General features: G+C 52.9%; 2 protein-coding genes across 5 annotated transcripts in view; both read left to right on the top strand.

Moving 5' to 3' along the window:
- The first annotated feature begins 18,864 nt into the window (after positions 1–18,864).
- Positions 18,865–61,335, top strand: PEMT (phosphatidylethanolamine N-methyltransferase). 4 transcript variants are annotated; one of them, XM_053992280.1, is made up of 8 exons: positions 18,865–19,204; positions 21,796–21,903; positions 41,702–41,817; positions 49,605–49,750; positions 54,263–54,374; positions 58,356–58,430; positions 59,205–59,265; positions 59,958–61,335. In XM_053992280.1, the coding sequence occupies exons 1-7, from the start codon at positions 18,977–18,979 to the stop codon at positions 59,257–59,259; spliced, it is 840 nt and encodes a 279-aa protein (XP_053848255.1). In that variant the 5' UTR covers positions 18,865–18,976; the 3' UTR covers positions 59,260–59,265; positions 59,958–61,335. The 4 variants fall into 4 exon arrangements, with proteins under 4 accessions (XP_053848255.1, XP_053848257.1, XP_053848258.1 ...); XM_053992282.1 differs by lacking the exon at positions 18,865–19,204 and adding an exon at positions 19,399–19,462; XM_053992283.1 differs by lacking the exon at positions 18,865–19,204 and adding an exon at positions 19,616–19,823.
- Positions 61,336–69,508: 8,173 nt separating this feature from the next.
- RASD1 (ras related dexamethasone induced 1) overlaps positions 69,509–69,569 on the top strand; it is a 1,939-nt gene continuing 1,878 nt past the window's right edge. Inside the window, exon 1 of the mRNA XM_053992073.1 lies at positions 69,509–69,569. This exon is cut by the window's right edge and continues 324 nt beyond it. The gene's annotated coding sequence lies outside the window, so the exon portion shown is untranslated.

Raw genomic sequence — 69,569 nt, 5'->3', positions numbered from 1 at the left:
TAAACGCTGTGGGGATTTGCATTTGAAGTTGATTGATATGTGGCATTAGTGCACGCGTAGATAATTTTGTATTTTGAGATCGCTGAGCAAGGAATAATTTTTATTTTGGGTCAAAGATAAGGGCATTGCGTTGAGATGAAATATGAAGGGGTGCTGATCTGTGTCACGGACACTGCGTTTCTCTTGGCTGGGTAAGGGGATGGCAGACCTGCATTACCCATTCCTGCCCTTGCTTTTAAGTACTTTGGGTCTGTGCCTGATGCAAAGAGTGATCCCCTGCTGTCACTTAATGCCAGGACACGGTTCCAACTTTACAAGCTTTGGAGTTTCCCCTTATTAAAAAAAAAAAAAAAAAAAAGCAAACAAAAAAACCCAGAAGAAACCTCTGTCATATTTTATTTACTTATTTTAGTAGCTGAAGGCTGTGCCACTGAGAAACATTAATTAAATAGAGCGGTGTGGCTTGATCATTACGGGAAAGGTGTGGGGAGAGCGTTGCCAAGCTGGCAGTGCCTTCCAAACCCCCCTCTGGCAACCTGGACTGATGCTGTCAGCAGCACCTCGGCCCTCCCAGCTGCTCAGTACCAGTCCCTGCCCTTGCCCTTGCTCTTGCAGCACATCCCCAGGCCAGGTGGCACGGCTGGAGTCACACCAGGATGTGCAGCTGTTCCCTTGGCAGTAAGGACAAGTGTTCAGCACTGTTGGGGACTCAGGAGTGGAGGAGAGGGGTTCCCCTTTGGGTTCCAAATCCACAAGGGCTGAAGAGGTGGTGGCTGCTTTTCTAAATGCATCAGCACAGGGCAACTCCCTCCCTCCCTCCCTCCTTATCTCTATCCATTCTTGGAATCGTTGAATCCTAGAATGGTTTGGGTTGCAAGGCACCTTAAAACCCATCCAGTTCCACCCCCCTGCCATGAACAAGGGACACCTTCCCCTATCCCAGCTTGCTCCAAGCCCTGTCCAACCTGGCCTTGAACACTTCCAGGGTTGGGGCAGCCACAGCTTCTCTGGCAACCTGTCACCACTATCATGGGAAAAATTCCTTCCCAATATCCCATCCAACCCTGCCCTCTAACAGTAGGAAGTGATTCCCCCTTGTCCTGTCACTCTATGCCCTTGTCCAAAGTCCCTCTCCAGTATATCCATCCATCCATCCATCCATCCATCCATCCATCCATCCATCCATCCATCCATCCCTCCAGCTCCCAGCAGGAGCACATGGACTCTTTTGGCAGGGCTGGGTGGCAGGAGCAATGTGGTATCAGGAGCTCTAAGGAGAGGGAACTGCAGACATTAATTAGGCAGTCGCTGAGATCCTCAGGTGCTGATAACTCAGCAGAAGCACCGGGCCATTTGCATGCAGGAGATGTCCCAGAGATAAGAAATTATCCCCCATGTCCCTCCTTGTCCCTTTGATCGGGTCCCAGGGCCACCACAGCTGGCAGAGCAGGGTGACAAACCCCCTCCTCCTCCACCAAAGCAGGTGGAGGGAGATAAAAAGGAAGGGGAAGGAGGAGGGAGCAGAGCTGAGGAGCAAAATCAGCTGCACTACAAAACGCCCCGAGCAGTCACTTGTGCTTGAGGCCATCCCTGCTGTGTGGCCGAGTGGCTTTTTCCAGGCCTGGCAGGAGAAGCCTGGAGGGGTGGGAAGGCGGACTGGGATAAGGGAAGGAGGAAGACGGCCCCAGTTCGAGCTTCAATAGCTTTCAGAGGCATTTTGGGGATGAAAGCTGCCCTGGGGCCCCTCCCAGCGAGCAGCATTGCTGTGGGTACGCTGCGAGCATTGCCTTTGCCTGGCTGGCAGCTTCCTTGGTGTGCTGAAAATGGTATTAAAAAAAAATAATAATAAAAAAAGCAAAACCTACAACAACAAAAAATATAGCACCAGCCCCCCTCCACCCCACCCCCCCACCCCATCTCCACCACCCAACAACAACCAAGAAAGGCAAAATCTTTCACAAGCCCGGAAGATGTCACCATAGAAACAGAAATCAGACCCACTCCACGGATCCTGCCGCCTGGGAAGGTGATAAAATGTTTTCTATCGATTGCTGTCGGGAAAGTCACTGCTGATAAGCCATCCGAGGAGAAATGGAGCGGGGACGCGGGGACGTGGGAGCTCTTCAAATGAGGCTCCAGATGGTCCCTCGGCTGCCCCTGTGCAGCGGGCAGGGACCAGGGGCCGAGGGCTGGCCAGGGGGTGGCTACTGTGCCCCGGGCCGGTGCCAGTGTGTGCCCAGAGAGGTGTGAGCGTGCCATGCCCTTGGCTGCTGCAAGCACTGAGTGGAAAGCTCAGTGTCTGCTTTCCCGCTCGCTTCTGCAGCACAGCAGCTGTTCCTGGCTTTAAGCTGAAAGAGAGGAGGCTTAGATTGGATATTAACAAGGAATTCTTCCCTGTGAGGGTGGTGAGGCACTGGCACAGATGCCCAGAGAAGCTGTGGATGCCACATCCCTGGAAGTGTTCAAAGCCAGGCTGGATGAGGCCGGGAGCAACCTGGGATAGTGGAAGGTGTCCCTGCCCATGGCAGGGGGTGGAATGAAATGAGATTTAGGGTCCCTTCTAACCCAAAGCATTCTATGATTCCACGAAAAACACGCCACGTTGGGACAGATGAACCTTCCCCTGACTCCGGATGTGGCACCACCAGCATTTCACCCCCTCCTGCCTCGCCTTGACGGGTATCACTGTGATAATCCCCGTGGTGCTTTCCAGCATTCTGCCCCCCCAGAATCCCCATGCCCAGTCCCCATTTGCACGCTGGCGGCTGCTCTGCAGCTGGGAGCATCCCTGTGGCTGCGGCGCCGGCTGGGAGGTGTGGGATCTTCCCGGCGGCTCTTCCCAGGGCTCCGCGCAGCGCCGGGGCCTGGCTCGAGTGCCCTTTGAAGAGATGGAAAATCCTATTATCTGCTCATTCTTCTCACAGTGTGAAGCCTCAGAGCATTCAGCAGCAGTCGAGTGTGGTCTGCTGCCTGCAGCCCGGCGCTGCCTCCGCTCCCACCCACGCGGGAAGCTCTGGGTCACCAGGGATGGGCATCACATTCCCATCCCCTGATCCGTGCATTTCCCATCCCCTGATCCACACATCTCCCCCCCACTCTGATCCATGCCACAGCTCGGGGATCCAGCTGTCCCCACGACACCCTGTGCAGCTCCCAGCAGCGAGGTGCAGAGGACATGCAGGGAAGCGCTGTGGGGGTCTGTGTGCTGATCCCCTGCTCCGTGGGGAGCCGAGGTTGCTGCTCCAGCCTGCAAATCCTCACGTCATTAAGGCCGGGAAGGTGTAACCCATCTCACATCCTCCATCCCCGAGGCAGCTTTGCTGCCAGTAATTGGCAGCAATAAAAGAGGCGGTTAATCCAGGGCAGCGTGGGATGCAGGCAGAGGGATGTCTGCAGTGAAAGGCACCCTGGCAAGGAGGAGCTGAGGAAGAATATGCTCCTGGGCACAATTTGCAGCCCTGGAGAGCTGGTTGGATGCCACGGGGAGCATTTGCTGGGGATTTTGTTAATGATGTAGGCGCAGCCTTCCCAGCTTGGCCTGTGCTAAAGCCCTGGCTCACACAAGCTGAGGCTCTTTGGCTTGAACTTAGACCAGCTGCTTTCCACTGGCTGGTGGATTTTTGTCTCGTTACTGGGTTGTTCCATGTGGGAGATGAACAAAGGAGCAGTCAGTGGGTGATTTCACCTTAGGGGTTTTTTTTTTTTTATGGAGGAGAAGGGAAGGGTTAAACCATGCCTTGTTACTGAGTTATTTTAGGATGGTTGCGCTGAAGGGACTGCGAGAGGATTTGTCTGCACATGGGAAGATGGAATTTAATCAATATTGACAAGAGCCATTCACCAAAACAGGCTCATTCGCTAATGAAAGCCAGACCTGGTGTGTCCCTGGGGAAGGACAGCTTTGGGAAAGAGGGGAAGGAGGCACTGGAAAGACACAGCTCCCACTCCCATGCTCCTGGTTCTTATGAAACCAGGCTGCATTTGGGATTGATTTTCCCAGCACAGAAAGACTTTGGCTTGTTTGCCTTGTAGCTGCAGGATGCTCAGGACCAGCCCCTGTGGCTGCAAAGCAACGTTCCCATCCCTGCCCAAGGATCTGGGTCCATGTCACCCCCTCAGACACAGTGTCCTAGAGCCAGGCAGAGGCTGGGGTGTGTGTGGTGGCAGCAGAACCAGTCTCACACAGACAGCTCGAGGTGCAATGGTGCAGGATGGTGTTGCAGGGTTTTTTTGCCCTCTGGCTCAAATAACAGCCAGGAAGTGAAGTCTCCTTCCATGAATGGAGGTGATTCCATCCAAGCCATAAAATCTGTTAAGTTTTCTGTCACCTGTTTAACTCAAAACACCCACCAAGGCAGTGGGAGAAGACTGGTTTTGTCAGAGTCTTGTTTTCTCCTGTATCCTTGCACTTAAAAGTGGGAAGTAGCCAAGACACCTCTGTGACCAGCCCCTCCCAGCAATGGAGAAGAAACCTAATTTTTGTGGTTGGCAGCTGATATTTCCCATCACTGCCAGCTCTGTGTGCTGGAGCTGGGCTGAGCTCGTTATCCCACAGTGGACAAAAAGTCCTGCCATCCCCCCCTGCCCCCCTGTGCATCCCCAGATTCCTGGAAAGCCATGGAAGACAGCGATCCAGGCGTCATCCCGCTCCATCACAGCATCCATGTGGAGCAGCAACCGGTCTCTGCTGTGTGGAGGACTCGGCTTAATTTGTTGGGCACTTTTTTTGTCCCCTCTAAAAGGCAGCACCGTATCCCCCAACCTTCTGGTGCAGCCATGGGGCTGTTCCCGGAGCGTGGGGGCCGAGCGGGATGCGATTGGAAAAAAGGAAGATTTTGATCCCCCGCCAAGCCCACACAATCCCATCCAAGTTCACACTGGCAGATAATGAGCTTTAATGAGCAGGCCACACTAATTGGTAAGTGATCCCAGAACCGGCTGTGGCAGAGGCTAGGGAAGAGCAGTGGCAGCTCAGGGTGAGGAGGGGGCCAGGGCTGAGCAGTCCCTGGTGCTCTGGAGGGCAGGGGCTGCCAGGAATGGGGCTACTGGCAGCGAGGGTCTGCTTGCCCCCATGGGGGGATGCCTGCTGGACTGCCAGGGGGGCTGCAAGCAGGGCTGTGAGAGGGATTGCAGGATCTGTTCCTGGGTGCCATCTGTGTCCTGGGGAGCAGCAGCAGCAGTGTGGCCAGCAGGTCACAGGAGGGGATTCTCCCCCTCTGCTCTGTTCAGGTGAGACCCCCACCTGCAAAGCTGCCTCCAGCTCTGAGGCCTCCAGGATCAGAATGATGTGAAGCTGCTGGAGCAAGTCCAGAGGAGACCAAGGGCTCGAGCATCTCTGCTCTGGAGACAGGATGAGAGAGCTGGGGGTGTTCAGCCTGGAAAGAGAAGCCTCCAGAGAGACCTCAGAGCTCATTTAAGGGCCTAAAGGGGCTCCAGGAGAGTTGGAGAGGGACTTGGGAAAAGAGCCTGGAGTGACAGGACAAGGGGGAACGGCTTTCTACTGGCAGAGGGCAGGGGTAGATGGGATATTGGGAAGAAATTCTTTCCTGTGAGGGTGCTGAGGCTCTGGCACAGGGTGCCCAGGGAAGGTTTTGCTCCATGGGGTGATGAGTGGCCAGCAGCCCTTGGACCCAGGGTGGGGCAGGGTGAGCCCAGGTGGCTGGTCGAGCGGATGGTGCTAATCAGAGACATTCCTGAGGCAGTCCTAATCGGAGATCATTGTAAATTCCCCTCTCAAATGGAGTGGAAAAATGCTATTAAGCTAATATAACATCACTGGGAAGGACGCTCTGCCGCCGCCGTCTCCGGGGAATCAGGCTGTAATGAGGGGAAGGAGCAGGAGATGACAGCAGCTGGAAGGTTTGGGGTGGGGGGAGCTGCTCAGGACCACCCAGCCCTCCTTGGCTGTGCCCTGCCTCAGTTTCCCCAGATGACCAAGGGGCCTTGAGCTCTGCTCCAGCACTCAGGGGACCCCAGGAGCTCGTTGAAGGGCTTGTTTCTCATTGAACCACTATAAAGTCAGGGGAAAATGAGGCAGGGGAGAGCTTGCCAAGGACAGCAGCAGGATCCTATCCCTGGGTGCCTTGGTGCCACATTCTCTAGGAAAGAGGTGTCTAAGTCGTATTGTTTAAATAGTAACACATCCAGGAGAGCAGCTGGAGCAGAAGGCTCCAGGGAGACCCTTAGAACACAGGTTGAACAGAGAAACCGTGACTGCCCCATCCCTGGAAGTTTCCAAGGCCAGGCTGGACAGGGTTTGGAGCAACCTGGGACAGTGGAATGGGGGTGGAATTGGGTGGATTTGAAGGTCCCTTCCAACCCAAACCATTCTGTGATTTGTGTTGGGCATTGTGATGTGGGTGACTTGGGCAGTGCCTGGGCAGGGGTGAGGAGCAGCTCAGCTGTCTGGGGGTGCAGGGCTGGAGGGGGTGACCTCTGCAGGTACCCCAAAGGGACAAACAGGGGATACATGAGCACGAGCCCCATCAGCCCCATCAGCAATTATCAGCAGAGCCATCGTTAGACGGGACCACCCGCACGCGGGGATGCTCAGGCACCCCGGGGGCTGAGCAGGAGCCTGGGGACCTTCCAAGGAGCATAGGAGTGGCCTGTCCCCAACCGCGGCGCTCTGCCAGCTCCCTGCAGCAGCCGTGCTCCCTTCCAACACTAAGTGGCAGCCTCTGCCCGGCTTTGGGGCAGCCCCTGGCAGCGCCCGGGCAGCGGAGCCTGGGCAGCAGCGTCCTCAGAGTGGGCTTCAGCATCCTCGGGGAGGGCTTCAGCATCTTCAGAGGGGGCTTCAGCATCCTCAGGGGGAGCTTCAGCATCCTCGGGGAGGGGCTACAGCATCCTCTGGCTCCCAGGACTCCCAACCTGGCCAAGACCTGCCTGGTGCCAACCACACTGAGGGTCCTGCCAGGGGACAGCCTCATGCCCACAGCCCTGGGTGCCAGGCTGAGCCCTGCACAGGGTCAGATCGGGCCAGTGCCGCCTGCTAGGAGGGAGATAAGGCGCGGGGTTGGCAGCTGTTGGTACCATATGCTGAATTAGAATCACAATCCACTAAACAAACACCATCTTGGGATAAAAATGTGCTGCTTAAGGCAAGGAGGTATTTCTGCTGCAGGTATTGCTATGACCCCAGAACCCACCGTGGGGATTTGCAGTGCTATCAAGAAGCACAGGGATAGAAATGAGTCCTGGGAGCTGAATCCTGCTTGTGTGCATGTCGGTGTGTCTGTGATTAGGGAAGCACGTTGGGACTTGTGCTGGATAAAGTGCTGACACTTCAGGGAAAGGCTGCTCTGGGTTTTCTGCAGCACAGGACGGGAGGAAAGTAAAATAAAAATAGGTCAAATGACCATCACGGGTGTTTTGGTGGAAGGCAGCAGTTCAAACCAGCGTGGGAGATCAAAGAGACAGGCAGCATGACACAGGGCAGCCCCTGCTCCCTCCCAGGCATTGTCCTTGGCATGATGACAAATTTTAACCTTGGGAATCGCACCCAGTTTGCCAAGATATCCCTCTCCAACTCTCCTGTGCAGAGCAGGAGCCCTTGCTCCCACATGGAGCTGGTCCCACAGCCTGTCCTGCACCATCAGGGCACAAAATGCAGTGTCTGAGGTCAGGATCTCCCCAGCCCCAATCCAGCTCAGCACGTGCAGGCAGTACAATCCTACAAGGACTTTATAAAATAGAATTCTAGGCTGGTTTAGGTTGGAAAGGACCTTTAAAAGGTCATGTAGCCCTGCCCCCTGCAATGAGCAGGGACATCTCTAAGTAAATAAAGTTGCTCAGAGCCCCGTCCAACCTGAGCACAAATATTTCCAGGGATGGGACATCCACAGACTCTCTAGGCAACCTATGCCAGTGTTCTACCACCCTCACTTTAAAAATATCTCCCTTATATCTAATCTAACTCAGCCTTTTTTTCCAGGGAGACGCAGCAGGCTGTAATTTACGTGCACCTCAACAGGGGTACGTGCAACCTGCAAGGCTGCAGGTGCTTTTTTCCCCCCGGGCTGGGGACAGGTACAGCTGATGGTCGGCCAAGGACGCGGTGGCTCCTGGCAGCGCTCGGTCCCATCCAGCCCCGCTCCCCGGAGCTGGCGCGGCCGCTCCGCAGCTGCGAATCCCGATAAATCCCGTCCCGGCTCACGTGTGAGCCCCTCGGTGCCGCTGCTTTGTCACAGCCCAGCGCTCACGCCGGCTTTATCACAGCTGAGTCGGCTGGCACGCGTTCCACTCCACATTTATCCCTTCCAATTTTGGAGCAAGCAGCCGCTCGGAACCATCCGCCCGATGCAAACAGCCCCGGGCTGAGCGCGGTGCCTGCCCACCCCGTCCTGCACCGCCCACGCTCCGGAAGGCTCCTTCTCCTGTTAGATCAACAAGATATGTGCTAAAACACCCCAAAATCCTGGAGAAACCCAGCCTTCAGCAGGCCTGAGAGGTCTCCAAGGGTTGCTCTTCTCCCTGGGATCAAGCGATGGAAAGTGTGGGAATGAATCATAGAATCATTAAGGTTGGAAAAGACCTCCAAGATCATCAAGTCCAACTTCTGAATGGTGCAAAGTTGTGTTGTAGGGGGTGTTAGACTGGATATTTGAAATTCTTTCTTTCTGGAGAGAATGGTCAAACCCTGGAACAGGCTTCCTTCCTTCAATGTCCCAAGCCTGTCCAAGAAGCATTTGGAAAATGCCTTTAATAACATGCTTTAGCTTTTGGTCAGCCCTGAAGTGGTCAGACAGTGAGACCAGAGGATCATTGTAGGTCCTTTTCAGCTGAAATAGTTCTATTCTATTCTATTCTCTATTTTAAAACTCATTCCTACATCCACCTTGAAACCCCTTTGGGCTCACAAGCCTCATCCCCTGCCCAGTCTCAGGCTGCTGAGTTATTTCCATGGCCCCCAGATGATTTGTGGCCTCCTGCCACTGCTCAGAGGACAGGGACACTCAGATGAACCCTCCAGCCTCTCCCCCCACAGCTCCCTGGTGTAAATCAGCCCAGCACTGGTGATTCCAGCCAGGCTGATTTATGCCAGCAGAAGGACGCTCCGAAGCTCCGTGATTTAGAAATCCCATTAGGACCTGGTCACTTCTGCAGGAGAGGTGCAGGAGGTTGGTTTGTCTTCTCCTCCTGCAGTGGTGGCACTGGCAGCCAGCTGTGGCTGACTCCAGCAGGATCAGTGCTCCGAGAGCTTCACCCCAGGAAGGCGAAACCTCCTCTGTGATTTACAGCAGGCAGGAGAAGCCAATCCCATCTGCTACGCCAGGCACCGACTCTGTTTTTTTTTTATTAAAGCTAATGTGAGAAACAACAAGGCAGCAGGAAAAGTGACTTCCATGGGCAGGGTTCCTGGGGAGGGAAGAGCTGTGAGGAGCTGAATTTACCTCCATGGGAGCCCTGGAGAAGACGAGTGTTATTTTGTAAAAGGGAGAGTGAGGCAGATAAGCCAAAAACATCACCTAGGAAAAAAAAAGAATCTCTCGGTACTCTCTCATGCTCCTTTCCTGATCCTTCCTCTGGTCTCTGCGCACACTCAGGGCATTTTGCCCTACATGATGTTCTGCAGCTGGTGCTCAGCCACACAAATCACCCCTCAGCCAGGCTAACACATGACTAAACAACTGCAAAGGCACTTTGCAGCATCGCTTTTTTTTTACCAGCTTTAGCAGCAGACTGGCTTTTATGGCACAGCTCTCCCTTCCGTCACTTTATCCAGCCTCCATAATGTACCACCCCCTCAAGAAAAAAAGAGGAAAGTAGTTTAAAACCAGGCCATTGCAGAGAAACAGTTCCCACATGGAAAATTGCTCCTCGAGGGGTGCTGCAGCCTCCCTTGCTGCCATGGAAAGGCCAATTAGAGCTGGAAAAAGCTCTCAGGGGAGTGCTCAGGTACGAGGTTTGCTGCTCTTTTGGGGTGAGGCTCGGAGCAGCCAATGCTCAGCTTGGTGTGAGGGTCTGCAGGTCCCACCAGGGGGAAAGGGGTTGCTGAAGACAGGAAAAACCTTTCTGAAGGATGCCTCTCCCATATTTTCTGGGCACCCAAAGGCTGGTTTATGCACTCATGGTTTATTGTTGCCAGGAGCAGTGCATCTTCCACACCTTCCCTTGCTTCTTGGCAGCACCATCACCAGGCTGCTCCATCCTTACTCCTGGAGTGGGGGTACCCACAGACCCCCCAGTTCCCACCACTATTCACCTTGCAGGGCCCTCCCAGTGTTCTCTTCCTGAGGGATTTTTTAACATTTCAGTTCCTTTTTGCAGCTTGTTGTAACAAATATCCCGAGACTGGTTTTTAGTGCTTAAATATGTTGTGTGTGCTGGTGCTTGTGTGGCAGCCCATGGAGGGGGTTTTGTGGGTTATCCATCCTCCCTTTTCCCTCCCCTCTGCTGATGGCAGGATCAGACCAAGCCACCAGCTCCTGCCTCCAGTGTCCCCAAGCTCAGCACTTTAACTGTCTGCATTTGGGGGGCAAGAGGGGAGCTCGGAGGGAGAGGAACTCTGAGGGAGGACACAGGGCATCCCGGGGACATCCCCAGCCCCACAGCAGGGTTTGACCTTCACAGATGAAATCTCCCCCCCTTTCTCCACCTCTCTCATCCTCCCCTTTCTCCTCCAGGAAAACAAAACTTCTCACACAAAGCTTGGGCCAAGGAAATGCCATGCCAGAAGCCACAGCCTTGGAGAGCTGGGGACACGCTGTCCCTCCCAGGGAACTCCCTGAAAAGTCAAGGCCGGGCTGGCTCTGTGTCTAGCACACTCACAGGAGGCTGGATTTACTTCTGACCATAATAATCATGTAATGCCACAGCCTTGCCGTGTGCCCTTGGTCACATCCCCGGTTCCCGGCGTTCCCCAGCGCTGCTGATGCTGCTGGAGGCCGTGGGTGAAAATAAGGGAGTGATGGAGGGATGGAGCAGGAGGCTGCTGGCCACACACTGTGCTCCTGGCAAGGCTGGGAGCTGCAGACGTGTCACACGGCTTCTCCCTCACGGTCTCCAGGATTAGCTTAATAGCACAGGGAAATAACAGGATGAAAAATTCGCTCCCCTCCAAGCACTAAAAGCCAAGTTTCAAGGTTAATTGTCTGCCCTGTAGGAATAGCTTTTACACACTGCAAGGGGCTTAATTAGTGTCATTTTAGCCAAGCAGAGAGAGCGTGCCCTGGACCCATACTGCATGCCCCCAAGCCTATTTTCCTCTCCATGAGAGGTGATGGATTGCAGGCAGCTTCCCTGCACCAGAACTCAGCAGGGACAGGTTTAGGGCCGATCATGGAACCCCAAGATGCTCCTTGACAGCTGCTGCAGCCCCAAACCCCATCCCTGCACCCACTGCACTCTTAGGTCCTGCACTGAAGTGCTGGAAAGTGGCTGGATCCTGTCTCTGTCCCCACAGATGCCCCTGTCCCCACTGGCCAGGGGAGCATCCATCCCACTGAGCACCCACTTGGGAGAACACGCTGCCAGGCCTGGCTTTAAGGAGAGCACAAGGGGATGGAGGGAATTTCTCTCCCCAGTTAGGGTTGTCCTGGGTGTTCCTACCAGCTTTGGGACACGGCCACTCTCCATGCAGCCAAGATTTGTTTTCAGCCCAGCACTGATCCCAGAGTGAAGCCAGGCACGATCCAGCTCCAAGGTATGAGAGAGGCAGCTGAATACCAGGGTCAGTGCCAGCACCGGGGTCTCTGGGGGTACAGGGGCAGCCCATCTGCAGAGTGACTCAAGACTTTCTCAGCCCAGGGCAGCTGCTTTCCCCTGGAGTGTTCTTGGAGCAGGGAGGGAGCCCCCAAGGAGGGTCCCATGCCCTGGCTCGGAGCCACAAGCAGCTCCTGGCTGTGGTTTCCCATCCTCGCCAGGCTGCAGCTCACAAGGTACCACAGGGACAGCCATGACCTCCCGTGCACTCCTGGCCAGGAGGCTGCCCTGGATGCCTGCCCATCTGGGCACCAGCAGACCTTGGAGAGGAGCAGCCTGCTGGGATTTTAAGTTTTGCCCATATTGAAGAATTCATGGCAGCCCCCACTAAACCCATCTGCTGGTAAAGCCTCCTCATTCCTGCTCCAGCCCCACTCCCAGCTGGGCTTTCCTCCTCCCACACCCCACACTCTGCTGTGGGGTTGTGGCCAGTGGGTGCTGGGGCCACCCCATGCTCCCAGCTTCACTGCAGCCTCTCCTCCTTCCTTCCCTGACCTTTGGATTCAATTTCTCCCTGATAGCTGATGTCCAAACAGGGCCCCAGGGGCTCTCCACCAGCAGAAACAAACCACAGCAGGAAACATCCATCCCAAAGGACAGGGCTGGCAGGGAGCCCCCACACCCCTGCCCGGGCACTGACCCACATCCCAGCTGCTTCCCTTTTTTATGGGAATCTGCAAAAATGCCCCAATTCTTGGCAAGTGGGTGATGCTATAGGAAGGCACCCTGGCAAAGAGAATGTCTGGAGTTTGGTGGTGGGTGTGGGAAGGGGAAATGCACAAAGGAGGGAATGGGGACAGCATCTTTCTTTAGCACTGAAGGGATTAAACATCTTAAACCTGAAACAAGGTTTGGGTGGGGAAACCCCAGAACCCCTGCTTCATGCCATTTTATACAAAGATCAGTTTGGGCTGGAAAGGTGAAGGAAGAGAAGCAAAAAGTTGCCTCCAGCAGTTTCTTTTTGTTGAAATGAGTTGATTCATGACCCAATAATGGCACCCAGCTCCCAGCCTGCCTATGGGAGGATCATGGCAGAAATCCTGGTTACTCAGTTTGGGAGGGGCCCAAGGGCCAAGGCATTCACAGCTCACACTCCCCTCCTGCTGCTGTGGCTCCAGGCTCACACTGGTGAGGAGTGATGTATTTTTAATTCATTTAAGGGAATTAAGCTCATCTGTGTCTGACTACTCACACGGCCTCCACTTTCATTAACTTCTGAGCCGCTTGCCTGGATTCCTCTGGTTCTGACAGGGGTTTGGCATCACAGGGAGACCAATTTCCTGCAAATTTGACAGATGTGGGTCGCTGGAGAGCAGCAGGAGACCGAATTTGCCCCTTCTCCACAGTGGGGAGTAGTTTGGGTCACCCACCACAGCAGTCCCATAGGGACATTCTGCATTTCCCATCGTGTCCTGCTGGAGAGCAGCGTGCTGGCAGCTGGAGAGCCTCTACCCTCCTGATGTCCCCAGCCTCCTTTCCAGGGTCCCCAGTCTTCTCCCTGGGGTTTCTGACCTTCTTCCCAGGGTCCCTGACCATCTTTCCATCTTCCTTTTGAAACCCTTCTGTGATGCAGCTCGTAAACAGACACAAAAGCAGGAGGGGAAAGAAGAGATAAGATAAAAATAACAGCAGCAGGAGTGGGTTTGAAGTAAATAACAGGAAAACATCAAAGAAGAGGGGGAGTGATGCTCTGAGGAGGTATTTATAGCTGGCTCTGTGGTTCCTCAGGATAGACCTGTGTGTCCCCATGGAGCCTCTTCTCTGGCCCCCACAAGCATATCTTTGTGTCCCTGCCTTGCAGTCAGCCCTTCCCCAGGAGTCTTCCTTGTGGATTCAGCCTGAAGGTAGAGCACATCCCCACAGCTTTTAGAGACCACTTAGGGAAAGGCTGATGCTCTGAAAAGGCTCTGAGCCCAGCTCTCTGTGGCACTTGCTGTAGGGACCATCACACCTGGCACGAAGCGGCCTCCACTTCCAAAGCAGCTTTTTTTTCCCTGCCAAGTCCTCAATGAGAGCTTTTTCTCCCCACAGCCCTCCTGGGGCTCACATTTGAGAGCAATGCTGATTGCCTGGGAAAAGCCAGGCACCAGCAGAGCAAGGGATGAGAGATGGCCACGGAGGGAATGCTTGGTGCTGTGACTCAGCCCCCTCCATATGATGGATCCATCCCATTCCTCCTCGATGCTGCAGTCAGCATTGGGCATCCGGATGGCTCAGCTAATGGGGACACCTTAATTAGATGTGTCTGGAGCAGTGCACCTTACCTCTGGGCTGCTGATGTGCAGGGAATTTTTTTTTGGAGGCTGGTTCAGCCCTTTGCACCTTACGGGAAAAGGCACTGGGGGTGCACAGGGTGGTTTGTAGGGGCAGAAAGGACCTGGAGGTGCAGGAAGAATTAGGGAAAGCTGTTCAGCCTCTTTGGATGGACCCAGGGGCAATGGGGGCTGCTCCCACGTCTGTCGTGGGATGTGCCTGTGGCCAGGGAACATGGTAGCAGTGACCTTTTCAGCTGCCTTCTGCTTTGGGAAGCCTCAGCTTCTCTTAAAGCATCTGTCCCCATGAAAAGTGCTTTGGAGGGATTTAGGGCTTTGGGGGAGAGCAGATTGGCAGTAAACCCTCCAACCAGCTGTGCAGAGTCAGGACCTTTTGGAAAAGGGAAATCTGGGTCATTTCCACCCACCTGGAGCCTCAAAATGTCCTCCTCCTTTGCAGCCATCTCCCAGGCTGGGGAAGCAGCCGCTGCTCCGTGGTAACTCTGCACACCCTCGCTGCTGCTCTCTAATCAGACTCAGGGTTTGCAATTAAGCGACACAGAGTAACCCTGGGGACAGAACCTGCTGTTTGAGCCCAGCTCAGACGAGTTTGGGGAGGGAGAGACCTGATTTCCCACTTAGCAGACAGGTCACGATCGGTGGATTCATTGATCCCAGAAAGCAAAGCCTCCGCTTCATTAGAGACACGCTGGTGATGAACGCGGCCTCGGGGAGCAGGGAAGCTGTGAGAATCCTTCCCTAAATGTTATCTCCACGAGGCTCAGAGCGCAGATGTCGGGAAGCTCCTCCGACAGGATGGCTTCCTCTGGAGGGAGCCTGCTCCGTCCCACTGTGCCCATCACATGTGAGGCTCTGAGGGGCACTGGAGCTCCCTGGAAATGCTGAGGCTGGAAAAATGCACTTTTATGCCTCTGTGTGTGCCTCTTCCCTGTGTGCTTCTCCCCACTGAAGTGTGACAAGGGCACGATGCCCTGGCTCAAAGCAGTGTGAGCTGTGGCTGTGCCAGGGCAGAGCACCCAGGCGAGACCCAGCTTCAACATAAGGTTCACCTGGAGTCAGCGTGGAATTCCCAGAGCCTGGGGGGGGGTTCTGAGGGATGTTCACCCAGAAGTGTGGACACAACAAGGCCTTGGAGAGCTGGTTCAGGTGCAGGCAGCAGGGGCAGGGCAGAAAGAGGCAGCCCCATCGACTGGGCTCACTGAAGCTGGGTAAGACCCTTGAGCAAAGTCCTGCTCGCTCTGCTCCTGAACCACGACCGTGTGCATATAAAATGTTCTGACAGTAACAGCCAGATCCTGCTCTGTCCTCTGCTGCATTCCTGATTTTCCCTCCCCAGGTCAGCTCTCCCAGAGGGAGGTTTCCACACTGGCTCCTGCCAATGGTTACTGGCAATAACTTCTCAATGCCCTTCAATGCAGCTGCTCGAGGCAGCAGATGGGGATGGAGGTTGAAGCTGAGCCAGACTGGCTGCTTTGCAAGGATAGCTAGCTCAGGATAAGCTGGGCTTATGCAAGTAGCTCCATCTACTCCTGAAGTTCCCATTCTCTCCTGTAAATACCTATTGAAATACGGGTGTTACTGGGAGCAGTTTCACCGAGGTGAGCGTTGCCTACAAGCTGGAGCAGGGCCCTGCACCATCCCCTTCCCTGAAATCACGACTCTGCATGGTAACAACACCCACAGGCAAAAAGCAAGGGAAGGACTGTAAGCCTTCCACATGGAAATTTTGAAGGTTTTCCTGCTTCTCTGCATGAGGGGAATCACGCAGGGGATGTGGCTTTTAAGAAGGTTTCTGCTCCAGGGAATCACGCTGTGCTGCTGGTTCGGGGCAGGGATGTGTCATCCTGCTCCTGCAGGTGTTAGGACTTCTTTTTGCCAGTTCTTCCAAGAAAGCATCTCCCGTGGGCAAACCTGGCTGGCAGGACTCCCTGACGCCAACACGGGCATCCTCAGCTTTCATCAGTGACAAGCCTCCCACGCCGTGACACGTCCCCTTCACAGGGGCAGATCTTGAGCTCCCAAGCATTTGGCTCCAGTTTCTGGCTCATGCTGACACATGGACGAGCTGGAAGCAAAGCATCCTTTACCCAGCTTGGCTTCCAGTTTGGGAGCATCTCAGGCTTTTGGAGAATTTAGGTACGTGGAGGTGGTGTTGGTTGTTCTCTGTATCCCTGGGTATTTAAGGGAACTCAAGGAACAGGGCGGGGGCATGGAAAGGGGGAAAGGAGCAGCTGTCTCTCTGGATTTACAGGGATCAGCAGCTGAGCAAGTCCTCAGTATAACCAGGGTGTAACTGGGAGCAGAGTCTGCCTCACATACCATATGCTCCCAATCCACTACGCTCAATCAAGCCTAATAAAATTGATAGGGGAGCATTGAAAATCTCGTGATTAATTCTTTATGATCTGTAATAGGGGAGCTGTGTGCCAATTACTCAAGTAAATCATTCATCAGAAAATAAATAGAACTAACCTCCAGCACAAACACTAGAGGATTTCCACCAGGATTGCAGGTCTGGATTGCAGCATCACACCGCTGGTAACTGTACATTATCAGATGGAGGACACAGGAGTAGCTGCAGTTTTGCTGTTTCTCCCCAAGGTTTCAGCTCTGTGCTCCAGCATAATTTGTTGTTCTTCACCACACCATTCAATGCTCTGTCCTTGATCTCCATGACCCATCAGCACAGGAATCAATTTTGTTTCAGGGCAGGTTTGAACATGAGGACCATGACACAGGGACATGGACAAAAAGGAATGGGAATAAGACTTGTCCTTTATTTTCCCAGCAAGGAAACCAATCATTTGGCCTGGAAACTTTTTCCTGGTCTTGCAAGGAGAGCTGTCCCTCTGCACTGAAGTTACTGGACTGCAGTTTCCCAATCAATGTCCCATTTCTAAGGGAAAACCACCCAACAGCACTCCCTGCCCTAGATTTCCACATGTGGGGAATTTCCCGGGTTGTGTTTGAAATTTGAAATACTCCTGAACAAACTGCATCTTGCCAAGCCACAGTGTCCTGCTAACACATTCAGCATCCTTCACCATGATGCAATTCCATATTCATCAGGGGCCTCTTGGGACCGTGGTGGGATTTCAAGGGGCACTGAGGGAGTTCATGCTGAGAAAGGACTTTGGAAAGCTGAGGGCAATGTCCTCTTCCTGAGCTCGGTGCTCAGAAAGGGAGAGCTGGATTAAAGGCATGCCACGGGGAGAAGGGGAGGGATGGGCACATAAAACCCAGCCTTTGCAGAAAGCCCTCTTTGTCTCCTTCACAGCTGCAGGGATGTGTCCAATGTGGGATGAAGGCCAGCAGGGAGAGGCCCCACTGCCACAAACATCTTCCTTCCCTCTTACATGGAAAAACTTCCACGGACAGGGAATTTGGCAGTGCAAATGGCGAGGAGGCTCAAGTGTGGTTTGCTGCCCCAAACACAACTGAGCTGGTGGCAGGACACTGGATTCTGCAGCACGTGCCTTCACTGGGGTGACAGGACAGATGTTTCCATGACAGCCCAGCTCTGCTGACCCTGAATGAGGAGCCAGTGAGACACTTCACCCCTCTGTACCTCCTCACCATCCATCCCTCAGCAAGACCCATTCCTCCCCCCACTGTGCCACAACACCCTTGTCCTTTCCCAGCTGGCAGCGCCGGCATCACCAGGACACCCTCCCCTTGCAGCCGTGAGGACAGTTTGGAGATTTCTCCCCGCTGATTCCTCCTGGAGAGGGACATTAGCATCCCGCACATCCCAGCCACCCTCGCTTCCCCCACCGCATCCACATCGCCCTTCCTGCTGCTCCCAGCACCCAGCTGGTGGGACTGAGAACAAACATCCTCCCACCTGCTCCCGCGGCCCAGCCCGGGAGACGGCAGAGGCGATAATTACACACTCGGCACAGCAAAATTATCCAGCGCAGGGGAGAAGAGGCTGGAAGCAGCTGGAGATCATCCATGGGGAATGCTGCTCCCACCCACAGTGCCCTGGTGTGTGCCTCACCCCAAACCAGCCCAGCTCATATCGTGAATGTGCTCCTTGGGCCCTGTGTGAGCACCCCGAGTGCTGGAGCTGACGGTGCAGGTGGGGAGGTGGGGATGTGCTGGTGCTCCGAGGGGTTTGGAGCAGCAGAACTAAGGAAGGCTGGCTTCCCGTGGAGCCAAACTGGGATCCCTGGGGTGTGCTGAAGTGTATCCTCCAGAGATGCCATTCTCCTGGGGAGGGCTTCGAGTGAGCCACCACTCATGCACACTTTTGGTGCCTGCCAGGACATGAGTACTCATCCTGTCCCTTTCCTGCTCCCATGAGACCCCCGGGAGGGACACTTGCAGCTCAGTCACACCAAATTCCTTTCAGAAGAAGATTTATTTCCTTGCAAAGCAGGATCTGCAAAAGCAGAGACCCTCAGGGGTCTACAGGGATGATACTACCCTATTTTCCAGAAAGGTCCAGGACTGCAGCCTATGAGTGCACCAACCAGAAACATCCCAGAGAGGACTGAAGAAAAAAAAATAACATAAGTAGTAATAATAACAGCAATAAAAAAAAAAAAATATACTGCACTGGCTGAAGGGAGAAGGCCGCAATGAATTGTCTTTAAAATACATTTAGACTTGGTAGCTTTAGATTTTGCCCTTGAATGAGTAATACTGGTCAAGCAGCAGTTAATTTCCTGTGCTAGGGAGCCACTGCAGTTGTTTCCCAGCTCCTGGCTCTGGTGTGAGCAGTGAACTGGGACAGGGCACGGGATGGGCAGGGATCACAGAATCATGGAATCATAGAATGGTTTCGGTTGGAAGGGATCTTACAGATCATCTCATTCCACCCCAAGCCATGGGCTTGGAAACCTTGCGCTAGGCTCCCAGCCCAGTCCAGCCTGGCCTGGAACACTTCCAGGCATGGGGCAGTCACCGTTTCTCTGGGCAAAAGGGAATGGGGAGGAATCAGGCAAGGGGCAGGCACGGGAGCTGGCAGGGAAGGGGCAGCGGTTGGCAGGGCACAGATGGGGGCTGGCAGCGCCTGTCTCTGCCCCCGCAGCAGCGGCGCCCACTCGGTTCTCGCTCCCTCTCCCACCGGGGCCGTCCCACTGCCAGCCGCTCTCCAGCTCTCGGTGCGGCCCCGGGGGGTCCGTCCCGCCCGCTCCCGCTGCTCCCGCGGGCAGGGTCAAAGTCCAGCCCCGGCCGCGGGGCCGCTCTCCGCCCGGCCGCGGCCCGACACGATCAGGCGTGAGGTCAGTGCTGCCCCCGGCCCGCAGGCCCCGGGCCCGCCGCGGCTGCAGGCCGGGCTCCTCCCGGCGGGGCGGGACCGCCGCTCCCGGCAGCGCCAGCGCGGGCCCGGCGCTCGGGCCGGGCCGGGGGCGCGGCGGGGGCACCCGGCCATGGCGGGGCGGCGCGGGCCGGGCGCGGGGCGGCGGGAGGCGGCGGCGGGCGGGGCCCGGCGCTTCCCGCGGGAGTGCTGCGAGGGGCTGGGCGGCCTGGACTACGGCCAGGTACCGGCGGGCCGGGCCGGGCGCGGGCGGGAGGGCGGCCCCCGGGAAGGGCCCGGCCTGGGGCAGCGGCGGGAGCCCGGGGATGGATCCCCCGCCCCTCCCGGTGCCGCCGCGGGGCTCGGCAGATCCGCTGGGAATCTCCCGCGGGTTCTGCCCGCAGGTGCAGCAGGCCTCGGGATGCTCGGTCCCCGGTTCCCCAGGTGCACCCACCGCCCTCCGCAGCCCGGTTCCACCCCAGCCGGGGCGACACGGTCTGAGCAGGCAGCGGGGGCCGCGCTGGCACTGCGCGGAATGCCCGGGGGTGCTGCCACCCGGCTGCCCCTGCAGCTCTTGTTGAAGTGCCCATGCAGCTGTCACCCAGGTATCCATTTGTCTCTCACTCAGGTGCCCATGCAGCTCTCATCCAGGTGCTTTTATTGCTCTCCCCCAAGTGCCCGCACAGCTCTCACCCGTGTGCCCGTTCGTGTCTCACCCAGGTGCCCAAGTCACCTGGGTGCCTGTGCAGCTCTCACCCAGCTGCCCGTGCTGTTCCCACCCTCCCTGCCTTCGGGGCTTTGATCAAGCGGGCACCGCTTGCCGCGGTCATTGATCCCCCACCGTGGAGGAGGGGGCAAAGTTGAATGTTCTGTGCCTGTTACGTGGCTGTCCCAGCAGCTCGCAGAGACAGCTCATCCCATTAGGGCTCCCCTTTTATCCCGAAAAGCACACGCCAGGCACAGGCCAATCTGCCTCCCGCTGGCAGCCGCGAATTTGGTTGTTGAGCAGGAGAAAAGAAGGTGAGTGCAACGTTAACGATGGTGCCTGCCAGGAGTTAGTAGGTCAAGAAGCTTTTGTTCAGCCCGTGCTAGCACTGTGCTCAGCAGCGTACAAAACGAGAGGAAAGAAGCTGTCCTGGTCCCACGGGATTGCAATTGAAGCGGGATTAGACAGTTCGGCCCCGCTGCCAGCAGCTGCTTGGGTTGTGCCTTGGCAATTTGGAGGGACGAGGTCTGGTGGGGAAGGGCTGCTCGGGGGTGAAGGGAGGGGAGGAGAGGCTGTGGAGGATGGGAAGAGGGGGAGATGGGTCTGGATCCGGCCATGGGGGCTGTTCCCATTGTTCCCTGCCAGCATTTGCATCCCCAGGGCTCGGATGAAGGAGCCTGGAGGATCTGGGGCAGTGGTGGATGGAGGGCAGCTGTTGGTCCCCGTGAGGATCCATCCCCCTTTCCCCAGGGCTGTGCCATCTTTGCTTCTGCACTTTGCACCTTGGGCACCCATGGCTGGGCAGGAGGCGCTTGGAGCGACTGGATGTGCCCTGGGCCAGCACGGGAGCTGTTGCCACAGCCTTTTCTCTGGGCTAGGAAAGGTGCTGGGTTTACCAGCCCCTTTCCACGGATGACACTCGTTCTTCCCAAGAACCTCTGAGGAGCCAGTGGGAATTTCCCTCTGGATACCTTTCCGAGCTGTGCCTGTCCCCTGGCATCCAAAGGTCTTGAAAACACAGCTGTGTTGGGGAAACAAAAGCCTTCCGCATCTCGATGTTGTCGTCTTGGTTTTGTTTCAAGTGAGGGCTGGGCTTGGGATGGGCTATTTTGTTTCTTGTTTTGAAAGGTTTTGACCGAAAGAAAAAAAAAAAAAAAAAAGAGACACTGCACTGGCTGTTTTTTATCCAAATACCAGCACAGGGAGAGGGAGTGTGGAGGGAGAAGCAGCATGGCTTACTGCACGTAAAAACGCTGACAATGTCAGGGAGCTGCCTTGGGAAAAATCTCTCTTTTTAAAAAGGAGAGCAGCGAGTTTTAAGGGGTTTTTGTTGTTGTCATTAAGACAGGAAATACTTTTGCAGCTCCTTACTGTGCAAATGCATTCCCCCTTGCTGTGGAGGGGGTTTGCATCGCTCTGACTTTATGGGAGATGAGTTTGAAGCTGACACAGTTCATTGCTAGGGGATTCCATGCAGACCTGCATCCCTGGGACAATCCTGTGTCCCCAGGGACGCTGAGATGCTGTGGAATGGTGCTCCCTCTCCTAAAACACTCATGAGCTGGCAGCTGAGGACTGGTGCTCATCCTCAGAGCAGCAGTGTCACCTCTGAGCCTGTGTCCTTTTGGGCACGCTGTGAGTGTGGGGCTCCGGGAGGGCCCAGTGCCCCTGAGGTTTGGGGTGACAGCTTGGAGAATCCCCCATCCTTCTTCTGGGCTTTGCACCTTGACACAGCACTTTGCAAGCTGTAACAACACGTTGCTTAGGGCTAGTGAAATGTTCATCTACCCTTGGGGCAGCTGGGAGGTTTGGTTTGAGGTGAAGTGTCCCTGTGGGATCCTGCACTGCAGTAACCATCCCTTCTTCCACAGGTGGATGTGGCAGCCATGGTGCAGCTCTTTGGCTACGTGGATGTGACCGACACTGGCTTCATTGTGGCAGTGCTTTCAATCGCCTTCAACCCTTTCTTCTGGAATGTGGTAAGAACTGCCTTTGTGCCAGCTGCTCCTTTACTCTCAGCCTTCCTTTCCCAGCTTCCTTAGGGGGGGAAAACCTCTTTTGAGAAGTCTGCTGGGCTGGGTGGGGGGAGCTGTGCTCAATTAGACCTTAGGAGTGGGTGAGCAGGGGGCTGTGCTGCAGTTCCTGGGGCTGGGGGTGACTGTGAGGGCTGTCACAGAGAAGGTGAAGGTGGGAGCCAGCTCAGGAGACAGAAGGAATTTAGAGCTGAACTTGGGAGAGGGGAGCAGAGCAATCAAACCTCTCCTTCAGCCACATGTCCCACCCAGCAGCCAGGCACTGCTCACTACTGGGACTGAGCATGAATGGCATTAATCCCCATCAGGGTGGCTGCACTGGATATGTTGCCTGCTGCTTCCCCTTGAAATATGTTGGCAGCTGTTCTTGCGGATGGCAGGAAGCAAAAACAGACAGCCAAAAGTTGGCCTGAAAAATTTCCTCCTCCATATTGCTGCAAAGCCTGGCAGAGAGCTGCAGGGTTGGCAGCAAGCCAGCCCCAGGAGGAGCAGGATACCTGTGCATGGGTGATGTTTGCTGTGGCTGTGGGTGCCACAGTGCTTTGGGAGCCACGGCTGGAGAAACCTCCACTGCCTCTTACTGCTGTGGTTTGCTGCCTCCTTGCAAAACCTGCAGGAGTCATTGCTAGCCCCATTCTGGAGCATCCCAGAGCCAATGTGCCAAGAAGGAAGCCCAGGCTGGCTGCAGGGCGAGGTGACTCCCACCCTGCAGCACCCTCAGCAGCACAGCTGAGGTGTGGGGTGAAACATCCCTGCGAGCACTCCTGGGAATGGGATGTCATCTCAGCCATGATTCCCAAATCCACCTGCCAAACCTCCCTGCAGGGATTCTCTCCCTGGAGAATTCTCCTTAAAAAGGCCTTATTTTTCCAGAGAGGAAGGACTCGTCTCTCTCTGAGTGCGGGGGCTCTTGAGATTGTCTCACACTGGGCTTTGGAAAAGGGAGGCTCTACTGGCTGTGAGTCACTTTGGAAACCTCTGTCGGAGCTCTTTGTTGCAGCCTCTCTAATTTTTCATGCAACTCGTTATTAAAAAGTCTCACGGTGTCTGAAATGCGAGCTGGAATATGCCACATTATTTCGACTGCAGAGTCATCATATAGCATAAAGAATCAATGAACAAGAAGATTCAGGATGTGGTCTCTGGGGGGAGAGGCTGGCTCCAGCGAGAAACTGCATGAAAGGCAAAGAAAAAAGTACTTTATTAGCATCTGCTGCTATGCCTGCAACTCGTGGGACGCCTGCAGCTTGGGAAATAGCGTTGCTTTTTGGATCAGGGGTTTGGCTGCTGTAAAAGGACAGGGAAAGCCGATGTAAGAGCAGGAAGTTCGTTGCTCTGCGCGGCTGCTGTCCCCTCGCAGGGACTGGAGAACGGCACCGTTGGCAGCAGGTGGCACTCCAAGCCAGACGAGCAGGAGGTTTGAGTGAGCAGCCTGAGCTGGGTGTTGGGGAAAGCTCTGAGCATTCTGTGTTTTCCCTGCTGGAATGGGCCAGGTGGGTCTTGCAGTCCATGTGCCTCCATCCTTACTCTGCTCAAGCCCCCGAGCATCTCCCTGGTGTTTTCAGTCCCAGTGTGTGGCTCACACCAGGCAATGCTGGAATGCTCTTGCAGGGAGTCTGTGGGTCCTGCAGCCCTAAACAAGCCCCCACTCTCAGGTACATTTCAGCAAGAGTGGCCCTGGCTATCCCTGGATTTTCCCTGACCTCCTTCCTTTACCTCTTCCCCATCCTTTCATCCATGTTGTCATTGTCCCCTCCCTGCACTCAGCCAGCAGCTCTTCTTTCTTTCCCTACATCCCTGCACAGACTCTCTCTGTCCTTGGCTGTTTGAGTTCCTTCCCAGCAGCTGAGATTGCTTCTGCATCTGAATTACTCTGGGTTTCCAAGAGCTTCAGTGCAAAGACTGGAATTCTGCACAGTGCCAAGCACTCTTTGCTCTCTCTGCTCAATAACTAATGTGGGACGCTGGTCAAAATCTCTCTCCTGTGCATGAAATTCCTGATCTGGATAGAAATTGGGTGGGGATGCATTGATTTAGTTCAGTGTCTTCATTCCCTGTTTCTGCTGAACTCCAGCCAGGTCTGCCTCTTCCAAAGGTTGGCGCCGGGTTGTCCTTGCTGTGCAGTGCCTCTGAATAAATATGTGGTGGGGAAACCCTGGCTCCATGCAGTGCTTGGATGATGGAGAGGCACATCCCAAGGCCTTGATCATTGCAAGGTGACCTGGTGAGCACCAGGCATGTTTCTCTGGGACAAAACCTGTAGAGTTTGGGGATGAAGCACGAACTCTGGAGGCTGTGGAGGAGTGTGGCCTCCAGAGAAAAATGTGATGCTTGTCAGGTCAATGGATGTACTTTAGGTAAGAGTAATTTTGAGGACCAGAGCCTAAATGGGGCAATTTGCAGACTCCAGCTGGGCTGTGCTGATGCTCCCTCCTGTTCTCTGCAGGGGAGAAAAGCTCTTCCAGAAGGCCTCAGGACTAGCAATTCCCACCTTCCTCCCTGCAGGTGTGTGCAGGAGGGTACCAGGAATGTCTTCACAGGGCCACCTGCTGCATTTCCTCACCAAACCCTGGGTTTGCACCCCCTCTTCTGCTTCCACCCTCTTCATGCCAGTTAAAATCCTGCCTGTCCCTGGACAGGTTATATGGTCCATGGCATAGCCTGAATGTGTTCCTGCACTGTTCTCTAGTTTTTCTCATATTTTTTCCCTCTCTCCTGCTCGTGCTGACTCTGCTTTCCCACCCACTGTGTCTGTTATGAGAGGAGCTCCTGGGAGCTGTGGTCCCACAGGAGGCAGGGTGCAGGTGAGGTCTCAAAAGGAAGCAGCAGAGTTCTTTTGGGAATGAAATCACTTAAAACTCCCCAAGGATGTTCAGTGCAGCCAGGAGACCTGAGCCATCGTGGGGATGTAGAGGGGCTGCTCCAGCAAGGAGCAGGCACATCTCTGGAGCTGTGCCATAAAACGTTAATGAGGCCAGAGCAGCAGGAACTTCAATAAATCCCATCTGTGTTTGGAAAGCCCCAGAACGATGAGAGAAACTTCTCATCCCTTGGTAACTAAGGAAGGCATTAAATAAAAACTCCTCAGGGACTAACATTTTCAAGCCAAGAGAGGCAGATAACCTGCATGCAGGAGGCTCTAAAGAGCTGGCTGAGCCTTGGCACGCGAGGACTTTCTAGAAAGCTGGAAGGTTTCTGTCACTCCCAGTAGCAACCAGGCATAGCCATGAGGCCGGTAGTCTGACGTCCATCACCACGCAAGTGGGGAGTGCATCCATCAGCAATCTTTTCTTGATTTGAGCCTCTTAAAAATTTAGGTCTGGCGTCATGGACTGATTTAGAAATGGCTCATCTTCAGCTGGCGCCCTCACTCCTCCCGTCACCTCTGGTCACCCCCGAGAGACACCCGTGTGTCTCACAGGAATCTGCAGGGTGAAACCTCAAATGTCACAGCTAGGAACAGGCTTGGCGTAATTTAGCGTGATTTTAAAGAAAATAGACCCCATCAGACAGTGATTTTATTTTTCAAGGTTGCAGCTTTTCCTGTTCAGGGTAACACGATCTCTGTTCTAGACTTCTGTCAAGCGTTTAAGCTGCATGAGGTTTTGATTAAAGAAGTAGTTGCACAGGGACCTGGGCTGACAACGCCTGGCTCCTGATGGATGTGTATCTCTTGGTTCATTTATTTTTAATTTCCCATCCTTTTCTCCTTCTTTGGAGACTGGAGGAATCTGCCTAGTGGGTAAGAAGTGCTTGCACTGGAAAGGAGGGGGGAGGATTGCAGGCACTGGCAGTCTGATTTCACCTACCTCTGATTACTTCTTGCTAAACTTGGAGGAAGGTGCCTGGCCCAAAACATCCCCACGCTGCTGGGAAGTAGATGGAAGCTCAGGAGATGCCGGGATTCAAACCTCAGTGAGCCAAAGTCTGAGAAATCTTTTGGAGACAGGAGAAAAAAGCCTGATGCTGGGAGATTTCAGCAGCTCTCGCTGCCTGTCTTAGAGGAGGAAAGGATTGAGCTGTGGCTTGATGGTGGTGTGTCAGCACCTTGCTGGGGAAAGGAAATTGCAGGGTATAAAATAACTGTGTGAGGGCTGGGATGGCAGCAGAGCCTTACAGGGAGTGCACCTCAGTCACCTGAAGTTTACAGGATTGAGAGATGAATGAATTGGGGTGATTCAATATTTTTTTTCTGGCCTTCAAATTCTGTCAACCTGTGAGACTTTTGTGGGCTCCCTCACAAACCTTTGCCTTCCTGCAGCTGCAGGGGAGAGAAGAAAACAGCCCTCAACCAGATTCTGGAAAGTGCTTTTAGACCCCATCATAGCAGCCATGGCACAGCAGCGATGATTATCTGCTTATAACAGATGCTAGATCAATAGCAGGGCTTCAAGCCACGCTGCAAGGCAATTGACTGCAGAAAGTGTTTCTTTATTGGGGTAAAGCTGGGCTTGCAACGAGGCTCAGATCCGCTCTTACATCTCCGGTCTTAAAATGTCACCACCAGCTCTGATGCCTTTCATCCTTTGTGCAGGGAGAGAACGCACATTATTCATAATTGGACTCTCTACCAGGCAGCAATAGCCATTTTCATTTCCTACAATAGCTGAGAAAGAGTGAGGATTTGCCTCTTTTTTTTTTCTTCCATCTCCCAAATAGCATTTAGTGGCAATTTTATTCCAAGTGACTTGGTAACGCTTTCACTCCGGCAGCGAGGGCTTCGCAGCGCCGCTGTTACGCATGGAGGTGGATGGCATCGATTCTCCAGCTCTCGTAACAGAGCCAGTCCTGCCTGGGTGTGTAACACCAGCCCTGTTTGTCTCCTAAATTTAGCTTTTCCAGCGTGTCAGCACCGCTGTGAGCTTCATAACAAGCACCAAAACTGGGTCGCACCCTCCGGCGTGCCGGCTGGACTGGCACAATTAGGAGCGCTGTCACCTTGAGGGACAGCCACATCCTTTGTCCCAGCACTGCTTCCCACAGCCTCACAGCTGGAGGTGGTGGTGTTTTCATCTAAATCCTCTTGAAGGAGCTGTGCAATGTATTTTTATGATGTCCCCGCAGGCTGAGCTGCCTGTGGTGGGGGTATGGTGGAGCCCAGCCCGGCCAGGCAGCTGTGAGCTGAGATGCTTTGTCTGTGTGTTGAGCTGGGCACGGTCTCAGGGCTCTGGGTGAGGTGGTGACAGTCATTCCAGCAGCTGCCCACCCACTGTGCACGGGTACCTGCCAAGGCAGGCTGTGCTTGGGAAGCTGAGCCATTTCTGTGCCTGTTCCTAGAGTGAATTTGGGATCCAGCTGGTGTGCAATGTGCCAGCTCAGCATTTCTCAAAACCAAGGTCAGAATTTGCCTCTCACCTCACCGCTGACCCGATCAGCAGCCTCCTTTTTTTAGCATCTGCAGAGTGCTTCTCTGAAAACTTAGGGTCTTTGTTGTATATACTGGACTTCTCTTGTTTAGTATTTTAAAAATAAACTGCAGGCTTCTGGCAGCCCTGCTGGAGTAAGTCAGCACACACACAAAAGATGAAAAAAAAATATTTAAGCCAAGAGTCTTGTTTCCATATGGGATCAGAGGATTATCTTCAGACCGTGGAAGCTGGAAGAGGCCCTTTCTTCTCCATCCCACTCCATCCCTCTCCTGCCATCCTGCTGCTAAGCCTTCTCACGTGCTGATGAGGTGCTGCTCATGAAACACAAGTCTGTGGCCACCTGTGTCTCACGGGACAAGGGAAAAGGTGCAGCTGGAAGCAAAAAAGAAAGTGGTTTTATCTACCCAGACCGGGAGGTGTGGAAGAGGCAGCTCCTCCTGCGTGGCCCTGGGCTGTGGCAGTGTTTGTGCCTGGGGGCTGGGAGCTGCTGGAGCCCCGAGGGGAGAAACCCCACTGCCACCCCTGGAATGTCGGTGACCCAGGGGCTGGGCAGGGACCTGCCACAATCACAGACATGAGCCGGGTCTGTTCCAGCTGTGCTGTGGCACAGGCTGCTTAGCAGAAGCCTGCCCAGTTCCCAGAAGGATGGGATCTCCCAAAATAGGCTGTTTTGACGGAGAAATGCAGACATGCAGTGTGCTGGGTGCTCGTGGGAGGTTATTTCCGCATGCCTCGCTGCTGTGCTTCCATCAGGATGCAGTTGCATCTTCTGCATGTTTGGAGACTCATGGTGGGGAGGGAGTCCTTGGGGTTTCATGGTGGGGGTGCTGACTCTGGCTTGTGGCAGGCTGGTGGCACCCCAAAGAAAATGCCACCTCATTTTCCCTATTTTTTTCCCCCCTGGATGAACTCTGAGGGGACACATCTCCAGTTGCTCACGGGGCAGCAGCAAATGGGTGGGAAAGTAGATTAGTAAATCACTAAAGCAAAACCCTCCATGTGTTTTCCACCTCTCTAGTGACCTCAGTGACATGTGCAGCTGGAAATGGTTCTTGGCAGGAGCATCCCACATCCCTGCTCTCCTGAGTGTGGCACCAGATCCTTCAGCAGCCTGGTCAAAGCAGTGCTTGTTGGATATTGGTTCCTTGTAAATATTAGGAACCTCATCTTAATTAAAGCAAACAAGAATGTGCAGCCTTCTAGGCTGCCTGGCTGCATCAGCCCCCTTACATTCCCCTTCTTAAGGGATCCTGACAAAGCTTTAAAACTCCTTTAATACCCAAAACCAGGGGAAAACAATTGATTTTTGGAAGCTGGTGCTGATGTATTTTGTTGATGGAGGACATGAGCTGTGGACACAAGAGTGTGCCTGGGTTGGTTGATACGTGGCAGAGGGATGGGAGCAGCAGGGCACTGACTGTACAGAGCAAGGGGTTTTGATTTTGGAGGGTGACCCTAACCCAGGGCAAGGGCTGTGAAGCTGCTGCCTGAATTTTCCTGTTCCCTACCAAACCATTTGAACTTCTGTGCTTGCTCCCATGCAGGAATGAGGTGCAACTTTCTTAGGAAGTTAAAAATTTGGTTTCCAGAAAACACCTGCACATGCACATGGCTTCATCAAACTGCCCTGCTCATCCAGTGGGTCCAGCTGAAGTCAAGGAGAAGAAGACTGGTGGGAACTCTTGATTTTCCCACGTGTCATTGAAATAATGAACCTTTGTGGTGAAGTACAGACTCACCTGGATTGGACAGTATCTTACTTGGGTTTTTTTTCTTCATGAAACCTTTCTTTGTTCCCTCTTTTTACTCCCCCAGACCAGGGATGATGCAGCTGTGGGCTCATTCTGCAGAGTGCATGTGCAAGCTCTGCTTCGTCTGGCTGAAGGGTTTTCACTTGTTATCTGTATAGGTACATTTTTGGTGTGGTCCTTTTTGTTCTTTGGGGAAGAAAAAGGCTATGAACAGCTCGCAGCCCTGAAGAGGGTGAAATGGAGATGGGTTTTAGCAATTTTCTGTGCTTTTGGCTGTTGTGGGGATGCCTGACCATCAGGGCTCCCAGAACGTCTTCATCACCTCCTTTGTACTGTGGGAGGTTTGCTCATTATCTAGTTTCTGCTTCGCTTATAAAAGAAGCTGTAATTGTAGCAGCTCCTTGCCATAAAAGAAGACATTTTCTGTGAAGGAAAGTGTACATGCAGCTTTTATGATCCTTTACAGTACTTTTTCTGCCCGCTTTTCTTGCCTCCTGCCCTTGTCCAGCATCATCTCTGTGCCTGCCTGCTGCTCAGTGTGACCACCTCTGGCTCAAACTTCTTTGCACCTTTCAGATAGAAAAAGTTGGGCATCCTCCTTGTCAGTCTTGTTGGGTGAAGGGAAGACAGACCCCAAATCCCCCCACGTAGTCAGGTGTTCCAATTCCTGCCGCTTCCCTCAGAGCTGCCAGCCCAATAGCAGATGCTCAATCTGCATCATCCCAGGTAGGGTTTTGGACTGGGGAAGAGAACCTTGTGCATCTGTCTGTGACTGAGGTGTCCATCTGTAACAGGAAGTAATACCAAATCTGATCACTTTGAGGCACACATGCCTGTTCCTATAAAAAGCCAGAATGACCTCAGATGAGATACTGTATTTTTAACTATGAAGCATTCCTACTAAATGCCCTTTCCTGTTTATTTTTACCAGGACATTGTTGTAATGACTGCAGACTTACTCATTTCATTCCCAAGGCTGGAGAGCAGCACTGAATTAGTTTCATTCCGAGATTTTGTTGTACAATCATTTTCCAGAGACTGATGTACTCAGATGCCAAAGCGGGTGCATTGCCCAACAGAGGAGCATTACTTTATTCCTGTATCCATTAAAGCTTTGGCCACTGGTGCGGATGTGAGTAGATCCATATCTGGAAGGACTTTCTCAGCCTCTCTCCTCCACCTCTGTGCAGGCCTCTAGTAGAAGTTTGTGGAGCAAAAGGCTGTAAGAATCTTTGAGCACTGGATGCAGGGCTGGTATCTGTATCCCAGCACTGGGCTTGGAGGCTGCAGGAAGGGGAAGGAGCTCCCGTGGGATGCAGATCACAGGATCTGAGGATGACTGAGCGTTCCCTTGGCTTTTGGGTTCCTTTTCTTGGAACAAACGCCATGGGGCACGTGGTTGCACCCATCCACACCCAGAGGAACCCCAGTGCTGACACCAGCAGGGCTGAGGGGTCCAGTGGTTGTGTTTAACCCTTCAGGCTGTTATTACCTGTTGTGCCCGTGTGTTGAACATCTCATCCCTGGGCAGCGGGGAACAGAGCCCGCATTACATAAAGATCACATTGTCCCTCTCTATTGTTGCTGCCACGACAGCAGCACGCGTGTCCTCAGTGGGAAATGTTCCCAGGGGAGCTTAACACGGAGCGTGGAACATGATCTGTCCAGCTGGGAGAGGACAGGAGGCCCTTCCAGATGAAATCAGTGCTTTGCTGAGCATGGCCAGTGCAGCCAGTACCTCTATTCCAACAACCTCTCACTCCTCTGTGAAGGAGTATTGAGTTTCTCTTGCATTTTGTGCTCTCTGAGACGGATTTATTTCCCCCCCCCCCCTTCCCTGTCCCCCTCCCATCACAGCTGCTGGGGGAACGAGGAGCAGGTACACGCTGTCCAGAGGATGGGTGTGTTGGGACTCCTTATTAGCAGACTTATTCTACAGAATTAAACCCTAATTTCACAAAAGGACAGCAAGAGAGAGGCTGCAGCTCTGGGAGAAGCTGAGTCGGTTTTGTGTGTTATTTGCAAATAGCACAAGAAGTCCTGGTCTGAGCCTGCTGGTCCTGGTCACTGGGGTATTGTGACCAAAAGAGTAATTGCTGTGTTTCTTTTCTATTTAAAACAAAAATTACAAATTCGTGTACAAGGAAACCAGCCATGGCTCCTCTACCATGCTGTCACTTGTGCCTCCACTTGTTTTTGGTTTCAGGCAGGGCTTTAAAATGTTCCTATTCCTCTTTAATTTCATCTTTTTAACACCCCTCTGCAAAATGTTCGTCTGCCTTGCCTGTCATTGTTTCTCCCTGAATTAATTGTTGTGTGTAATTGTGACCTGCTGCAGGACACTGCCTTGCTCTATTAGAGAGAGGTGCTAATGAAGAACATTGGGTACCACATTAGAGGAGAGCAAGGCTCAGCTCTCCGGGACATGTACTTGCTGTACTGTTACTGCCAGCCCGGCAGAAATGGTGTTTTTGTCTCATCACTCACTGGCTAATGATTGTAATTTTTACTTGCTGGGAAACTCTGGATATTATGGACTTCATTAACAGATACATGAGATGCTACCAGATCTGCATAAGGGGGAGAGAGGAAGAAAACAACCCCTGCGTGGAGGCAATTTTGTTATTTATCTGTAGCAGTAGAAGGGATGCAGAATTAGTGTGGGATTCAGCAGTGTGGCTAATGAGCTGGGCTGAGCTGGAATCCAAGCAAACCTATTAACAAGGGCAAACTGCAAAGATGATGCCCAGTCCTGAAAACCTTCACATCAAGCACAGGATCCAAGCAGTGCTGGGATGGCTCAGCTGCTTTATCTTCCTCTATGTGGGGCTGGGTGCTTGTGTGCTGCTGTGTTTGTGTCTCGAGAGGCTGGTGCTTGCTGTCACCCACAGCCTTTCTCCATCGCCTTCTCTCCTGCCAGCTCCTTCTTACTCATACATTGGGTGAATTGGAGCTTCTGATTTAATCTTTAAGACAACAGAGCCAGAGTGTTTTCACTCCCATGGGCCACAGCTCCTTGAGTAATTGCCTGAATTGAAATATTGCAGCATCCAGCCCTAGTTTTCAGTTGCAGGCAGTGTGACATCTGCAGGTTGGGCTGGCTGGGGACACTGACTGCTCACAGTGGTACCTGAACCTGTATCTGCAATTAAATACAGGTCATACAGGAGAGAAAGAAACACCTGATTTAGCTGACACCTCCAATATAGCTTTACACGGTCTCTTTGCAATGAATCAGAGCCTGCAAGTAATGTCAGTTGTTAGGTGACCTCAATCTCCTTTTACCTGGAGCCCATGAAGGCTTGTTTCAGTTCAGGAACTGGACTATTTCTTACATAGCACACTCTGGCTGAAGACTGAGCGTTTTCACTCCACCTACAATAACTGCTTTTTAATCAGGCTGACCTTATTTGCAGCGGTGACAGCAACTGGAACTGGAGGTTTGCAGCAGCGTTGGAAAGCTTTGAGGAGCAGAATGGATGCTTCGTGATGCAGATAAAGCTTTATCTCCACATTTTAAACCTAACCCAAGGCTCTGAAGTGAATTCAGAGGGACTTGACCTCAACACTGTGATCCATTGGGATCCAGGGCCTCGTTTGGAAATAACGCAGCCGAACCAGAGGCGCGAAAGTGAAAGGTCTTAAAAAAAAAAAAGGAGAGATGTTTATCTTGTAACTGGCATTTGTACTGAGTCCTTGCTGACAGTGTGGTGCAGCAAAGAGCTTGTCTTCCTAAATCCGTGCCAGTTCAAACATCGTCAGTGCTATTGTTGGATCGCTTTGTTTGAAAATGGGTCTGTTGGGTAGACGGCCTGGTTCAATGAAAGCAGCTGTGTAGAACACTTCAGGCACTTCCTCAGCTTTGCTTTATTTAGGGCTGCATGAGTACAAGCAACAGGAAAAAAATCCCATGCAAATACAGGATGTGAGGTGGGCACAATGTTCTCAGTCACTCAGGAGACTGGCACACACCTTTGCTTCTGGTTTGTTTATGGAAGTGCCTGCTATGGGCTGCCTGTTTCCAATCTGTTTGCCCCAAGGAAAACACTCAGAGCTTCAGAGAAACGTGTGAAAATACAAGGCTTGTGGTTTTCTGGATGGGGACTGTGTGCAGTGGGAAGCTGAGTGTGGGCCAAGTCATCTGGGCATGGAAGATGAAAAGAAATCCGGCAAAATGCTTCACCGTCCTGCTCCTGAGATGCTCATCTGGTAGCACTTACCTTCCCTCTGAGCTCCAGCAGAGCCCCACATATTTGTGTAGGGGCAGTTTCTGCCTTTCCCTAACCTCAGGAGATTATTTTATTTGGTTGCATTCCTGGTTTAGAAGAGCTGGGTGTGTCCCAGCTGCTCCCCGTTCCCCCATGCAGCCCGTGTCCCTCCCACTGTTGGGCCATCCCTTCCACGGCCCAGGCTGGGACTGGAAATGTCCTTCCACATCCCGTGCTGTGCTCTGGAGAAATCATTATTTCACAAATAGTTTTTCCATGGGATTTGCTGGCTGGGAAAACCGGGTTGGGCTGAGCCTGATTCCCTGTGGCGGGAGCTCATCTCCCTTCCCCTTCACTCCCAGGGAGCTGATCATAAGGGCTCCCCATGCCCACTCTCAGAATTAATTAACACAGCTCGTTCTGGGTTATTGAAATCACCTGCCTTCAGCTTCCAGCTCTTTGGACATAAATCATGAGCTCTTTGCTTTGAGGAGAAACTGTTCGGATTTTGTGTTGGAAATTGCTAGCAAGTACAGCCCATATTCTGTGTCACTTTTGTTTTTATTGAAGAGGAGAGGATGTGGCTCATGGAACATCGATGGACCCGGGCTGCCTTGGCATACACTAAGCAAGGGCTTGTTTTCGTTGCAGCCAGCTAATGAGATCCTACTTTGACAAATCACATAAACACTATTAGAGAAATGAATTTTTTTATCTCACTCTTTATCATGAGTGGATTCAAGGTAAAGGCTCATATGGAGGTAATCTGGAGGGATAACTCTGAGGTAAAGCGTACCTAGTCTTTATGAAACCCTTATCTGTTTACCTGCAGACTTGTTTTGTTTCCTCAGCTCAAGGCTGTTAGCTGAGGTGACCTGTGCCATCTCAGTCCAATTACTTTAACTAGGCATGGGTGCAGGGAGGGTTGTTTTATAGGCTAAAAGTGGTGGAGGCAGGCTGGGTTACTTCAATATCCTTCTGCTTTTTTAGAAGCGGAGTCGCTTTATTCTTCTCCCTGTCTCAAAGTGCTCAGACTGGACCCTGTTGATCTCCTCACTGGCAGCATTCATGAGGACAGAGTCACTGGAATAGCACTCAGCTTATGTTTCATCCTCTTAACTTGCTGGTTTGGATGATGGGGACTGTAGACAGTGAGGGTTTGTCATGCTGTCTCACTGCAGCTTTTTGGTTTTGGAGAGCAGCCCACCCTGCTCTCTGCTTCTAGATAGTTCTCTTCTTCAGCACGTTGGTGTTCTCTTTTTTTTTGAAGCCCTTTGTGTGTTCCAAACCCCATGTTCCACTGTGAGAGCCTGCAAGCATGTGGTTTTTCCCTCTGTGCAGCTCTTTGTCACCTGGGTGTGCAGCCCCAGTGTTCCAGCTGGCTGTTCCTCACCTCAGTGTCCTTGCACAGCCAGGCCACACATCGCCTTGTCTCTCCAAAATCCCTCTCCTGTTTCTTTTGGCTGGAACAAACAACAAACCCCCCCATCCAGAGCCAGTGAAAGGCAATGGAAAAATCCTCCTTGCGTCAAATTGACGCCTTCCTTTCCAAACTGAAAGCCCTTGGCAGACGTGGAGGAGCTGAGCTGTGCTGCTCAGCTGTGGCTCGCTGACAACTCTTACTGCCATCACACCAGTGAGGGGATGGGAAAGGGGAAAAACTGAACTGGTGTAGCTTGCTGGGGAGACCTGGATGAGCCAGCCTGTCCCCATCTCTTGGGACAGCCCTCAAACCAAGGTGCTTGGAGCCTCCAGGCTCTGCCAGAGTCCCTGCCATGCTCTGGCTCCACGTGCATGGGCACAGACTGTCACCTGTTGTCCCCAGCGCCTGTTGCTTGCCATCAAACCATCCCTGGGTGCATCTTTTCTCGGGATATTACCACAAAAAAGCCTTTACAAGCTCCATGGACACAGTCCTCAGCCTGGTTTGCCTCATAGCTCACATGAAACCACTAAGACGGTGCTTGTCTCTTCTCATATCAGTTCAACGTTTTAATTGCATGAACTGGAAGCTGCTGCTCCAGTACTTGTTGGGGGAACTTCACAAGGCTTTAATCATTTGCTAAAAAGCTTTCAGGCTGCATTACCATCTGATGGCTCTCTGTAATGGAGAGCCTGTGAGTTGAGAAACCTTCAGAGAAGTAACTCAGTCTCTGCATCAGGTAATCCAAAGCTGCCACAGTTTTTCCTAGTGCAGGCAGGAAGCAGCTGAGCAAAGTGGAGCCCAGTGGGATGCTGGCAGGAGCCTGGCAGCTGTGAGCAGCTCCCACAAGGCAGGAGGGGCTCAGAGCCTCATGGTGGTCTCCTGGTCACCCCAAGTGCCAGCTTCTCTTCCTGGGCAGTATCCAGTGGGGGTGGCTCAGCCTCCAGCTCTGCAGTGCCAGCTTTCCATGGTTTAGAGCTTGCAGAGGTGAGGGGGTGATGCTCCCACCCCACCAGAGGGACAGCAGGTGATGGCACGTGGGATAAAGGCTGCTGGATGATCTGCTGGCCCCAGTGGAGGAGCACTGGTGGTTCATAGCACAGAAGAGGTGGTGGCTGGGGAATGCCTCAGGGACTGGCCTGCTAAAGGCTGGAGGAGGGAAGACACCCAGTGTCTGCCCCGTGTTGGGAATCACCCACCAGCGATGGGCACTGGGTGGGCACACGGAGTCCCCACAGCCCTGCCTGTCATCAAGCCTTGCCCAGGGGGTGGCTTTGGGGCTCCTGTGGGTTGAGGACCCCTTCCCAGGGCCATGTGCCCACCCAGGGCTGGCCTGGTGCTCCCAGCAGCACACAGGGAAGGAGTTTTGTGCTTTGTATCGGAGGCACCGCTGTGCCTGGAACGTGACTGCAGGGAGGTGACGGCTAATTGCTGCAGCGAGTCAAGGACTGTTTAAGCAGCTAATTAATTCCTCCTAATCAGCCCTTGATCTGTTGAAAACTGCATGGCATTATCTCCTCTGCTGCAACACCTTGATAATTCCTGTCTGAATGGCCTTCACGGAGAACATATTTAAATAAACTCAATAGAGATTTCAGACAGATAGCAACTATAATTACCAGCTTGTACAAATTAAAACCGTGGTTTGTTCTGTTCTTTTCCTCCTGCCTTCGCTGCCCAGAGCTCCTGCTAATCATGTTCCTGCTGCCAGTGGCACGCAGGTCCCCGGGGCATTTTCTGCACATGCCTTTGGAAAGCCTGTGCCTGGTGCTGGGGTGGGCTGATGTGGCTGCACATGGGCACATGCCAGCCTCGGGTGGTGTCATTCCTGTGCCAGGGGCTCAGTGCTGTCCTGGTGAGCTGCAGGGACAGCCCCCACACATCCCATGGGGTGGCCATGCACGATCCTCCCCAGGAGCAGCCCTGCAGTTTCCCCTCCTGCCTCTCCTAAGCTTTGCAGCCTCTTAGAAACTCAGAATTTTTCTCACCTAGGAGGGACACACTCAGCCAAAGTGATGCAGGCTTTCAGCCTGGCCACAGCGTTCACCTGGTGCCGTTGGTGCTCCCCTTTGGCACTGCACTGAGTGCTGCTGGCTGCAGCAGGGCTCGAGCGCCGAGTTAGGAGGGATAAGGTCAGGCCACACTCATTTCCTCCACAGCCACTTGGGACAGCCAGAAAGGCTGGCTCCTCTGGCATTTGGCAAATGTCAGCCAGCCCCAGTGCTTGCATTTCCATTCCAGCCAGCTCTGCTTCCCTGCCTGCTCTTGGGAGCATCACAACCAGGCTCTGGGTGCTCAGGTCTATCTTTTTCCTCCCTTTCTTTAGATAAATGTAATGGCTGTGAGCAGGGTTGTTTTCCAGCATCCAAGCAGTGACAGAGAGCAGAGAATGTCCTTATGCTTTAATGAGGGATTACAGGGAATCAGAAAGGGAAAAAAGGATTTTTCGTAACTGGAACAGGTCAATGCCTCTGGTCTCTGTGGGTGAAATAAGGGTAATATCAGGTTTCGTGCTCTTTCAGCAGGTCAGGAGCCAGCTGGGGCATGTCTTTCCCAGTGGGAGATGCTCACATGGAGTCACCTAAGCCCAGTGTCAGGGATTCTCCTGCCCTAGCACCCCAGGGGAGAACTGACCCCACGGCTGGACTAGCAGAGAAATTTATTCTGTTGGAAGAAATTCCTTACTATAAGGGTGGTGAGGCCCTGGCACAGGTTGCCCAGAGAAGCTGTGGCTGCCCCATCCCTGGGAGTGTCCAAGGCCAGGTTGGAGCAGCCTGGGATATTGGAAGGTGTTGCTGCCCATGGCAGGGGGTGGAATGAGATGAGTTTAAGGTCCCTTCCAACCCAAACCACTACATGTTTCTATGAAAATAAATTTGCTCAGGTTAGTTTTGTCTGAAGGTTTTTATTGAGTTGGGGCTGGATCACCCATATATCCAGGGTTTGCCCTATGAACTTGCATCCTCTTGGGGCTCAGATATACCCTGGAGAGCTCATTGTTCTTCCTCTGGACTTTTCATGGAATTTCTGACTTAAGGACCCCACAGCAGGCTTCCTAGACCCCATAGGATGGGGGAAATCCTTCATGCTGTCAAATACTGTGAGATGGGCATGTGAAGGGAGGACATCGTGTTCACTGTCATCTTTTCTCCATCCCAGACTTGGACACTGAATATTTCCATGCCAAGAGTTTGTCTGGGGCAAGGGCATCCCACGAAATGTGTGGAGCATCTCCCCAGGTGGATTATGGGATTTTGCAAGATGTAGACAGAGCCCCTCTACCTTGCTCCCTGGAGAGCTGGGAAGCAGACTTTCACCTCAATCCTCCTGTGCCTCAGTTTCCCTTGATTGGAAAGGAGCTGCTAATCCATCCCAGGCTCCCAGGAGTGCCACAAGGCTAAATTCTCCAGTCCCTGCACGTTTTTCTTTGGCTACCATGGTGATGGGGCAATGTGAGGACATTAACTGACTGATTTGCATTAAGATGCAAGGTGTCCCTTTGTCCTGAGCCTTTGGGCTATCTGGTTTCGTTGCCCATCTCTGGGGCAAGCCAGATATAGCAATGGAGCCACATGAAACAGCACAAAGGCTCTAATTCAGAGCTGAGACTGAGCAATTAAAATGTAGCGTGTTCAGAAAGCAGCTTCCCTGGATGGCAGACAAAAAGAATCAATTTCCTTCAAACAAATACTAAATATTAATGAGAGGCCGTGGTCTGCCATGCACACAGAGCTGGAAAGAGCATTTCCCGTTGATCGCTGCGGAGGCAGGTTCGTGAGATGAAATTGCTTTTTGAATGGTTATTTGTGACCTTTCTCGAGGTGGCTCGTGGTTTGCCTACCCAAAAAAAGGAGAAGGAAATCGCAGAGCATTTCCATTTTCCATCAGGGCAGGCACTGGGGATGTGTGCCTGTGCTTTCATTTTTGTTTACGCACTTGCCCAAGTGGTTGGGGAAATGTCTTGGATCGGTTACGTAGAAATCAGCCCCAAATTTACGTCTAGAAGGAAGCAATTCCCTGGGAACATCAGCCAGCTGAGCCTGCCCCCAGAATGGCCTGCCAAAGGCAGAACATGGGACCCAAGAGCATCCCTGGCTTTGCAGCCACATCCGCTCGTTGATTTATTTCAATAACGAGCATTGGGGGAAACATTAAAAAAATTACTTGCAGCCCTCACCAAGTATCCTAAAGTGAAAGCAGAGTGCTCGGAGCTTTGGAAGAGGAATTTTTTCCTATTGCTTTGACCCTTGGGTAAGTCAGGAAACTTTGTATTAACTCCGTTTCCAAACTTGGAGTTGGAAGAAAAATAAAAATGCTCCTCCCTCTCCTTTTCCAGCACACATAGCCCTGACATGGGGCTTGCCCATGGTCAGCACAGTGCCCACCTTAGCTGGGAGGGCAAACAGCACACCAGGAATGGGTGCAGCCTCCTGGGAAACTTCTGGTCTCAGCCCTGCTCTGTCCCACACACAGCCGTGGAAGATGCTGGAAGCATCTTGCATCCATCACACAGTAAATAATAACACGTCGGCTCATGATTTTACAAAGCCTTTAAGGCAGCTGCGTAGCTGTGGGTCGATCGAGTGCTAATATTAGCTCAAAACGACTAAAATTAGAAAATTAGAACCAAGCCGGAACTAATTAGTTGTTCAAGGAATAGAACCAGAACCGGAACTAATTAATTGTTACTGAAATATCGCCGCGGGGCCCGGTGGGTGCCGCTGCTTCCAGCCCCACGCTGGCTCCCAGCTTTGCTTGGGATGGCTCCTGTGTGGGCTTGAAAAGGAGCCTGGGGTCCCATCTGAAGGCTGTGACAGCTAAATAAGAGTTGGCATCTCAGTCCCAGCTGTGTGGTGCAGCACAAAAACTGGGCTGTGCTGGGATTGATCCCATCGCAGCCGTGGCAGCTGCTGCCTGAAGGGCTCGGGAACACGGCCCCTCATGCCAGAATTGCTGCCCAGATGTGCCTTTCTAAAGGTGAGGGTAATTACAATGACCGCCTCCCTGGCTCCCAGAAGCACACCAGCTCTTTCCTTTGATCCCAGCAGCTCTGCCTTCTCCTTTTCCTTCATCTCTGCTGCTGCCGAGATGCTCTTCAAAGCTCCCTGAGCAAGCCGGGAGCTGCCATCCATGCAAACACTGCCAGAATAATTTCCAGGGAATTAGGAAGCTGGTACAGATAATTGGCGCGTGGCTGCATTTTTCCATCTGTGACTCAAGTCGCCTGTATGGTCACTTCTTTTTACTTCCCAAAGGTGGTAATGCACCTTATATTTCTTCTTCCACTCTCTCAGCGCTCAAACAGCGGCTCTGATTTTAGCAGCAGCGTGACGCACGGTGTTTTAAATTCAATTTAGAATACAAACTATTTATACCAGCCAGAAAAAGGCAGTGAAGCAGCTCTCTCTGTCATGAGTGGATTTGTAATTTCAGAGCAATCATTGCATAACTAATTGAATCAGCTCTCAGCATGTGAAATCAGTGCCCCTGCTTATCAGAGGTTTTCATCGTTCCCCCCTCCTGAAGCCAGCAGTCCCCCTCCACCAGCAGCATTTTGTGCTTCTGCAACAGCCTGGGAAGTAAGCGAGACCTGCAAAGCTGCCTTTTTCTGCTCAAATTGAGCCAATAAATTACCAAATACATTTGGGGTAGATGAAGAGCTGGGTTGCAGGTGCCCCTGAAAGATGCCCAGGCTCCGTGCGAGGGAGTGAAGCACATTTGAAGCTAATCAAGTGCCAGCCGTGTCTGGGAAGCAAATTGGTGCCGAGATGTTCTGCTGACTCCCACTTCCTGCTTCATTGCCCAGGTGTGCTCTCTCTCCTTGGCTGGAATTTCGGGTCTGATGTCTGATCCAAACCTCCGGCTTGGTGCCTGAAAGTGGAGCCTGAGAGGGGCGATAAATATAGCGGCAGCTTTCCGAGGGATGCAGGAAAGGTAGAGAATAAAGTAGCTGTAAGGATTTTTATCAGCTGGGAGTGCCAGGCCTGGGTTTGGTGACTGGGGTGGATCTGGTCCTGCAGATTTTGGGAGCAGCTCCAACCACCTGTGTGCAGCAGCCCCCCAGGGTGAGAGGGCATCTCCTCATCTGTGGGGCGGTTTGGGAAGGGGCCCATCAGCATCTGCAGAACAGGGACGTGGGAACCAGGGAAAATGCTGTGAAGGATGCTAACACCTCCCCAGGGATGCTGTGTGTGGCTGTGTGAGTCCTGGGCTGTCACTGCCAGGCTGGGGTGGGTGAGGAGGGAGACTAAACCTGAATGGCTCCAATTGCTGAGTGCTAATGAAGGCTGAGCTGGTTGAAGTGGAAGCAGTTCTCTGGGCAAAGCTGGCAGATCTTGTCTTGGGGAAACTTGAGGGAGGGCTTGCAAACTTTTCTGGATGTGCAGAAGAAGGGGATGTTCCTGGCAGGTGTGGTCTCTGAGACTCATTGTGGGAAATGCTACAGCCCAGAAAATGAGAGCTGAGCATCCCTGTGTTGCATCTCCTACTCAGGGATTTGTTTTCCTTTCAGGAGAGCAATAAGAGCAATATTAGGATCCATGGCAGGGGCCTCTTGTTTCTGGTGGCCAGGGGACAGCCTTAGCAATGCTCTCAGCCTTGTTGGAGACAGGTCTAAGCCTTGTATTCCCTAAAACTGATGTGTAGAGTATTTTCTGGTTTGTTTTTTTTCTCTCTCTTTTTTTTTTTTTTTTTTTTTTTTTTTTTTTTTTTTTTTGAGCCTGTTTGAGCCTCTTTTTTTCTGATGCTGCTGGCTGACCTTGTGTGTAAGGGCACACTCAATGCAAGCAGAGTCTGGCACAGGTGGGAGAAAGAGCTCCCATCCCCAGGCTTGATTCAGCCATGTCCCATCAGTGGCCTCCACTTGTTTCTTGCAGAAAGCCACACAGACAGAGTGTTCTGAGCGTGTGAGGCCAAGGCTGTGGGATTTGTGCTCCTGGGGCAGCGTGTTCCAGGCACCCCAACCACCCACTTTGTTTTCCCTTGTCTCTCCAGGTAGCCAGATGGGAGCACAAAACACGAGCACTCAGCCAAATCTTCGGCTCTCCCCATGCTGCCTGTTACTGCCTGGGTGCCGTGATCCTGGTGCTGAACTGTGTGCGGAGCCACTGGTAAGGAGCTCACCCTGCTGCCATATATCCATGGAAAGAAATGCCCCTCCAGAGTGAGGGGGAAAAGGGACATTTGCTCAGCAGTGTTAGATCCAACCCCAGCGTATTGCTTTTCCATGGTTGGATAGCTTCAGCCAGCAGCAGATTTATTCCAGGATTTGTAATAAAGGTGAGGGATGCAGCAGCATGGCAAACCCATCAGTTTCACCGCTCGTTAAGTGTCACAGGTTACCTTGCTCTGCTCCCTGGGGATATTTCCTCTCTCCTGTGAGCAGCCCAGGTGGCAGGGCTTGTTTACACAGGGTGGATCATAGGTAACAGCAGAATTTTAAAATCTTCTTGTAAAAATCATAAACAAAATTAAAGCTGCTTTTAAGAAGCCGTAGTTTCCTGTGCAGAAGAGCAGGATTACCTGTGCACTTAACAATCAGTCTCTTGAAACTCTTATCTGCTATCTCTAAACACTACCTGTGCTAGCTAATAGTATTGTATAACTGATGCACCATACTCCATGGGAATATGTCCTTTAACGTTCCCAGTGCAGCTGAGAGGTTTTACTGCAGAAGATTTCCTCAATGCCAGCAATTTATCTGCGATCTGGTTGGCTTTATCTCCACTGCTGTTAGGAGAGGCAGACTCACTAAATTCCCAGATTCAATTATACCAGGGTCACAGCTAATGGGTTGTTTAGTACTCTGGGTAATTTCCCAGGCGAAGAGTTCTCAGGTTGGAATTTGCACATGTATTTAAGAGCTCTGCTTTCCTGGAAATGACACCAGGACCTGCCCTTGCCCTTCTGTGTTTGTCCCAGCTACTGCTGATGGCAGAAACTAAAGAAAGCTTGCAGTGAACAAGGCTATAATCGAATGCAGAGGGCATGTGTGTGTGCTGCTGGTGTCTTAGTGACACAGCAGGATTGGATTTTGCTGGAGAATGTCTCGACAGTCTCTTGCACAAATTACATAGTCACTTGTTGTCTGGGAAGCAATGCAAAACCTTGTCCTTGCCTTTAATTAAAAACACAGCTGGTGGAGGGACAGTCTTCATTTCCAGTGGTCCTGCTGGCTCCTGGGTCAGCGAGGCTCATGGGTCACAGCAAGGCACTGAGAGGGAACTGCTGGGAGAGCCAAAGTGGCCTCGTGTGTCCTGGCACTGCGTCACACTTTGCCCCTGCAGAGCCCTCAGAGCCCCACCAGGGCTGGCTCTGCTCTGTGTCATGAGTCTGTGGGGACTGTGGGACTCACTGAGTTTGGCTCTGCCTGTGCAGCCCAGCAGTTGGGCCCTGAAGGAAGCAGCAAGGTCTATCCAAGGGCTGCAAAAGCCCCCTCTGGACCTTGGGTTTGGAGGAGAGGCTCTAGGAGATGGGGCAGCTCAGCCCCAGCAGAACACGGGTGAGGCAGCCCATCCTGATGGGCCAAAGCCTTTCAAATTATTGCAATGGAAAGTTTATTTTGCTCAGATGTTTCCACGTGGTTGGGTTATTCCCTCCTCTTTCCTCGGTGCTAAAGTTGGCCTGAGTGATGGCTAGCAGGCTTTGGAGGCTCTTCTGGCAAGGCAAGCCCATAACTTTGGGAGGGATTGGGTGGTGCCAGGGTGATCATCAGAGCAACAGCTGCTGGAGTTATCCCAAAACACACCTGAGAGCCTCTCTGCCTCCATTCCCAGCTCAGTGAGCCCTCCAGGGCTGCCCAAGGCTTATTGCTCCAGCCTGGAGAGCTTTTGCTGCTTGGCAAGGACTCATCTTGCCCCTTACCTTTGCAGGATGACACCAGCCAGGTCCAGCCCAGGGTGCCAGTGACCAGAGAGGCTTCATATGACACAGTCACTGTCATGCTGGGAGAGACATGTCCAACCTGCTCTTGCTATTTTGCTTTCCCCTTTATTTCATTCTCTGAGCAGGTTTTCTGCTCCTCAGCCCCTCGGAGACCATCCCTTGGCACAGGCTGTGCCTGGCACAGTGGCCAGGGTGGCTTGTGGAGAGCGTGAGGGTTGCTGATAGTGAGCAAAAAGGCAGCCTCAGGGGTCCCTCCACCTCCAGTGCTGTAATCCAGCCTTTAAAACTCCTCTTTTCCTGCTCTGGGGACTTGTTACGTGGGTGGGGGCTGCCAGGGAGTGATGAGGAGCCCAGGGGATGTTTCTTTTGGTTTTAAAAGCCTCCTTCCTTTTTGCAGCTGAATTTTTGAAAGGCTCCAAGCTGGAGGTGGAGGAGAGGAGGGCAGAGCAGACAGAATTTTGGGAGTGGGTTGGCATTTTAGCTGACAGCACCTGGGAGCCAGGATGTGTGGCTGCTTCACCACCCATCCCACACAGGGTCTGTGCTGGGATCCTTCCTCAGCCCAGCACCCTGATGCTCTCATGCCAGCTTGGCTCCAAAAGGATACCTTGCATGTAAGAAGAGGGATGTCTTTGTGCTCAATTAAGCAATTAGATGCTTCCCAGCTCTCAGCTTCATTATCAGCCTTGGCTTGCAATCCAGACTGACCTGTGACCGGGGGGACCTGCTTAGTCAAGTGCACAAGACAAGCATCCTTAATTGCTTTGGTGCAATGATTATTTTCATTACAACAGTTTCTTTCTGCAAGAAGCAAGGAACTTCCATCACCGAGGTTTTTAATCTGTGAAAACAACTCCTGAACTTTTGAACTGCGTGCAGTTTGTGGCTGTTATCTGTGTGACATGGGACGTGACAACCTTCACTGTCCTCCAAACTGTCCACCATCCACTATCTCTCTCTCCTCCCTCACCATGTTGATGGTATCTTTCCCTGCATCACTTTATTCACAATTAGCCACTGGCACTGCCTCCAAAGCCCCCTGCACTGCCTTTGGCACACCCTGGCACATCCCCACCCTTGGGCAGGTACACAGGGAGGTTCTGAGCCTCCCTCCTCACAGGTCTCGGGATGTTGGCCTGAGCTGAAATGCAACACCCACGTGCACACCTTGACTGGGGGGCCTGCAGCTGTTGGGGTGTCTCAGTGTCAGTGAGTCCCACAGAGGCTGTGCCAGCCATTGCCACTGGCAGTGGCTCGGTGGCCTCGTGCTGCAGGCTGGCACCAAGTCCTGCACTGATGCCACACTCTGGGTATTGCCTCCTGTGTGGATTTCTCACTTGGAGCTGATGCTTCCAAGAAAATAAATCTGCCCTGGGATGGGATTTTGCACAGAAAAGGGGCTGTTTGTCATTGCCAGGTAGTGCCTCTCACCTTATGCTCAGTCCTGTTTAATTTTGTGAGCTGGCACCATGAATGAGTGTGCTGTAAATGGCATCGATCCCAGAACCACAGGGCCCTGTGTGCAGAAGTGACCAAGGCTGATGATGGGAATCGAGCGTGGCCTGACAGAGCTGGTGCCCCCTCTGAGCCACAGTGCCAGAAATATCTGATGCCTGTTCAGGAAAAGCCCCAGGGAGCCAACAGCACCTCCTGCCCACGGCATCCAGATGAGGAAACCTCACAGCTCATATGTAAGGCAGGGGGAGAAGCTGCCACAGCCCCCAGCTGACCTAAATAGCACACACACCCCAGTGCTGTCAGAAAAGCAAAGTCATTATTGGCAAAAGAAGCTGTGAGGATGATGGCCGGGCTGACAATTGCCAGTGGTATCGGCAGGATGATTTCGGTGTTGTTGAGGTTGCTGTTTTCTAATGAACAAGATCTTTTGTTGCAGCTTGTGCTGCTGGGCACCACCGGATGGTTTTTATCCCTGTTGCCTCCTTTAGCCAAGAAGAACAAAACCTCCAGCATGGGGGACAGACCGATGTTCCACACAGCCACACAGTGACTGTGGCACCTTGCAGTGGTGGCTGTTGTCACCGAAAGCCTGGTTGCCTGTACCACTGCTGCTTCCTTGCTGCCTGCTGGCCCCTGGCCCAATTCTGCTCCAATTGTGCTTATCAGCCCCAGTTTCCAGGCTGGTTTTTGGGCTCAGTCAGGGAGCACTGCTGGGCTGCTCCCTGCAGCGACCCAGTTTGCTGGACGAGGTCTTTGTCCTCCTTTGGAGGAGAGGGATGACAAAATGCACTTGGTGGGGGCCACTGGGAGATGCCCCCAACAAGACCTAGAAACCTCAGCTTCTCTTTCAGTACAGTATTTCTGTGTTTTCTTCCTGCTCCATGTGGCCTTTGGGGATTTGTTTTGGAGTGTGACTTGTTAAGTTTTCTGGTTGAATAAATCAGCACCTGATGTGCAAACCTGGCTGCACATCCTGTCCATGTCCCAGCCAGAGGATCTGCTGCCCATTTCCCTCACTCCCACTTTCTTCCTGTGAACCCACTGGCGTGACATGTCCATCCCCATAGTGCAGAGCCACTTTGAGTGGTTTTCCAGTTCATGTGGTATATTATATGGCAGACAGAAAGAGGAGAGATTCAGACTAGATATAAGGAAGAAATTTTTTATGAGGAAATGTTTTATGAGGAAACACAGGTTGCCCAGAGAAGCCGTGGCTTTCCCATCCCTGGAAGTGGCCAAGGCCAGGTTGGGTGGGGCTTGGAGCAACCTGGGGTAGTGGAAGCTGTCCCTGACCATGTCAGGGGTTTGGAACAGGATGAGCTTTAAGGTCCCTTCCAACCCAAACCATTCTGGATTCTCATGGAGTACTGATAAGACTTCTGAGTACCTGAGCAAGCACCTCTCTGTTTTTGGGAAGGGTGAGCAGAATAATGCCTAGTGCCTTGGCTGCTTCTATCCTGCCAGGAATTAGCCAAATCTGCCAGTTTGACCAGAGCAGAGTTGAAGGATTTGGGCTTTCCCCAGCTGGTGGAGAATGTGTGCCTCTGGCATCATGCTTCAATCTGGCAAGTGTGGGGAGATGTCAGGGGAAGCCCCATTGCTCCATTTTCCCTTTGCAAAAGCTGGGGGCATCTTCCAAGCCTTGCCATGGGGACAGCCATCCTCATGACAGCATCCCTATGTGACCAAAGTAGGTCTCAGCCTCGCCACCCTCCCCTGTGCTGCAGGAGGGATGGATGCTGCTCACCATGGCAATCGCTCCGCTCGGCACAGAATGCAGTTCCAGGTACTGGGACAAAGCCTGGCTCTAATTGATGTCCTCTTGGATGCTGAGCTGCGCCGCTGCCTTGTCGCGAGCCTGAAATAAATGCTGTCACCAACGTGACTCAGAGGCACATGGAGGAAGGGACTGGTTTCATGACAGACTGAAATATGTCATATTTCAGGACACCAGCTCCCTAGCAAGGGAAATGCCCAAAACCTTGTCCTTCCCTGCCAGGGAGGGCGAAACACGGCCAGGGAGGCTCCCTCACCTTGGTGGATGTTGGAATAATTGATGGCTCTGCGCTGCTTGTCACGGCCCAGTGTCATAAATGCTTAAAAGGTTTATTTACCAATTCTGAAAACTCCTGAGCGCATCATGTTTAATGCAAATAGAGAGTGTGTTTAGGAAGATATAAACCATTCCTAGAGGGAAAGGCAGTCCATTATCTCCGTGCAAACACCTCCCTCCCTAGCTGTAAGCCAAACAGCAGGGAGCTGAGCAAGACATGCTGATGAGAATAACTAATGCAGACCTATCCGACCACGGAAGGGAAGGATGGGATCATCTGGAGCAGGAGAGACAGCTTTGCCAAAACAAACCAAACCATGTGCTGGTTGCAAAACTTCCAGTGCTGCTTCCCAGCCAACCAGTTTGTTTTCTTGAAGCCACCTTTGTTCCACGTTCCGAGACCGAGTCAGGTCATCAGCATCTCCGAGGATGTGAGAGAGTGTGAATCCAGCTCATCCAGAGCAAGAAGCAGGCTCTGAGGGCTTTGCTCTTGCTTTACCTCTTTCTGCTTTGCTATCTCTTTGCCAATGCCTGGGATCCAAGTGGGTTCCAGCGCAGCATTGCTGTCCCAGATATTTACCTCCCTGAGGATCAGCAAATTGCTGTAAAATCTTTCCTGGTGCTGGTGCCCTCCAGATAGGTCCTGGCCAGATGTGGAGCCAAACCCTCATGCTGTGAAAGGCACATCCTCCTCTGTGTGAGGAAAGAGCTGCAGAGCATCCCCAGGGATGTCAGGGTGTGTTTTGAGTGCACAGCCAGGCCAGGATTCTTCAGGCAGAAAGGCACATCCCTTCAGGGGGATTGCTTTCCTCCCAAACCCAGGCAGTGCTGGTAGCAGGGACATGGATTTTTTGGCTTCCTCATAGAGGAGACTTGTGCCAGTTAAAAATAAACACCACGGAGATGATGCAAAGGGTTGTGCAGCTGCTGCTGCTTCGTGGTGCAGCCAGATTTGCGTCTTCCCATCGGAAATGATTTTAAGCTAAGGCAGTGTGAGCTTGGTGAGCACAGGGAGCTGTGCTGGGCACTGGAGGAGGGCCAGCCCTGGGGACTGTGCCTACATCGCCTGGGGCCACGCTGTCTGTGCTTGGATCCCGGGAAAAGGAATTTCCCTGTAATTTCCAGAGCGTAAATCACCCAGATGCTGTGGTTTTGCTCACTTCTGAGCATATTACATTTATTCCATGTTTTGTTTCCTTGCTCCAATCCAAACTGATGATTAAATGTCTTGTTCTGGGGTCCTAAAAACTCCTCAACAATAGAAAGCCTAGTGGGAGCAAGCTCAAAGTGAACAAAGGATATCATCCAGGTTCCTAAACCACAGAGTTTAAGTATTATCCTGGGCTTGCTCGGTGCATGAACTTGCCATCAAGCCTTTGAAAGATGTGTTTCCATCTGCCTGGCCTTCAGCCATGTAGGCAGCACTGTCTCTCTTGGCTTTTATCTGGGCAACAGGGAAAATCCAGAGGTTTGCAGAGCTTAGGGAAGATGGACACCAGGGAAAAAAGCTATCCCAAGCCCTGCAGGTAGCATTATGGAAGCACTTTGCAGCTGAGGAGCCCAGGACTGTGGGCAGGAATAACTCTCCTGGCCCTGAAAGACAGTGGTGGCCAGAGGCGCAGGAGAGCTGTTATTCCACTCGAATTTTAGCCTCCAGGGTGCTCGTTAAAAAAAGGCTCAAAGTTTCCTACCTCATGTGTCAACAACATGTGGAGAAACACTGTGTAGAGCTCTGCGGGCCTGTTATCTCCCCTCGCGTTATTAATGGTGTTTTTTTAATCACAGCATTGTCTCTTTTGTCTTCATGCGTTCATGTGGGGGCCCTGTGCGATGCTGAGCCTGCCAATCCCTGCCCTGGGCAGAGCTCAGGGGGCTGAAGGGAGGGGTCACCATTATTGCAATCATAAATGAGTATTTGGAAGGTCAGACCCGAAACGCCTGCCCCAGCCTGGAGCGGAGGAGCTGTGCGGGAACGCCTCATCTTGGATTTTCCAATCCTCCCCCGACTGTCAGGCTCCAGCCGTGAATCACTCCTGGGCACGTGGCTAACACATGAACGCTGCAAAATATTTTGATGGAGGGGAACGGGGGTGGGAGCACGAGATAATCCAGCCAATTGTTCCCAGCCCTTCGAGTCCTGTGCCGAGGCATCGCAGCCTCCAGCATTTGCAAGGGCGTCTGTCCCAGAGCTCTCAGCCAGGATGAAAACTGGGATTTGGTGAATGAGGCAAAGCATTTGGTATCACAAGTCAGTGGGACTGGTATTTCCAGGAGCGAGCAAGGGTTGTGAGTAGAAATAGCTGCCCAGATCAAGCCCTGGCTCCTCGCAGTCTTCAGCTGATTGCTTCTCCCATTGGGAGGTTGAGTAGGCCCAAGTGGAAAAAGGAATCTGAAGAGGGGACCTCCTCAGCAGCTTCCCAAAGCTCCACATCCCCCAGGGACACGTGAGTGATGTTACTTATGGGTTGCTGCTTTTAACAGCCCTTGTTGTCTCCCCAACAGCTTCACAGAAGCCATGAAGAGCCAGCCGAAGCTGGAGGGCTGGGACTGCCACTGGACCTACTACTCAGGCTTGGCCATCTCGGCTGTAGGGACCTTGTTTGTCATCTCCAGCTTCTTAGCACTGGGATTCACCGGGACGTTCCTAGGTAAGCACTGAAAATCCAACAGCTTTACCAGAAAGTGCATTTGATCCTTGCAGGGATCTCTTGCTAGGGCACAGTCCTGTAGGACTTTCCTTGTCCTTGCCTTCAGGGCTGTTAGGTTTGGCATTATGATACCAAAGCAGGACCCAATCCTGCTCTTACCACAGAGGGGACGGCACAGTGGTTTTATACAGGAAATCCCGTCACCTCCAGCATCAAGCCTGGAGGTTTGGAGTGCAGCTGCTCACCTGCCAGCCCAAAAAGGGGCTCTTTCCCTCCAGAAAAGGGACCCCAAATTCAAGACCTCACAAGTGGTGCTGGCACAGCGAGTGTGAGCTGTCCAGCAGCCCTACTCCAAGCACCCACCTGCTCATCACACGTGCTGAAGCAGGATGTTGTTTGCTCTCCCCTCTGCAATAAACCTGATGTTCGTTGACAGATCCTTTTATCTCCCGCTTTATGGCAGAAGGCATTTTCCACTGTGCCTGCTTTCACATTTAGAGCGTAATTCTGTTAGCATTGTTGACTTTGAAAACATGCCAGTATGTGTGGAATTCATAAAAATAAAGTAGAGACAGGAACAATAAATATCCAAGGAAAGGGGCAGCTCCTGCTGGCTGAAATAATCACAGCCCCAGCTTTGACACCTCATTTAGGCTGTGCTTTTGCAAGTGCTTTACAAACCAAATTCAATTAGCTCCTGTGGCGTCGCTAGGAAGAAGAGAGGGATGTAATAAGCCTTCCTGGTTTCAAGTGGAGTTGCAAAGAAATGTGTTGAGTTGGCCGAAATCCTGCTGCCAGAAATAGAGCTCAGCACTCCTAAACATGTGCCCTCACCCTCGGTGTGCAGCCTCACTCCTGGCCCCCTGTCACACCCCTGTCCCTCAGCTACCGGGCACCAGCATCCTCCAGAATCACTGGCAGCCCCTGAAGTGATGTTGTGCCTGTGGAGGCATGTCCAGAAAGGCCAGGCACAGGAATACCCGTCAGCAAGAGCTGCTTGAGTGCTCCTGAAGTTCAGCCAGATCTGGAGCTGTTTACGTAAAGCCTGATTCATCCAACCAGGAGGATCCACTGGACTTGAACCGCTGGGAAAAAGCAAACAAGTGAGTCAGGCTCAGCGTAAGAGGTGAGAGGGCCCTGTCCCTCACATCTGGATCCCCCCAGGCAGGGAGAGGTGGGTGCTAGTGGTCCATGTAAGGCATTTCTGCTCCATCCTCCCTGCCACCACTGCCCTGGACTGACATGGCAAGGAGCAGCTCTCTTGGCTAGCCAGGCATGACAGGCACCAGGGCAGAGCTGAGTCACGGTGGGGACATGCCAGGAGCACATGCCAGTGCAGCCAGGCTGGCTCAGGACCTCTGCAGCACTGAGGCATGGCCCAGCTGAAGCCCCACAGAGGATCCATCCTTGGACTGGTAAGAGCTTCTCCACTCCACACAAGCCCCATGAGTCCAAATCAGCAAACTCTTAATGGAGAATGTCCCTCAGTGTGGTTTGTGGCTCAGCCAAGGGGAAGACAATGGGTCTGCAAGTCTCTGAGGATCTCATGTGGGATACTCTCTTGCTCAGGACTCTCTCAGGACTGGTACTTCAAAGATCCATGCAGGATTTTAGTGCTGCCCTGGTGCTGCAGAAGGAACAAGGACGCCAGATATCAAAGGGCTACACTGCTTAGGCAAGGAGGGGAATTCAGCTTCTTCTCACTGTCGACATCTGAGCTCAAGAGAAGTTTTGAGAGAGCCTCTGACAACAGGCACTTCAAAAATTACTGGAGCTGGATTTGACCCTTCGTGGGTTTTTCTACAGCAGTGACAGCTGAACCAGGCAGGGCACAGGGCTTCCTGTTGAATTCCTTCCTTGCAGCACATTTAGGCTTCGGAGCAGCTGCAGAACACTTTGTCTCTCTAGTGTGGGCTAAATGGTGCAGTGGGAGCTGTGTGAGTCACCCTTCCCCAGCAGTCTGGCTGTGCCACCCTATCTCCAGCACGGCAGCTCCAGCTCCAGATGCTGTTTGCAGCAGCTGGATGTGGCCCCTCTCCCTGGCAGAGCCATCCCTGGTGCCCTGTCTCTGTGCTGTGCCCTCACTGGGATTCAGGCATCACTTCGACACCCTCCTTTTTTTGCCATTTCCCAAAAAACACAGTGATGAGGGCTGGGCTTATCTCAAGGCTGAGGGCATGGAGAGGCTGCTTTGCCTGTCTGAGCCCATCTGCCTCATACCCCAGTGACATTTCTTCCAGCACTGACCAAGATTTCAAGTCAATCTGACTTGACCAAAGTCTGTGGCCAGGCCTGGAGAAGCCGACAACTCTCCGGGGTGAAGCAGAGGTGGTGCTCCAGCCCAGGTCAGGCTCCAGGCATTCTGGGGGACCTTACAGAGTGCCCTGAATGGCTTTTTGCTGCTGTGATCCCACCCTGAGCAGTGAGATGGCTGCACAAACCTCCAGCAAAAAATAGCTCCAATTAGGTGCCAAAGTGCCTCAGCTTGGCAATGAGCTGATTCCTGATTTGAGGGCTCAGCAAAGGCACAGGAGATGCCCAGGGTGATGCTGTGCAGCACAACACACAGACTTGTCCCTGAGCACCTCTCTGAACATAAACACATAGAAACCACCTCTCTGGTGGTCATGTTCATTGACCTGTGCAGGTTTAGAGGCAGAGATTACATTGGAAAAGCTCCTGGGGAGCTGCCTGTGTGCTCCTGCTCGTGGGGAGCCTGCCTGGAGGGTTGCACAGTCCCAGCAGTGCTGGGCACAGATAAGCCCCTGCCAGCCCCACGGACCCAAGGCTTTGTGTGAACCTCCTCAGTGCCAGTGCCATGTGGGGAATGAGGTGCTCAGCTCAAGGGCGAGGGCGGGCAGGGGATAATGAAGCATTTTGACACATAAGAAAGCACAGAAATGGGCTGTGGCAGGGGGTGGTGTGTTCTTTCTACCAGAACAATCTCAGAGATGTATTGCCAAGTAACTGTGAGAACATATAGTATGAATACAAGGCAATTATCTCACTTAGTGGCCTGCAGTTAAAACCCAAAAGCATTGTGTAATTGGGCAGGGGCTGTTTATCCTTAGAAATAAATGTTTTAGCACCATGTGAGGTCAAAGAAATAACACTCCGATCCAGGTAATAATAATAACCTTGAATAGTTTGCACTCCTGTAATGCCTTTCATCTGGATTTGTGAGCACTTTCTCACCATACATTAATCCTCACCACCCTCTGTGCTCTAAGAAAGACTGATGTTATGATCAGTGCACAATAGCACTTGGAGGGACAGAGGAGACTGGCCCAAGGTCAGGGAAGGGGCTGGCAGCAAAGGTGGGAGCTCAGCCCAGGGTGGTGGCAGTGCCCTGGGCTGAGGGACTGGCTGCTCCTCATGGATCAGTGGACTTGGAGCATGGATGGTGCAGTGGGCAGAAGGGAACAGAGCTGGGCAAGGGGCTGGAGCACCAGGAATAGCTGAAAGAGCTGGGGGGTGGGCTCAGCCTGGAGAAAAGGAGGTTCAGGGGGAACCTTTTGGCTCTCCACAACTCCCTGACAGGAGGGTGCAGCCAGAGAGGAGTCAGGGTCTGCTCCCAGAGAACGAGGGACAGGGCAAGAGGAAATGACCTCAAGTTGTACCAGGGGATGTTTACATTTGATGTCAGAAAAAATTCTTCACCAAAGGGGTTGTCAAGCCCTGGCACAGGCTGCCCAGGGCAGTGGAGGGATTTCAAAGTCATGTAGATGTGGTGCTTCGTGGTCTCACTTGTAAGACCAACAGAACCAGAGATCTGCATCCTGGCCCTTTACCCCTCTGAAATGTTGCTCACGAGCTGCACATCTCCTTGTCATTTCTTTCCCAAGCTCCTTTCAGGAGGGTGGAAGGATTGCTCCAAGGTAGATGGGAAGCTGGTTGGATGCTGACAGTTCTGAAAGCTTTCCTCATTACAGATGACAATCACCCATTATCATCATCATCACTGTGCCAATAACTGAGTGTTTTGTAGGCAGAGGTGCTATTTTCTGAAATTCTGAGAAATTCTCTGAGCTGTGAGATAAGGGTGACATTATGGATGAGGGCATTTGGTTGTGGTGGTCATGATGAAAACAGCTCCAAACAGCATTACACAGCACTGGGTTTATTTTCACATTAAATGGATTTAATCCCATGCACTTTCTCCCTTGCGGAGTGGCATTTGACAGGAAATTTTACAAATGACAAAACCAGAATTAACCAGCTGGGACCTGGAGAGCTGTGTCCTGATGAGGGACGTGGCTGCCACAACCTCATTGCAATGCAGGAGCCTTCCTCGTGGGCAAAGAGCCATTCCTGGAAAAGCTGATAGACACAGAGTAAACAAACAACTTATTTGTTGCTGTTTCCTCAGCCTGGAAGTCAGTGCTGAAACCCTTTGCTGTGAATCCCTGCCAGGGATGCCCTGTGGCACAGGGAGGGTGTCAGTGTGCCAAAGCCCCCCCCATGACTCCCAATTTCATGGAGCCTAACCAGAAGCTCTCTGCTTGCTCTTAGGTGATTACTTTGGCATCCTGATGGAGGAAAAAGTGACCAGCTTCCCCTTCAGCATCCTGGATAATCCCATGTACTGGGGCAGCACAGCCATCTACCTGGGCTGGTCCCTCATGTGAGTACGTGCCCCTACAAACACCTCTGGTTGTAGGGTCAGTGTGGGGGTCTCTTGGCAGGGCATGAGGTGCCAGGGTGCATTTGGGGCCAAAAAGGCACTCTGTGATGGCAGAGAAAGTGCAGCCTGCCCTGACTTCTGGCTCCCTGGCTATTTTTGTGCGTGGAAAATCTTGTGCTGTCTCGAAGCACTCGCAGCATTTGTTGTAGAAAAATAAATAGCGGCCAAGTGCTGGGGGAGAGGAGGCATCAGCAAATGCTCTGCAGCTGAACGAGGTCCTTGGCAGGCTCTGCACGTGGAAAAATCAACAGTCAGGGCCAAATTCATGCAGGGTGTCACTCGGCAGGGGCAGGGCACTGGTACTGGGGAGCAGTGTGACCCTGCAATTACTCTGAAAAAAGCAAAACAAGCCAAGCCACCCTTTCCCCCAGCCCAGGGTGAAAACACTTCCGAAACACTCCTTGTGTGATACAACACAGCTTAATAGCCTGCTTAGGAGGAAATGAATAGGCTGTAATTTAGCAGCAAATGAGCAATATACTCTATTCAGTGTAACAAGTTTGATGTGGTTTTCATTTAATATCACATTTTATTTATTTGCCCAGGAGGAAAAAAAAAAAAAAACAAAAACTGTCTGTGTTACTTCAGGAGCCCATGGAGTGGTGCAGGCTGTTATCACTGGGTATTTTGCACTGGTGCTGCTGACTGTGACCAGCTCTCCTCTGCTTGGGTGGAAAAAATGAAGTGCTTTGCCACATTCTGGTCATTTTTTCAGCCATGTGTGCAGCCCCTGGTAATAAGTAAAGCTGATGGTTTCTTTCCTGTCTCCACTGAGCCTTGTTGCTGTTAGTTCTGCACTTGAAATCCCCCCCGGTGCTGTCAGGGTTGGCTGCATGAGGCTGTTTCCCTTCCTGGCAGAACCACGGCACTGGATGGGGTTTAAATCCTGGGAAATGGTGCAGGATTTAAATGCCAAAGGGAGGCAGTGCTGGCCACAGGGTCTGCAGCAGCACCATGGAAATGTTTATGTTGCTGTGGGAAGTGGGGCAGAGCTGGGGCAGGATGAGTTCCCCCACACCACACTATGACCCCCACAGCAGCACAGAAGTAGGGATTTGGCCAGGAGGAATTATAGGGAGATCTTTATTTGTTTTAAAATCAGCATCAAACTACTTTCTAAAACCTTTGCAGAATCCACTGAAACCTCCTGAGCTGTTTCTGCCGCAGAGTCCCTTCTTCACCCCTCTCATTGTGCTCTTCCACCACAATTCTGGGCAAGAGCAGCTCCAGGCAGCTCAGGACAGCAGTGATTGCCTCCTTCTTCTCGTTAAAAGGCTGCCACCATTAAGGCCAGCGAGGCGTGACAAATAATTGCTGTGAACAAATTGCTGGAGCTGTGCAGAGTGGCACCAAGACACCACCCACCTGCCTGGGGGAAGCTCAGCACAGCCCTTCTCACGGTGGTTTTGGCTGTTTCTCTTCCCTGGGACCTCAGTTCATACAGTCACAGAATCATTTAGGTTGGAAAAGAATTATAAGATCATCGAGTCCAAGCATTAACCCAGCTCTGCCATGATCAGCACTAAAACGTGTCCCCAGATGCCACATTTGCATGGCTTTTAGATCCCTCCAGGGATGGTGACTCCACCACTGCCCTGGGTAGCTGTCCCAAGGCTTGACAGCACTTCCAGGGAAGAAATTTTCCCATTATCCAACCTAAACCTCCTGTGGGGAACCTCGAGGCCATTTCCTCTTTTTCTGTTGCTTGTATCCCTGGCTTCACCCTTCTGTCAGGGAGTTGGAGAGAGTGAAAAGGTTCCCCCCGAGCCTCCTTTTCTCCAGGCTGAGCCCCCCCCCCAGCCTCAGGTGCTGCTGGTGCTCCAGACCCATCCCCAGCTCTCTTCCCTTCTCTGGACACTCTCCATTGGCTGATTTTTTTGGGAGGTCCACACTTTCTCCTAAGGTTCCAGGGCTTTCAGAAGATGTCAGGTGTCTGCCCTCAGAGGCCAGAGCTGATGTCCCATCTCGGTGGCAGCAGGAGGGATGCTGGAGGAATCCTCCAGCTGTCTGATTCTGGCCAGACCTAAAACACAGAGCACATTTGTCCTCTCTTGGTGATGCATCACACTTCTTACCGTGGTGTCAGAACCCAAAGGATTGATCCTTTCTCATCCATAAGGGATGAAAACATCACACCAACCAGCCTGTCCTCTGACTCCAGTCCAGCCTTAAAAGCATCAAGTGACAACCCACAGCCATGGGGAGCTGCAGCAAGGCTGGGGACAGACAGACTTCCTACCCAAAAAAAAAAAAAAAAGTCCTAGCATGAAAACAAAACCTTCCTGACCGATTTGTCATCGCTGCTGCAATCAGATGAGGCCCAATATGTAGGTCAAACTCGTAAGAGGACAGGAACAGTTCACCCAAATGCTGCTCATCACCTGTGCTGAGCAGCCTCATTTCTCCTGCCAGACAAGTGGAGCATTCACTGTGTGGGGACAGCTTTGTGTGCCTCTGCTAGGGAAGAGTTCTAACTCACAGCAACAGGCTGTGTAAATCAGAGCTGGAGCTGCAGCCAAATGATGCAATTAGAGGTCTTGCTGTCAACAAACAATCATGTAAATTTGTTCTCTCTGATAGGAATCAAGAAGGAGACATGACTAAGCATGTAATAGCAGGGGCTTGGGAGAGAAGGAAGTTGCCTGAAGCTTTCTAATGAGGGAAAAAGTTATTGCAGAACGAAAATGGTGAAAAAGTGGAGATTTGTGGGTGCCTCTCCAGGGACTGCTGAGGCTGGGTGGTACCTGAAAGTGGCTCCAGTATGAGGTTTAGGTAGTTCAGTCTCTCTCTGCAGGTGTGTTTTCCCAGCAGCACAAGTCACCTTGCACCAGGCTTGTGGGATGTTTATCCTCATAAAATCACAGAATGGTTTGGCTTGAAAAAAACTTTAAAACTTATCTTAATTGTCCCCCTTAATTAGGACACTGGTGATTGCCTTTAACTGCTGGTGGCAGCTCTGAGAGGGATGAGAGCTGGCTGTCAGCAAATAAAGTATTTAGCTGGTCCTTAGTGGGGAAATGTGCAAGGCCAGGCTGGACAGGGTTTGGAGCAGGCTGGGATTGTGGAAGGTGTCCTTGCCCATGGCAGGGGTGGGATGAGATGAGGTTTGAGATCCTTTCCATTCAAAACCATTCTGTGATTCTACAATTCTATGACATCTCTCTCCGGAGCAGGAGGTGACGAGGATTTTTGGTCCCAAAGCTGTGGCCTCTGCTAAAAGGAGCAGCCATCTCCATTGTACCCTCAGTTCTTGGTCATCTCTCCCCATAGGCAGCCAGTGAGGAGCAGTGGTGGCATCGGTGCCCCGTGCTGTGCCTGGTGACATCTGGCTGGAGGACACATTCCTGAAACACCTTGAAACGGGTTTAAAAGTCAACCAAGCACCCAGCCCCAGTGCAGCACCCACCCCAGCACCCTTCCCAGGGCAGAATGGACCTTCCCATCCCTTTCCATGCCCATCCCTGCACTGGCTGAGCCACCACTTGGATGTGTACGATGCCATACACTGCTCTAGCTGCCTGGTGTCCCCTGTACCCTGGGTGGCACACCTTTTTGGGGCATCAGGCATTTCCCTCAGAGCACGGGCTGGGAGCTGCAGCCGTGTGTCAGCAGCTGCTCAGCCCTTAAACATCCCCATCATCTCAGGATTTAGCATCAAAGCAGGAGCTCTCATAGCAGAGCCGTGCAGGGATCAGACTTAAAAGAAGTCGCTGAAGTAGGCTGGGGAAGAGCCTTTGCCAAGTAACATCTGTCTAAGACAGTTAACATTAAGCACAAAAAAAAAACCCCAACCCTTTTGTTTGCTTCTGTTTAATGAGCGAGTGAGAGCTCTCTGCAGCCCAGTGTCTCATTTCACTTTCTCAACCAGGTCTTGCATAAGCCCATGTACTTACCTGATCTTTTCCTTCTCTTTCAAAACAGGCACGCCAGCCCAGCTGGCCTTTTGCTGACAGCTGTAGTGGCAATTTCCTACACAATCGCTGTGCTGTACGAGGGGTGAGTAGCTGTGCAGAACTGGAGAGCTTCTAATTATTTCTACCAGCTTTAACTCTCGAGGTTTCAGAGAACTGCACAAGTAAAGATGGGTTTTTTTTTCCAATTAATTCAGCGGGGAAGAATGAAAACAGAGGATTTTTTTTTCAATTGTTTTGATAATGGGCAGATTCCACTCTGAAGCTATTTGCTGACTTCTAGGAACATTTGTGCGTTTTTTTTATTTTTATCAAAATTGGGCTTTTTTTTCCTTTTGGGTGCCAGATTCTGTCTATAGAAGAACAATAAGGAGGGCAGTGAGAGGACTCATTGTGTCTCCAGAAGAGCCCCCTACAAGAAGCACTTGCATTTTGTAGTTCCTTGGATGGGCTTCTCTGCTGTTTTGCACCACAATGGCCCAGCCAGCAGCACAGGATGGAGCAGCACAAAATAACTCCCAGAAATAGCAGTTGTACTTCAGCAGTGAAAGGTCTTTTGTATTTGCAAGGGAGGAGGAGATGCAGAGAGCCGTGGTCTGCATGAGGGGGAGTCTGGGTGTGTGCTGAGCCTTGTCCTGCTCAGCACAGGGATGATCCTGTGCTCCACAATCCAGAGAGGCTGAAAACAGAATTGCCACAGCACAGGAATAGTCAGGCTGTGCCGACCTGTGAAGGACAAATTTTGTAGGCCCAAAGGTGAGCACTCAGTAGCCTTGATTTTAATTCTTCCTCCTTTCTTTTGCCCCTCTCTTTTGTCTCTGCCCCCTCTCTCCCCAAATTCCCATCCTCCCAACTACAGGCCTTTCACAGAGGAGATCTATCGGAGGAAGCAGAAGGGAGTGAAGAGCAAATAGCCCCAGGTACGTTTGCTGATGGGAGCATTTCAGGGGCTGCTTTGCTGGGCTCCCCACCAACAAGCACCCCTGCCTTCCCTTGGCTCCTCCAGAGCCCTTCCCACACTTCTCAAAGCATTTGAGCTTCAAGCCTCTGCAAAATCCCAGGCAGAGAGGCTTTTCACAGCAGCAGTTGTGTCCGCCTCTTGGCACCCAACCAGCAGCCCCCAAATTGTTTTGATTATACACTTGAGAATCAGTGCGAGGGAAAATTGCTGGGAAGCTTCGAGGCTCCAGGCTTAATCTGAATCAGGCAGAAAAATACAGCTATTGGCCATGGCAGGTGCTCCAGAGAGTGGCAGGGATGGTGTGAGAGGGCATGTATGCCTGCTCATCCCTCAGGGAAATCAGGCCTCCCTGCTCCAGCTGCTCCTTGCCTGAGCCAGGAACATTTCTGCCAGTGGGCTCGCCCTAAAACCTCAGCCCAGGCTTGTTTGGGGGACCAAAAGCTTCTCCAACAACGCAAGCTCCTGGCCAGGCTCCTTTCCTGGGGGTTCGTTGCCATCTTGGAACCCCCAGTGCATTTGCATGCTTGTTTTTGGAGAGCTGGGACAATCCCACGGCACTGCTGAGGTTTTGGCAGCACTGTGCTGCTGTGACAGAGCTGCTGTGGCACCAGTGAGGTCCCCAATGGACTCTTGTCCCTTTGCCTTTTGCAGGGCGCTCTCTGGGGTACCTCGTGCCTCTCCGGTCCCCACGCTGTCCGATTTGCCCATTTTCCTACTGAGATGTATCCTACTAATTAACCCAGCAATCCTTAATGAGCCGACGGAGCTCCCTGCAGCACTGGAAGTGACCAGAGGAACAGCCTGAGCGTGGTGGCAGCTCCTTGCCACAGCCCGTGGGAGATGGAGGTCCCTGTCCCCAGGGCTCTGTCCAGGTCACTGCAGCTCCCAATGCTCTCCCGGGAGTTCCACAGTGTGGGACCTGCCCACCTCTTCTCCCACACCGATTACTGGAGATCTGCAGGCAAAAAGGAATTCCCTTTGGACTGGAGGGAAAGCAGAGTAATGGTGGAAACACCGGGGGCCTTTCATAAGTGGGCTCTGAGTATGGAAGCACCAGCTCCAGCTGATCCTGAAGATCATCTGAAGGTGCAGCCTCAGAGCCACGAGAAGCAGACAAAGCTCAGGTCCAGCAATGGAGAGAGCTCAGGAGCCCCTGAGGATTCAAACACAGATGGGGAAGATGTTGTGAGCTCAACAACAGCAAAACCTGCTGCAAACCCAAAAACCAGCCCCTTCTTTTTTGGGAAAGGAACCTCCCCATCCAGAGCTGCATTTCCCACCCATGCAGAGCCCTGCAGCATCTCCACACTATTGCAAAGGCTCTGAGAAAAGTGACTGAAAAGCACAGGAGTGAGAATGTATGACCTAAAGCACACCCCAGTGGCATGGAGGGATGGCAGCTGTCCTGTGGGGAAGCCCCAGCATGGAGAAGACTCAGGGGAAGAGTCAATCCCTGTCTGCACTTCACAGATATCCCACCCCTGGCCACGTTGATGCCCCAGCCCCTCCTTGTCCCTGGGTCCACGTGAGGGTCCTGCTGCCTTTCCCACCACCCAGTGCCTTCCAGCTGTTTTCCACGGTCTTGCAGGGGCAGTGGGAGGGAGGGAGGAGAGGGCAGGGTTTGTTTCTGCCTTCCACACCGTGCAGCAGCCAGGTACGGATGTGCCCCTCCGCCCCTGCCGCCAGCCTGTCCCAAAATTGTCTAGTGCTGAATCCTGCCTTCAACAGAAAGATTCCAGAGGTGATGCTCCAGCCCCAGGCTCTGTTTTCACAGATTCCCAGAACAGTTTGAGAAATAAACTGTAAATGACCAGGTGCTGGAGAAGGGAGCTGTGCTGCTGCCGGCTCTGCGCGGGCACTGGAATGTGGCACCACATCTCAGCATCACACTGTCCCCTCCACAAAGGGTTCTCCCTCTTCTCAGTGTCACCTCTGTGAAACAGTTCCATTTCCTTTTGCTTTTACACATTGTAATTAACTCACCCTCCAGGCATTGCTCAGCAGAATTAAAAGTGTTGGTCTCTTTTCAGTCCGGCCTCCATTTCCTCTGGAAGGGCTCACAAATGCTGTGTTTGTGTTTCATCACTTCAGAACCATTACACATAGATTTATTTTTTTATTGCCATCTCAACTACCTTCCTCTCAAAGATTTGGGCATAGTATTTTATTTTTAGATAAGTTTCCACATTCCCTTCACAGCTAATGTTTATAGAGGGAGGCTAAACTGGCCCAGTACCCATGGCAACCATCGAGGAGAGGATACATTGCATTATTCAGACAATTTATGTCAGAGTTGCCAGTCCTGGCTCAAAGTCTCTGATGTCAATAAACTTGGATTTGTTGATAAGTGAAATCAGTATTTACTGAAGAAGCACGTGCTCATACGGGAAGAATTATTCCTAATGAGAGCACAGCCAGGGCTGTATTTGTGCTGTCTTGTTCTGGGGACCATGTGTGCCTTTCCCAGTCCCTTCTGCAAGGCCAGAAGAGACCCCAGTTGTACCATTCCCCTCCCCAGTCAATATCAGCCTCCTAAAATGTCTGTCACTGTAAACCACAGTGGTGGAGCTGCTTCCCATCCCATGCCCACAGCACCCCGTGAGCACAGAGATTTGGTGCTGTGCTGGGACTGGCTTCACACGCTCCTTCCCCCTTGATCTGCCATTTCCAGCACATGGTTTTTTTGGGGGGGCTATGCAAGACACATCCCTGGTTTTAGTAGCTCTTCCCACAGCAGCCAGCACGGATTAAATGTCTCTGCCTTCACACAACTGGTTCTGGCTGCCATAAAACTGGAGTTGGATATTTTAGAGGCACCTTCTCTCCTCCCTGAAGAGGGAAGGTGAGGAGCTGGAAGTTGATGTTTCAGCCCATCTCGTGGGGTCTGAGCCCACCTTTCTCCCTGGGGCAGGGGGTGGCCTTGGCCAGGGCTAGTCCCAGGTGTTGCTGTGCTGTTCCCTGGGGCTGCAGGGAGGGAAACACAGACACCATTATTTATGTTGTTTTAGGGTATTTAGCAGCAAGGAATTAGGGGACTCTCCTTGGTTATAAGGAAAAAAAAAAAAAAAGTGATTCCTCTCCAATTGCCTAATATTTCCAAGAATTGGAGATTACACAGGGAGGGGGTGAAACCTTCAGGCTGAGCACAAAGTGCTGGTGGTGTCACAGCTCTTTCCCCTCTTCCCAGCTGGGGCACATCCTGCATGGATGCAGGGGTGGATCTCGTGGCCAGGATCAGGACATGAGTCCTGCTGCTTCCAAAGGACAGACCTGCACTGTGCGACCCCCAGGACCAGCTGGTTGCAGCCCCAGCTCTGCAGTGGCACAGGCAGGAGCATCCAGCTCTTGCAAAGACATCAAGGACCAAATGAGGTCCCTGGAAATGGGGTCATGGGGCTGTTTTCATACCTTCATGCCTTCAAAATCCAGCATGGGGCTTTCTGGGCCCACTGGAGCTTGGCAGGGAGGTTGTTTGCAGCCTTGGGAATTGCTTCACGTGATGCTGTGTGCTGACACCACAGATAACACTTCCTTTGAAGTTTGGGATATTTCTCCAGAGCAAACACCAGGAAAGGAGAAACTAGTTAAATCTCAACTCCTACCTGGCAGGGACAGCAGGGTCACCCAGGTCATCGCTCTGTGCTGCCTCAGCTCTCCCCATCCCACCAGACAAGCTCTGTGCCCACCCTCATGGAGGTTTTCTCTGCGGGGTTGCTTGCATGGCTCCCCCAAACACATCTCCCTTCCATGGAACTGCACGTGGCAATTCCTTGGGATGAGAGGATCATCTCTGCAATAAACACCCCAGCCACAGGGATGAGGGGCCAGCTCCACAGGATGCTTCATCCAGGAACACTTCAGGAGGTGAAGGCTGCATCCTGTGGTCCTTTCCCTGATGGTGGTGACATCCAGGAGCAGGGACACATTCCCAAAGGCCCTTCTCTGCGCTGTGACCGCCTGTAACCCCCTGCCCCTGTTTGCTTTCGCCCAGGGAAGCTGCTCTGCCTTGCCCCAGGGCAGGGACGGCCATCGGCCCTTACGTGGCAAACAAACACAGAATAAACACCACACCATGGCAAACAAACACAGAATAAACGCGTGGTGCAATCGGGGTGGCACAAGTGGCACCGGCAGCACTGGGAATTCGCCATTCCCGCCCCGCTCCCGCTTGCTGAGCCTGCACTTGGGCTGGTTGGGAAGGTGGCAGGAAATGAGGGGCTCAGGGCTCTGGTGAGGGCTCCCAAACCCATCCCAGCTCTGAGGCAGAACCTTTTTTGCCAGTTGTTGGGATTTGATGTAAAAGCAAAGATGAACTTTGAGGTTTGGGGGCAGTTTGGGCGCTGCTTTATTTGGGATCCCTTAATCCAGTGAAGGTGGACAGGGGACATGACAGAATTTATATTTGTAGGGGAATAAAGCAGCCTGTTCTATCCCTGCTGTACAGGGAAAACAATCTGGACTTTAAATGCTCACAAAGCAATGGGGAAAAAGCCCTGGTGGGAAACTATTCTCATGTGGGAAACCCCCAGTGCTGGAGCCCAGACAAATTCCTAGGGCAGGATGGGGATCCCAGGGCTGAGCTGCGTGGGCTCTGCTGGCAGGTCCATGCTCAGGGATCTGGGACACAGGCAGCTCCCAACTCACTGGTGTCCAGGGAAAGCTTTGAAATTTCCCCCAGTGCTGAGAGAGCAGCAGCAGCACCCCATGGCCATTGTCCCCCTGCCCCAGGCATCACCCCCGTCAGGGACAGGGTGGAGAAGACTCCATCCAAGGCAGCCCAGCCCATTTCCACCCTCACTCCGGGGGCCCTTACGCACGGAGCTCCCACCATGAGGCAGAGGACAAGTTACCAGGCTGTTTTCTTTAATTTTCACACTCAAAAGCCGCTCCGAGACAGCCCGGTGAGCCATATCCTCCTTGGATCCTGTTTCAAAGGAAAAAAATGGCAGGAATGTGCTGCTTTTTCCATGTTGCGTTTTCTTCAGGAGGAGCTGTTTATGGAGCACAGCTCCTTTCCCAGTCAGGGGCGCAGGAGGGCTCAGAATCACCAGAGTCCTGGGAAGACGTCAGGGCCAGGCTCTGCCTGCTGGGATGGGAGCCTCGAGGGTCCTGGATTTGGCCACGGGCTCAGCCTTTGTCCAGCTCAACTCCCCAAATCCCAACCTCTCCACCCCTGCGCCGGCCTCAGCCCCTCCAGACCCTCAGGAGCAGATATGGGACCTGACAGGGAACAACATCTCCAGGCTCCGAGCCCTCAGCACTGCTCCTTCCTCTGCCAGCTCCTGCCTGGCACTGCCCACCCGGCTCCCTGCCTCCTCCTGGGCTTTCATTTCTGTCCTGCCAGCCCTGCCAACCATCACTATTTCCATGGGAACCTTCCTGAAATCTGCAGCAATGCATCCACTGGGGTCACCAAGCCTCCCTCTCCCCTGTGCCTCGCATTCCAAGCCCAGCTGGTGCCTATCTCTGCTTACAGGTGACATTTCCCTCTAATCCCAGAGAAGCTGAAGGAAACTCTGCTCCTTGGAAGGGAGCAGAAGGTGCTGGAGTTTGGGGACACATCCAGGACATGGAGACACCTTTGTTCATGCTGGCAGGTTGTTGCATGACCTGTGGGCAAGAGGATGGGGTGAAAGGAGGTGGAAACTGGGAGCAGGGGATTTCCAGGGTGCTCCTGGCTCGGAGCTGTGTCATGCTGAGCACAGGGATGGTGTCTCGAGGGACCTCTTGCCACTCCTTGCCTGGATAACTCCAGGAACTGGGGATTTGAGACATCTCAGGCTTTCGGATTCTCTGTTAATCAAATCCCAAGTGCTAAAAGGAATCAAGAGACATGAAAAGTGTTGCTAAAGAAGCAGGGGGTGGGGGAAGGAAACAAATAAAGCCACCCCCCAGTCCCCAGAGAAGGAGCAGCTTCTGCATCATATCTCATCTGGGAAAAATTATATTTTGGGAATTACGTGCTTCTTCTGAAAAGCCTTAAAGAGATTTAATAAAATGAGACAAGCTAATAATATAGGGAATGAATAGCAACCCTGGATGCTGCATCTTGATTTAATCAGATGCTTCTCCTCAGGGGGACAAGCAAGAACTATAGCTAAAGCCTCCCTTCCCTACCCAGCTGCTCCCCTCTTCCTCTGGCCATTCACTGCTTCTCCCACCCCAGGGGAGCAGCCAGGGCAGGATTTGGGGTCCCACAAGTCCCTGCTGTTCACCAGCAGCTGCTGGGAAATGCACAGCCCACGCTGGTTCTTTGGGAGCGGGGTAAGGAGCCGGACACCAGCTTGCAGTACAGCCCCCAGGGAGAGGGGCCCTGTCCAAAGAACAGTCCTGGGGGACAAAAGCAGGAATTAGGGAGCCAGGAGAGCTGGGCTTGGTTCCATGTGCGTGGTTGCTCCAGAGCCTGGGAATGCTGTGTGCTGCTGCAGTGGGGATGAGCCCTTGGTGGGATGTGGAGCATCTGATAAAGAGCTCATGTGGGATGTGCCCCTCTCCGTGGCTGGGACAGCTGCAGGGTCTGCACGTGCCAGGTGGGAAGGACACAAATGGCTCTTCCAGCCCTGTTTCACCGCTCAGACCCGCAGGACCCGGCCGTGAACCGAGGCCAGCCCGGCCCCGGGGGGATGATCCTTCCCAGCTCCGCAGCACACTCAGAAACCAAACTCATGTTCTGATGTAATTGTCCTTTTCCGAGTATCCCCCGCTCGCCCGTCCCTGTGCTGGGCACCTCGGTGCCGCTCCTGCTTCCTGGAACATTTTGCTTCCTACATTTCTGCCGTGGTGCTGTGCTGCGAGCTCTGTTTTGCTGCTGCACAGTTCGTCCAAGCCAGGCCCTGGGGAGCCGTGTGTTCTGTCGCCGGGATGTTTGTGTGACTTTCGTGGAATTTCCTTTCCTCAGCCACTTGCTCACGGACACAGGCTGGGTTTTGCTGGTTGGCAGGTGGCTGGTAAACCGAGGAGGGTGAAAATAGGGAGGGAAACAGCAAGAAAACAAGGACTGATCTGTGCTGAAGGTGATTGCATTAAAGGTGTCACTGGGGTTCGTGCAGAACATCCTGCCTGTGGCTCTGGCTGTGCTGAGCAGCCGCATGAAAGTGATTCTATCCTCCAAAACCAGGCAAGGAGCAAAACATCCCACAAATAGCAGGGACAAACTCTGGCAGCCGTGGGGGAAATGCCCTTTTACCTGCCTCTGCTTAAGCCTTGGGCTATTTGCAGTCAGGTCAGAAATAGGTGGTGATTTGTGAAAGAGTCATAACTGTGGGAAGGCTTTGCCTTGCAGTGAGGTGGATCCTTTATCATCAATCACTGGCAGCGGCTCCCAGCAAATGGGCTTTGCTCCTGCAGGAGATGAGTTTCTAGATGAGCCTGGGAGAACTCAGCTAATGCTGTGTAATGCTCCCTGCTCAGGCTCTGCGTGACTCCATGAGGAGCTGGGCTCTGGGATGGCACAGGCAGTGCCCACGAACTATTCTCTGGGAGCTCCCACCACCAGCAGCTCTCCACCCACCCCAGGTCCCTGACATCCTGTCCTTGCTGTCAGCGGGTCCCTGCCTCTGGTCCCACTCCACCAAGCCCACAGCATCCCAGTGCACATCTGTCTCCTGGCATGCTCTGCCCAAAGAGCTGTTTAGAAGGAGCAAATGGATTTTTTTCCTGTCAGCCAGGAGCAGGTTTCAAGCAGGCTATTTTTACCTGTTCCTGACTCTATTAATAGTTGTACGACCAGCAATAAATGCTGATCGAGATATTCGATTTGTCTGTCCTCCAGAGGTTGCCGCTTCCTATTCCCCCTGTTGTTTCCCATCAACCGCTTCAATTAAATGATCTTTTTGTTATTTGGGGTGATACATTTGGGCTTTGTGTTCGGCTATTAAACTTCTTTGCTGTCTCACACACAGATGAATAAACACAGGAAACTGTCCCACTTTCTCTCCTCCAAGCGTCCTTGTGCCTCCGGGCAGGATGTTTCCCTGCGGGCAGGGACGGTGTTGTTTGAGTTGCTGCTCCCTTCCAGACAGCCACAGACAGCCACAATCCCTCTGTAAGCCTTCCAAGGGTGTTTAAATTAATATCCGAGGGTGACACCACACTCAGGGGAGATGAGAAGCTCAGCACCATCCATTTCCCAAGTGGTGCTGATGAAAGGCACCACTCTGCCAGTCTGTGTGTTCTGGCTGTCCCTGAGGTCTCTCTCTGTGTTACAGGTGAGGCTTCTGCTGCTCTGAACCTTACTGAAGCATCACCTTTTGCTATTTTTTTTTTTTTTTTTTTTGTAAGTGGGGTTTTTAATATATTTTTTTAAATTATTATTTTATTTTTATCATAGAACAGGCTGGGTTGGAAGGGACCTTAAAGCTCATCTTGTACCACACCTTCTCCTAAACAAGATTGCTCCAAATCCCGTCCTACCTGGCCTTGGATGCTTCCAGCGATGGGTGCAGCTGCTCTGGGCAACCTATTCCAGTGCCTCACCACCCTCAGAGGGAAGAATTTCTTCCCAATATCCCGTCTAATTCTGCTGTCTGTTAACGTGAAGCCATTCCCCCTTGTCCTGTCCCTCCATCCCGTGTCCAAAGTCCCTCTCCATCTCTCTTGGAGCACCTTTAGTCACTGGAAGGGGCTCTGAGGTCTCTCCGGAGCTTTCCATTCCCCAGGGTGATCATTCCCAGTTCTCCCAGTATGGCACTGCTCCCATTCCTATTCTCATTCCCATTCCCGCTCCCGTTCCCATTCCAATTCCCATTTCCATTCCCATTCCCGTTCCCGCTCCCATTCCCATCCCCATCCCCATTCCCATCCCCATCCCCATCCCCATCCCCATTCCCGCTCCCGCTCCCGTTCCCATTCCCATTCCCCTCCCCATTCCCGCTCCCGTTCCCATTCCCGTTCCCATTCCCATCCCCATTCCCGCTCCCGTTCCCATTCCCATTCCCATTCCCATTCCCATTCCCATTCCCATTCCCGTTCCCATTCCCGTTCCCCTTCCCGGCCCTGCACGCGCTGCCGCCGGCCGGACTCTCGCCTGTCCCCTAGCGGGGAGAATTGGCGGTGCAGCGGCCCCGCTCGGCGCCCGGCACCGGGATCGGGATCGGGATCGGGATCGAGATCGGGGTCGGGATCGGGATCGGGATCGGGGTCGGGGTCGGGGTCGGGGTCGGGGTCGGGGTCAAGGGAAGCCGCCGTCCCAAGAGCCTCTGTGAAGGTGTCACCGCGCCGTCCCCAGCCTGCGCTGCAGCCCTCGGTGGGACCGAGACTTCTCTCGGCTCCCGGCCCCGCGCACCGGAGCTCGCACCGAAAGGGGTCTTTTCTCCGGTCTTTCGGGCATTTGCACCGGGAAAGTGTAAAACAGGGCAAAACCACGGCAGGGAGTGGTGTGGGACCCTCTGCACCCCCCGGCCCCCGTTCCTGCAGCTCGGGGTCACCCCATTCCCCGAGCCCCCGGAGCCCCGAACCGGCTGCGGGGCGCTGGGGGTCTGCACCGGGCTGAGAACGGGACGGGTACAAAGCACCGGGAGCCCGTGCGGGGATGCAAAGAGATCTGTTAGCAAACGGCACTGTGAAAGGGACCGGGAGTGCGAGCGGGAGTTCGAAGCACCAGAGTTCCAATCGGGCTGCGAACGGCACCGGACTGTAAATCCGGTGATTGCTCCGGGAGCGCAAACCGGGATGGGAACGGGACCTGTCTGTGCACCCGCGGGAGTGCAAACCGGGATGGGAACGGGACCTGTCTGTGCACCCGCGGGAGTGCGAACCGGGATGGGAACGGGACCTGTCTGTGCACCCGCAGGAGTGCAAACCGGGATGGGAACGGGACCTGTCTGTGCACCCGCGGGAGTGCAAACCGGGATGGGAACGGGACCTGTCTGTGCACCCGCGGGAGTGCGAACCGGGATGGGAACGGGACCGCGCTGCGCAGCAGCGGGAGCGCGAACGGGGCTGCGAACGGGACAGGGCTGCCAAGCACCCGCAGCCCCAACCGGGCTGTAAACAGGACCAGGCAACCGAGCCCCAGGAGTGCGAACGGGGCTGCGGACGGGAGCGGTGCGCGCAGCCCGGAGCCCGGCGGGTGGCGCGGGCCGGGCCGGGCGCGGAGCCGGGCGCTGACTCAGCCGCCGCCGCCCCGGGCCGTGACGCGCCGAGGGGCGGTCGCTGCCGGCTCCATATAACGCGGCGGCCGCCGTGCAGAGCTCACACCGACCCTTCCTGAGAGGGAAGAGGGGCTGAGCAGCCGGGCAGGCAGCGCCTTCCTCCTTCTCCTCG

This window comes from Vidua macroura, chromosome 16 (genome assembly GCF_024509145.1).
Source record: "Vidua macroura isolate BioBank_ID:100142 chromosome 16, ASM2450914v1, whole genome shotgun sequence".
In the NCBI taxonomy this organism is placed as follows: Eukaryota; Metazoa; Chordata; class Aves; order Passeriformes; family Viduidae; genus Vidua; species Vidua macroura.
The sequence above is the reverse complement of the archived record's forward strand: the minus strand, read 5'-3'. Positions and strand labels throughout refer to the sequence as shown.

Bases quoted from the DNA above. Each gene is read 5' to 3' on its own strand.
- PEMT (XM_053992280.1), top strand. From the start codon at position 18,977: ATGGGGGCTGGCAGCGCCTGTCTCTGCCCCCGCAGCAGCGGCGCCCAC. The intron at 41,818-49,604 runs GTAAGGAGCTCA...TCTCCCCAACAG, and splicing joins AACTGTGTGCGGAGCCACTG to CTTCACAGAAGCCATGAAGA. The intron at 58,431-59,204 runs GTGAGTAGCTGT...TCCCAACTACAG, and splicing joins ATCGCTGTGCTGTACGAGGG to GCCTTTCACAGAGGAGATCT.